Source organism: Rhamphochromis longiceps, linkage group LG3 (assembly GCF_057381845.1).
Source record: "Rhamphochromis longiceps isolate RC_006_pf linkage group LG3, R_longiceps_female_GT1.1, whole genome shotgun sequence".
NCBI classification, from domain to species: Eukaryota; Metazoa; Chordata; class Actinopteri; order Cichliformes; family Cichlidae; genus Rhamphochromis; species Rhamphochromis longiceps.
In genome coordinates this window covers 69,940,431-70,012,519 of record NC_140559.1, presented here as the reverse complement: position 1 = coordinate 70,012,519, position 72,089 = coordinate 69,940,431, and the positions used below count along the sequence as shown (strand labels likewise).

The 72,089-nt window shown below is 42.5% G+C and overlaps 2 protein-coding genes and 1 long non-coding RNA gene across 3 annotated transcripts in view; 1 reads left to right on the top strand and 2 right to left on the bottom strand.

Annotated features, from left to right (window-relative positions):
- LOC146676594 (uncharacterized) overlaps positions 1-951 on the bottom strand; it is a 1,284-nt gene extending 333 nt beyond the window's left edge. The window contains exons 1-3 of the long non-coding RNA XR_014910558.1: positions 570-951; positions 366-483; positions 1-234 (exon numbers count right to left, since the gene is read on the bottom strand). The exon at positions 1-234 is cut by the window's left edge and continues 333 nt beyond it. This is a non-coding gene — a long non-coding RNA (uncharacterized LOC146676594). The remainder of the gene's footprint in view (positions 235-365; positions 484-569) is intronic.
- A 26,157-nt stretch (positions 952-27,108) lies between these two features.
- LOC146676593 (protein NLRC3-like) lies at positions 27,109-49,049 on the bottom strand. The gene is made up of 9 exons (XM_085402109.1): positions 48,918-49,049; positions 48,735-48,833; positions 48,478-48,576; positions 47,616-47,720; positions 36,799-36,875; positions 34,843-36,682; positions 33,159-33,332; positions 30,647-30,823; positions 27,109-27,428 (listed from the first exon to the last, which is right to left on the bottom strand). The coding sequence occupies exons 1-9, from the start codon at positions 49,004-49,006 to the stop codon at positions 27,233-27,235; spliced, it is 2,856 nt and encodes a 951-aa protein (XP_085258235.1). The 5' UTR covers positions 49,007-49,049; the 3' UTR covers positions 27,109-27,232.
- Positions 49,050-59,886: 10,837 nt separating this feature from the next.
- LOC146676592 (butyrophilin subfamily 2 member A2-like) lies at positions 59,887-71,484 on the top strand. Its single transcript, XM_085401215.1, has 7 exons — positions 59,887-59,992; positions 60,138-60,205; positions 60,328-60,397; positions 60,620-60,826; positions 70,559-70,897; positions 70,990-71,287; positions 71,412-71,484. Exons 1-7 carry the CDS (start codon positions 59,887-59,889, stop codon positions 71,482-71,484), a joined length of 1,161 nt encoding a protein of 386 aa, XP_085257341.1.
- The last annotated feature ends 605 nt before the right edge of the window (positions 71,485-72,089 follow it).

The following is a 72,089-nucleotide window of genomic DNA, read 5'->3' as shown; positions in this document are numbered from 1 at the left end:
TTTGTAACGTTGAGGTATGGACAGCTACACACTGAGGCTTTGTCCTGCCTGTTCACATTTTATTCTGTAAAAACTAAATTTTCACTGCTTTTATGACCTTTTTAGTGGGGAGAACATAGCTAGGATTTAATGATTTAACAAATCTTTTGAATCCTTTGTCCTCCACAATGCTAAATGGCTGGGAGTCCTCAATCACCATGCTGACCAGGTCTTCATCTATTTGAGATTGTTCTCCTGAGGAAAGACAATAAAGATAAAGCACAAATATAAATATCACATACGTAACTTATAACAGTTGTATAATATTGTTATATCATTTAGTAACATTACTGCATGCTATATTATCATGGCATTTGATGGCTCACCTGGTCTTGCTCCACAATCGGTGTCCCCCTTATTCTCATGCAAAGCTCTGTAGTGCCTAAGCATGGATGAGGTGTTGTTGTTATATCCCAGCTCCCTGGCACATAGAAAACACTTCACCTTGTACAAAAGTCAAGACAGCTCAATATAAATTGTATTGCACCATCAGTATCATGAAAATACATCTTCTGTAGAAATTTACATACCTTGTTGGGAGGAATAAGATCAAAATGTTCCCACACAGGGGAGGACATCCTCCTCTTCTTAGCTGGCTCCATTCTCTCCTGACTTTCTCTCCTCACTCTCATAAACCTCCAAACGGTCTCCAAACTCTCACTAACCGCAACTCTCCATCAAACACCCACATTTTTGAATGAAGTCTGAGGGGTTTATATCGCTGTCATATCTCGCGGCAAAGTTCGAACCACTTCATGAACCAGTCACGTGGTACAGCCGGGCAGCGAGGCTTCGGACGTCATCATTTTCAGCTCCTCCCATAAATGAAGCAAGCCTCGATACGCGCTTCGCGGAAACGCCCCCTCCATTACTCGACACACGCTCCGAAGCCTCGATACAGAACGTCCCATCACTAGTTTTATGCACTAATTGATGCCATAGGCCGATGTTGTAGTTTGGTGTAGTAATTGGTGTAATTCTTTGTGAGTTGCAGTCATTGTGTTTGTGCAGTCTGTGCATTTGTTTAATAGTTCGATGTGCTGATTTGTATAGTGGACAGTAACACGTGGAATTAAAGGAGCAAATAGTGCAGAAGTGCATCTCATGTGTTTGTTGTTGTCGTCATCAGCGTCCTCATGTTTAGCCTGCTGCGGACATTTGCTGGAGGAGCCACAACAACTTGTCAACAGAAGAGTTTGTAGGTTTTATTGGATTATTTATATATAGTTTGATTGGTGAGAGTTTAAGGTTCGCTGTTGCCTTTTAGAGTAAGCCTGTGGCTTCACACAGCTGGTTTCAATCAGGAGTCTTATTCCCCTGTTAGGTTTCAGCAGTTTCACCTGCATTAGGCGTTGTACTGATTTGCTTTCTATTGTGCATCAGGCGGCTGAAGCCATTGGCTTGGGAGTACCGCCGCAGTTTGTGTTTAAGACAGTTTGTCTTCCTCACAGCTGACGGTATGGAGGTACATAAATACCCATCGCCAGTATGTACGGAAGTGTTGCAGCTTTAAGGCAGGGATGACTCCTGGAGTTGCTTTCACACTGTATATGCTTTATTTCACAATCCGATCATACCAAAAACATACAGCAGCTCCTCTCCGACTCCTAGCCCCTTTGCTGCGGTGGAAAAAGAACCACTCCAAAACCCCTTCAAGGAACATATGTACAACAGAGTTTTCCTAACACACCAATGGGGCGTTCAATGCCATCTTGTAAATATAAGTACTCTGACAGAATAACAGTTCAAATGAAAAATATACCAGAACAAACAAGCAACCAAAAAAGAAGTGTGGGGTACCTTTGAACCAATGAACAAAGTATAACCATTTATACTTTTTAACATAACCCGGCCCCGTCGATATGTGTATCTCTCACACTCTCCCCCACTCGAGAAATGTCGTCCCGACATAAATGTACCTTATAATCGACAATCCATAGAGAACAATAGAATGGCATGGACTATGTACCAGGTTACATTACACCCTTTTTTTTTTTTTTTTTAAGTTACCCAAACTACCGTGCACTGTAGTTGTGTATACTCCTGATATAATCAGTTCAGCTTTTCTTTTTTTTTTTTTGTCCACAATTCAATCTATCAAATTACCATGCTATTTGTACTCTCCTGTAAAGGCATTAACTTTGTCCACATCTCATCTGAACACTAAGCATCTTCCCTTTACTCATACACATGTTCGGCCTGCAATCCATGTGTCACAATATTTCAATCAACATAGGTACATTTGTTACAATCTGAAATAGGGGTACCAAGTGTAAACATTATATCTTCCCCTTTTACCAAGGTCGCCAGTAACCTTGAATATTCACACATTTGGTGGCCACTATTCTTTCTTCAAGACTTGGTTGTCCAAGTTTACTATAGGTCAAAGTCTGTGGTCTCCTCCTTTCTCTCTTTGGGTATGGACTTGGCTGGTCTGTTTCCAAAGCCTCTTCGACATCAGAGCTGCTGTCCACCTCCCCTGCCCCCACAATAGCCACATCCTCTGGTTCCCTATTGTCCATTTTCTCCTCATCAGCTTGGCTGGGGTCCCCCTGGCCATCTCCTGACATGTGAGGAAGCTCATCTGGCTCACCCCCGTCCCTTAGTGGCATAAACTCTGCCGCTGTGGGGTCCAATGTAGGTGAACACTGAGGCTCAGGATAAGGCCAGGTGAAAACCGCATCAGAAAACTCATCTGTGTCCTCCTCCTCCTCACTCCCCACTTGTGTCGGAGTCATGCATGTTTGTTTCCGTTTGTTATAATGTCTTTTCCTTGTTTTAGTACTAGTTACAGTTGCCTCCGTATCTGCTGGGAGCGGAAGAAAATCGCAAGGCAACAACATATTCCTGTGCAAAATCCTTGTCCTGCCTTTACCATTCTCTGGCTCTAACTCAAACACAGGACTGTCCTCTCCCTTTTGTCTTTTAATGATGTAGATGTTGTCTTCCCAATAGGAGCGGATTTTACCTGGCCCACCCCTCTCCACAACATTTCTAACAAGGACACGACTCCCTATTTGAAGTGGTGGACCATGCACACTTTTGTTGTACTGCCTTTTACCTCGGTCAGCTGACTTAGCTGCATTTTTGGAGGCGACAGTGTAAGCTTCAGCCATTCTCCTTCTCCATCTGTCCACATAGTCCTGGTAGGAGCCTGAACTGTCCTCCTGCTCAATGCCAAAGAGAAGGTCAACTGGTAACCGTGGTGACCTACCAAACATTAGGAGAAAAGGAGGGTAGCCAGTGGCCTCATTAACAGTACAATTGTAGGCATGTACAACTTTATGGAGGTGGCTTTTCCAGTCTCTTTTCTGTTCCTCTGTTAGTGTTCTTAACATCGAGAGCAAGGTCCTGTTGAATCTTTCGGTCTGCCCATTTCCTTGTGGGTGATAAGGAGTAGTGTGTGACCCTTTAACACCAGCCAGTTCTTTTAAATGGTGCAATAGTCTATTCTCAAACTCTCGCCCCAAATCGTGGTGTAGTTTTTCTGGAAAACCAAACCTGAGACAATAATCATTGAATAGTTTTTCTGCTACAGTCTTAGCTGTCTTATTTGTAGTTGCGTAGGCCTGAGCGAAGCGGGTGTAGTGGTCCATAACTACAAGTATGTATTCACACCCCCCCTTGCATTGCTCCAGGTGCAAAAAGTCAACTGAAACCAACTGAAATGGATGAGTGGTCTCTATGCTCAACATAGGTGCCCGTGCCTGTCTGTTTGGCTTCCTCTGTTTGAGACACTCACAAACATTACTGACAAAGTGTTCAATGTCTCTTTGCATCTTAGGCCAGAAGAAACGATCCCTAATTAAATTTAGGGTCCTTTCTGATCCCAAGTGGCCCATCTGTTGGTGTAGTTCTTTGAGCACTAGTGGGTGGTAAACTGAGGGGAGAACTAGTTGTTTTTTGTGTCGAGTCTCTCTGAACATAGTTCCATCCTCTCTGATTTTCAGTTTGCTCCACTCTCTAGCCAATGCTTTAAACTCAGTGCTCTCAGTCTTAATTTCCTGTGTGGTGGGCCTTTTGTTTTGCACTACAGACTCGTACATTTTACCTATCACGGGGTCTTGCCGCTGTGCTGCACAGATTTCCTCTCTCGGTATTGGCTGAATCATGTCCAGCAGTTCCTCTGCTTGTGTTTGATGCTGAAGGGTGTGGAAGGAGACAGCGTTAAACATTAGAGCTTCTGTTTGCTGCACTAATATGCCCTGCTGTGAGGCTACAACCACGTCCTGGCTAACCGTCTGTGTACAGCAGTTCATATAGTCCTCAAAATCGAGGGGCATCCTGGATAAAAAATCTGCATCTGCATTTGTTTTTCCTGGCCTGTATTTTATCGTAAAGTTGAAATCTGCGAGCTCAGCCACCCAACGCTGACCTGATGCATTCAACTTTGCTGTCGTTAACACATAGGTGAGTGGATTATTATCTGTATAAACCACAAACGATGGCGCATGCAGCAAATAATCTCTGAAGCGCTCACAGACAGCCCATTTGAGAGCTAAAAACTCCAGTTTGCCAGCATGCATATGGTAATTTTTTTCTGGCGGCGTTAACGTTCTAGATCCATAAGCTATGACTCTTAACTTGCCATTACTGCGCTGGTAGAGCACTGCTCCTAACCCTGCTTGAGAAGCATCAGTATGAAGCACAAATGGTTGGTCTAGATCAGGGTAGCCTAGGATCGGAGGACTGGCCAGTTTATTGACTAAGTAAGACAAAACCTGATGGTGTGACTCTGTCCATTTCACAGGGGCTGATGAAGGCAACTGTCCTTTAGCCTGTTTGTTTTTCTCCTTCCTTCTCTTGTTCTGTGTTTTTAAGTCCTGTGGGCTACTTTTAGCATTTGTTTGGGCTGCTAGCAGTTCATACAAAGGTTTGGCGATACGTGAAAAGTCCTGTATATAGGCTCTATAATAAGATAGGAAGCCCAAAATCTGTCTCACTTCCCCCACTGTACTAGGGTGTTTCTCTTTAAGTGACATCACGGAGGCGACTTCTGCTGGATCCATACTATGGCCATCTTTTGACACCACTCTACCCAAAAACCTGACCTTAGGCTTGAACAGTTCACATTTCTTAGCAGTAAGTTTGACCCCATGTCTCTGATACCTTTGTAGCACGGCTCTTACATGCTCAACATGGTCCTCAAAAGATTTACTGTGGACCAAATTGTCATCAAGGTACGGTAGACAGATATCATCACGCAGACCCCAAAGACACTCCTCCATGCTCCTCTGGAACTCTGCTGGGGCGGAGCTGAGTCCAAATGGGATTCTAACCCACTGGTATAAACCCCAGGGGGTGATGAATGCAGTGAGTGGCTGACTGTCTTCGTCTAGGAATCCTTGATGATAAGCCTTTCCCTGGTCTAGTACTGTAAACCAGGAGCTACCAGTAAGGCTGTCCAACATGTCCTGTATCCTGGGAATAGGATGTCTGTCAGGCACCGATTTGCGATTAAGTTCTCGATAATCCACACAAAGTCTGAGGTCACCGGACTTTTTCCTAACACAGACTATCGGTGACGAATAAGGCGACTTGGATTTTGTAACCCACCCCCTATTGATCAAGTCTTGCAGGTAAGCTTTTACTTCCTGATGCAGAGGTTTAGGCACACTGTTGTAAGTCTTTTGAACTGGTGTTTGGTCGTTGAGGGTGATGTGCATCCGAAGGCTAGGAATGCAGCCTACATCATTTTCGTCTTTTGCAAAAGCTTTGCATTCCTCCCTAAGCATCATCCTCACCGCCGACTGTTGGCCACTCGTTAGATGGTCTAGAACTACAGGGGGATCCCAAACACCACTTGTCTCACCTGTGGGGGCTAATGGGACTTCGACACCTGCATCGTCTGCTGTTTTAGTTGTTGGAGTTTCTACAGGTTTTAGGGCAGCTGGGTATATTGCTTTTACGCCCTCAATGTGCCCCAGGACCACACGCGGATCTACAGTAATATTATGGCATGTGGTATTTGTGACAGATACTGGGACCATGGCTGAGTTGCCCCTTTTTACTTTAAACAATACTTCCTGCAAATGAAGCCCCTCAGGCAGGCTGGGGTTCAGAACAGGACAAAATAACATTACAGTGTCCTCGTCAGCCTGTATGCGTGTGCGACAGCGAATGGTAGTAGCTTCACTAGGGCCTAAAACAACTTTACTCCGCCCTGTCTTGACTTGGATCTCTTCCGCAGCTGTTCGATGTGTCTCTATCAACTGGATAAAAGTCTTAGCAGATCCGACGTCAATACCAAAAGCACTACTCACAATATTTGCAGCACAGTCACTGTTTTTAACACCCTGTTGTTTAAGTTGTTCGTTGATGATTTCTTCTATAACATTGTATCCAATAATGGGATCCTGAGCTACATTTGGGTCACTAGAGACCAATACGGGCACTAGGAGACTCGAGCTGGTCGTCTCCACCCCCGTCAGTCTAAACTCTACAGGGACCCACCCCATAAATGGTATCTCTGTCTGATTAGCTGCGAGCCCATTTAATGGTTCTGAACCTAAGAGTTCATCTATCCCCCTGATAGTGGTGTGAGGTAAGTGCTCGACTCTCCAGTTCTCATTTATTACGGTAGCCTGTGCACCCGTGTCCCACAATGCGGTGACTGGTACATTGTCAAAGGTGCATCTCACCATTTTTCGTCTACCAATCAGCTTCACTAATTTTTGTCCTTGCTTATCTGATAGAAGGTCAGAATATCCCATGTATGACAACCACCCCTTTTTCTCTCTTTCCCTCAAATGTTGTTCAACTAGCCTCACCGCTTTACATACATGTTTGTGATGGTGCCAGTGTTGTCCCTGACAGGCTTTAGAACAGTAACTGACAGATGAGCAGCCTGCACACCTCTGGAGTGGGGTGCTGACCGACTCTCTCTGGTGGCAGCAACCACAGCGGCGGGACTCCTGATGTGGCGGTGGGGTCACTGCTGGTCCCGTGGCAGTGGCCCTCTGGCGTTTCCCTGCAGCTGAAGTGGAGCTCGGCATCCTCTGGAGATGTGGCCAGGCTGGCCACACTTAAAGCAGTGGGTGCAGTTGTCTCCCTCTCCGTTGCTCTGGCAGGTCCTGCAGCCTTTCTTCCTCCAGGTACCCGCGGCAGCATCTGATGTCCTCTTTGTAGTCTGCGACTTGCCAGCGTTCAGGGAAGCAAGAACCATCTGCCTCACCTCTGCAACCTCGTTCCTCAGCTCTTTCACCAGGTCGTGCATTTCGGGTGGAGGATGATTTTTCTTGTCTTCCTTGGTGGCGGGGATCTGTGAGCTGCTGCGTGGTTCATCCCTAGTATGTAGCTCATTGATTCTTGGTGGTTTTGTATTGTTCCTCTTTAACTTGTTCAGTCTTTCTGTCTCGAGATTGGCAGCTTCATTTAGTTTCTCAATCAGCATTTCATCAGTCACATCTGGGTTGTCAAGAAGGGCTTTAATCTGGAACTTTATGTTGTCATTTTGCAGCCCAGTACCCACTGATCTCAAAAACTTCCTTTTTACCAGGTCCCGACTGTAGTGTTCTGCTTCTTTGTCCTTGGATGCGTACAGGAGGCGATCTTTAAGCTCAATGGCTCTGAATAAAAAGTCTTGAGCTGACTCTTTTGGATCTTGGGAAATATTTATCAGTTTTTGGTACAAATCAGATGTGTCATCTTCTCGGTAATGTCCTTTTAATATTGTCTTTAACTGTGTGAGTGTCAAATCAGTCTTTATTTCAAGCATATCACGCAGTTTGAGACCTGGATTGATGGCTCTTATCACTGCTTCAATAACTTCTGACTCACTGTGGCCTTTGCGGAGTCCATTTTCCATCTGATGCAGCAGGTTGGTATAGGACAGCCGATCGCGCTGCCCTCCCTCACCTATTTGGCCACAGATGCGAAACTCCCTGCGAATTGTCACCTCTGGTACTTTAGAAGACAGCAGGTTCGGGGCAGCGTCCGCCATCTTGAGTTTCTGCCCTATCGCTCTAATTTCTTCCTGCAGCTCGTCATACTTGTCTCTTGCGTCTGAAGGGCGGGAAAAATCACTCTCGGCCGTATTGTCTTTAGCTTTATATTCGCCCAAAAACGATAAAAGTTCTTTCACAAACTGTACAGCATCGTCTGGTGTATAACTGTTTTCCACCTCGTCCAGTTTATGTTCTATAACTTTCATCAGTTGGCGTCTGGAAGTGTCTTTTGTAGGCTCATTTAGCGGTGTAGCAAAGCCTTTCACCTTATAACCCACTTCTATGAGCTGATCACGACTTAGCTGGCAGAGTGTGGCGGTGATCTTATCTCGTCGGGCTTCTATCTCCATTGTGGGTACTCACAAGCTTGTCTTTAGTCCGTCAGATTTCAGGTCCGGTGCTTGGAGAAAGGTTTTTCTTCAGCCGTGCGGTAGCGCTAACGTTAGCCGCTAATGGCGCTAACCAGGCTTCTGCTTCACTCTCGTGCGGGAAGTTCTTCAAACCTTCCTCCTGGCTGGCTCGCCATGATATGTTGCAGCTTTAAGGCAGGGATGACTCCTGGAGTTGCTTTCACACTGTATATGCTTTATTTCACAATCCGATCATACCAAAAACATACAGCAGCTCCTCTCCGACTCCTAGCCCCTTTGCTGCGGTGGAAAAAGAACCACTCCAAAACCCCTTCAAGGAACATATGTACAACAGAGTTTTCCTAACACACCAATGGGGCGTTCAATGCCATCTTGTAAATATAAGTACTCTGACAGAATAACAGTTCAAATGAAAAATATACCAGAACAAACAAGCAACCAAAAAAGAAGTGTGGGGTACCTTTGAACCAATGAACAAAGTATAACCATTTATACTTTTTAACATAACCCGGCCCCGTCGATATGTGTATCTCTCACAGAAGACTAGGCTGGGTTAGCTAGGTTTAACAGGCAGATTAGTGGGGATGTTACTCCTGTTAATTGTGTGTGTCCAAGGTTTATTGAAAGGAACGTCATTAATTTGATGTGTTGGAATGAAGCTCTGTGGCATAGGTGCAGTTCAGCGTTTGGATTTTGTAATGTTTGAGTTATGAGTTATAAGTTTTTTGCAGCTGTTCACCTAAAAATGCAGCCAAGGCATTTTTAAAATAAACATTTCAAACTATTTACAGAACAATCAGCTGTTCGGCATCAAATCTGATGCCACACAAATTATTTGTGCCACTGCAAAAAATAATTTCTGTCCACTATGAGATAAAGGAGAACAACAGCCTGATACCTGCAGGCCTGACAACAGCAGATGTATCACTCCACATCAGCCACGCCGCTTTGCTAGCTAAAACACAGAAGGACGCTGTCATAGCCTGTCAACCATGTTGATTAGCTGCGTATATACACAAATGTGAATCGCATCATTGGCTGGACTATGGGATAAGGTGGCATCATTCTAATCGCATACAGGAGCAGCCGGACACTTACTGACTATTAACTACTCGATTTAAATCAAGACGCAACCTCTCGCGCTTTCTCTCTCACACACACACACACACACACACACACACACACACACACACACACACACACACACACACACACACACACACACACACACACACACACACACACACACTTTCTAACAGCCATCTTCAAGATAAAACAAATCAAGTTCCAATAACTAGTGAAAAATGTAAAAACTCTCCAAGACATCTGGATTAACGTTAAATCCTAATAACTGTGAACTCTTTGCCATAAATGATAAACTGTAAGATTCCTGTTAAATCAGAAATAAGATATTTGGAAATTCATCTCACAAAGGACCAAAAAGTAAATCGGTCGTTGAACGTGGAGAAGAAACTAAAAGAATTCAAGACCAAACTGAACTCTGGGCTTTTGTCACAGTTCTGGGTCATTTTGACCCAGCATTTTCAGTTCTTATATTACTTTGTATTATGGTTTGTATCCCGATGCTTTTGTTTATTGGTATTCTATGTTTCTGTTATTCTTAGTGAGGATTAGTTCTTAGGTTGTGTCTCGTGTTTAGTATAGGTTCAGTGTCAAGTCTGCGTCTGTTTCTTGTTTCCTGTTTTATTGTGAAGGGTTGTCTCATGTCAGTGGCTGTATCCCAATTCAGGATCTGCAGCCTTAAAGTACGCATTTCAAGGCCGATTACGTCACAGCGGCGCGCCGAAGGCTGTCCCAATTCAAAGGCTGCTCCAAATGCGGCCGTGAAATGCGTCCTTCATTTCCCTGAATTTTAAGGCTGTGGCAGTGTAGACTTCGTGGCCCAACATATCCCAGAATGCATAGCGCGGCAGTGGGTGTGGATAATTTAGCCGAAAAATGGCATTAAAACGGATCTCCAATGTGCACTGGACGACAGGAGGGTGAAATCCTTGTGAAAGTGGCCAAAAGACACGAAAAAGGTTACGGCAAAAACAACTAATCATCCGTGTGGATACTAACTCACTCGCCTGGCTAGTGCGCTGCAGAGAGGACGTGAGTAACATCAGTTCTTTTAAGTGAAGGATGTTTTTGAAAATACTGAGAAAATGTCAGGAGGCGTTGGACAAATGGACATTTTTGATAATGGCAAAGAGGATTGAACAACATATATGGTGAGAGATGAACAATATTGTCTGGCTAACAAAATAGAGGATGAGAGGAAAGTTGCTGTGTTCCTGAGTGTCATGGGAGGAAAAACATACAACTTGTTGCGCAGCATCAAACAAAAACTAAATGTGCAAAAGAGACCGAAAGCTGCATGAAGTAACTGAGAAAGACTCAAATGATTCTCAGGAGGATTTGGCATGCCTGGAGCTGTACACAATGCAAGAGAAAGACAATGATGCAATATGGCTCACACCAAAAATACAAGAGGTTGAGTTACAGATGGAACTGGACACTGGGTCTGCCCTCTCACTGATCTTATATGAAGATTACAGAGACAAATTCCCCAATCTGAAACTGAAACACACCTCGGTGAAACTGAAAACATACACAGGTGAAAGAATAACTCCTCTGGGAAAAGTGAAAGTGGAATATGAGAAAAAGAAACGCAACCTGGAACTTTATGTCAATGAGACTGGAACGAGGCCCGAGTGCACATTCTGTGGATGAAAGACTGAAACAGAAACTTAATAACCGTGCCCAGGTGTTCAAAGATGGAATCAGCACCCTGAAAAATATTAAAGCACAGATCATACTGGAGGACAATGCAAAACCAAGATTTCACAAGGCACGTCCTGTACCTTATGCTTTATGCCCCAAAGTCGAAGCAGAGCTCCAGCGCTTGGAAGAGAAAGGAATACTCACCAAGGTGGAATGGTCAGATTGGGCTACACCAATAGTGTCAGTAAGCAAGAAAGCAAGTGACAGAGTGCAGATCTGTGGTGATTTTAAGGTTTCAGTGAACCCAGTTCTCCACATAGATCAGTACCCACTTCCGCGGATAGAAGACATATTCACAGCAGTCGCAGGTGGCAAACACTTTTCAAAAACTGACCTTGCCCAGGCTTATCTCCAGTTGGAAGTAGAAGAGACATCCAGGAAATATGTGGTGATAAACACTCACAAAGGCCTATATCAGTACAACAGGCTGGTATTTGGTATCGCCAGTGTCCCAGCAGTATGGCAACGTGCCATGGATCAGGTCCTACAAGGCATTCCAGGAACAGTGTTTTCTGGATGACATAATAGTCACTGGTGTTGATGAGGAGACTCATCTGGCTAACCTAACAGCAGTCCTGGCCAGGCTAGAAAAATATGGATTGAGAGCAAACAAAAACAAATGTGAGTTCTTCAAGGATGCCATTGAGTATTGTGGACACAAGATCGACACACATGGGCTCCACAAAACCGAGGACAAAGTTGAAGCAGTCCTGAAGGCACCAGACACTAAAAATGTGAGTCAGCTACGTTCATTCTTGGGCTTAATTAATTATTACCACAAGTTTCTACCAAACCTTTCAACAGTCCTGCACCCGCTGAACTCTCTGCTGCAACAAAATGTCAAATGGAAATGGACAAAAAACTATGAAGAGGCATTTAATTTAGTTAAGTTAAGCAGCTCATTACATCAGAGGAGGTTCTGACACACTTTGACCCCAATCTACCACTTCGCCTCGCCTGTGATGCCTCACCATATGGCATTGGTGCCGTGCTATCTCACAAAATGCCTGATCGATCCGAACGACTACTTGTCTTTGCCTCAAGGTCCCTAAATGCAGCCGAGCACAACTATACGCAGATAGACAGAGAAACACTCAGTCTAGTGTGGGGAGTGAAGAAGTTTAATCAGTATTTATATGGACGACACTTCACCCTGATCACAGACCACCGACCGCTGGTGTCCATCTTTAACCCTCAGAAAGGTATTCCAACCATGGCTTGCGTACGCTTGCTTGGGCTTTGTTCCTGGGTGCACACACCTACACCATTGAGTTCAAAGGGACAAAGCTACATGGAAATGCAGATGGACTTTCACGTCTTCCACACATGCAACCCACCGAAGAAATGACTGCTCCAGCTACTGTGTTTCATGTTACACAAATGGAACCCCTACCTGTCACAAGTGCTCAGGTGAAAAGAGAAACGAGCCAAAACACAATCTTGTCAAACGATCTTACTGTGAATGGTTGGCCGTCCTGTAGTGACACTCAGTTCTCTGCGTACTCCACCCACAAAGACCAACTATCCGTTTGCCAAGGATGTGTCATGTGGGGAACTCGTGTCATCTGCCACCCAAACTACGTACAAAGGTACTGGATTCACTGCACGATGGACATTTGGGTGTTAAGATGAAAGGTCTTGCTAGAAGCTATGTTTGGTGGCCAGGCACTGATTGTGAAATGGAGAATATGGCTAAATCCTGCATTGTTTGCCAGCAGACGCTGCGCCAGCCTCAAACAGCACCTGTACACGCGTGGGAGTGGCCATCCGCTCCATGGCAACGCATTCATATAGACTATGCTGGCCCATTTATGGACTAAATGTTCCAGGTTGTGGTTGATGCCCACTCAAAGTGGCCAGAAATCTTCCCCGTAAAGCAAGCAACAGCTGCCAGCACGATCAATAGTCTTTGGTCACCGTTTGCACGCACAGGTCCGCCACAACAGCTCGTAAGTGACAATGGTCATCAGTTTACTGGAGAGGAGTTCCAGTGTTTCCTTGTAACGGCATACGACATATCACTTCAGCTCCCCATCATCCTGCAACAAAGCTGAACCAGCCAGTCGCACAGAGGGGAAACCGCTACAACAGAAAATTGACAATTTTTTTACTGTCTTACCACTCATGCAACAACTGGACACACACCTGCAATGCTCTTCATGGGATGAGATCTGAGATCACATCTAGATTTGCTGAAACCAGACATTCGCAAGGATGTCCAAGATAAACAGTCTTCCATGGTGGAAGCAACAAGAAACAAAACCAGGTTCTTCAATGTTGGACAAAGAGTTCTCGCCAGAGACTACAGAGACCCAAGTCAGAAATGGCATTCTGGCACGATTCGTTCACGGACCGGACCGCTGATATACACCATAAATGTTGGAGCCAACTTAGTCTGGCGTAGACATGTTGATCAGATTCTAGATGCAGAATGTCACGTGGTTCCAGAGCAACCTGAGAGGACACATCTACACCTCAAGATTCAGAAGAGTTTGCCCTCGCTTCACCACCTGAGGTTCAGGGTTTACGTGAAACCACCAATGTTCAAACACCTGAACTTTCCACACAGAGCACTATGGACTCTGACCAAACAGGCAGACGTTACCCTGAGAGAAATCCCAGAGCACCTCAGAGACTGAACTTATAGGTTTCCAGTTCATTTTGTAAGGAAAGCGGTTAAAATGTTTAAGAGGAAACAACCTACCTCTATGTTGTAAATCACTGAGTAGGTGTCATATTTCAGTTTAAGTACAATCTTATGCTTATGCATAAGCTTATGCTAGACGAGTCCAGAAGTACAGAAACCTTGTGTACAGCGTTGGAGATGAAGTTCTTCTCTTGAACATGAAACATGGAAGGAAGGGAGGAAGACTTGATCCAGATTTTTCAGGACCCTACACCATTCAAGACATCGCTGGCAAATGTGTGAGATTAAAAAACACAGAAGGAGCAACTTTAAGAAATCACTACAGCATTGACCATATCAAGCCATACAGAAGAAGCCACCATGTAAATATCAGTGACAATTAAAAATACCCAACTCGCAGTCAGACAGTGAACAGCAGCACAGACCTGAAGATGCCTCCCTGCCATCCTACTGCTAACCCTCAGTGCCAGCAAAGTCCAGAGGATTCATTCTGCACCCAAAACGGCTGACACAAGGAGTTTAATTGTGTTCCAGGACCAGAAACGCGTGAACAAGAACTTCCCTCCCGGAAACAAAGCTTAGAAAATGAAGGTGACATAGTGAACAACTCTTTTTGACCCATTGGTCATTTGTTGCCAGTTTGGCGTTGCAACTTAATTGACTGTTGCATGACTTTGTTTGCATTTTGAAGTCTTCAACTCATATTGGATATAAAGAAACATGCAACGTGCACTGAGCTTGTGGAAGTCTGGAAATGGATCTGCCTGTCAGTAATTTTCTATTTTGCCCACCCGCTGTACCTTTCCTATTTCTCTGCGTGTAAATGCATGCCTATTGTATTGACTTTTTTCCTGTTGTGGCCCGTTGGCCTTTACCAAGCTTATCCACTACAAATCGCATGCATGCCTGAGCTAACTTATCATATTTTTCTTTTAGTAAAGAGGCTATGGCGTGCAAAGGATACTGGGCGCTTGGAGGCAGCTGTTGGACCATACAAGTTATTGGATTCCTCTTTTCGAACACTGCAGGGGTCACGGTGGTTTCTGATGAGGTAAGAGAACTTATCATTATTGATTCTGATTTCGAGGTTCTGCTCCTTCTGAAGCATTTGCAGTGCAGAGACCATTAACAGTTTAAAATGTGCGGGTAGGTGGGGGGGGGGGGGGGGGGGGGGGGGGGGTTATATTGCAAAACTCTGATAAGGTTTCACCCATTCACTTCAACAGGAAAAAATGTTATCAACCACAACACAGATGTTGTGACATCTGTGACATCATAATACCCAGTTTCAGTATATGCAGAAAGAACCTTTATCAGCAATTCTATTCCTTTAGATGTTGTTGTGTACAGCACTCAAGCAGTTACTTCAAAAATTGTTGCTGTTGTTGTATAAACTCAGATTTTTCAAAACAGGTCATTGATGCATATCTGCACCGTGTTATTGACAGACGAAAGGTAAGTAAGAAATGTCATTTACCTACTAATTTTGAAATTAAAAAAAAAAAAAACCTATTTACTGTTCTCTAACATTTTTGTATACTTGTGCAGAATGCTGCACACCTGCTCTGTTCAGTAGTTGCAAGCTCGTTGTTTTCTGGGCAGTTCAGATGCCTCAACTGGTATGTTGAAAGCTCAGAAGTGGTCCAAACAGTTGACTCCTTTCTGTTGCTGAGGAAAGAGTTCGGTTCCTTTAAAGAAGACTATATTTGAAAACACCCTGAGACGCATGGTACCTAAGTAAATCCAAATTACTCTGCACTTCCAATCCCACAGATGAAGTTCCCAGTTGAAGACGTGGCTGTGCCCTGTGAACTTTGGTACACACTGGATTCTTGTGGTATGTGTTCATTTTGTTATTAATTTGCGTAATTTGTTGTGAAGCAGTTTCTTGCACAAAGTGTTATTTTTAAATAAGTTTTCAGTGGCACAAACAATTGTAATTTTTAATTTAACTTTTTCTTTAGATTGTCAACATTTCTGCACAGAAAATACTGCTCATAGACCCCATGGGAATGAAGGTGTTTAAATTCTGCGCAACTGGAGGTATGTATGATACTGAGGTGTTATTCTTAGATTAAAAAAAAAAAAATCTTGTTTCATTACAAACACTTTTGTTCAACTAGGAATTTTCTGAGGATGAGAGGGCATGAAGACACCATGGAGTGGCAGTTACAGACTATGCAACACAACAAGCGACAGGATTCCAGCAGTTGTGGAGTTTTACTGTTAAAGGTAACCCGTATTCAAATGATTCAGTTTCTTGTTAGCTAGAATTAAGACTTTAAGTGAATTTAAGTGAAGTGAAAGTTATTTCGGTCAACAACAACAAAGATGATCATTTTACATAGAAGTACTTAATCATACAGTAACTGAAAAAGGAATAGGCTGAAGCCTTGTGGCTTATAATTATCCTATCCTTTACCTAATTAAGACTTTACATTCTAATTATGATCAATCTCACAGTTTGCAGAACACTACCTTGATTTTGGAGAGGTCAGTGAGGTGTCAACCACTACAGAGCCAGTTGTGCTGGAGCGAATGCAGATAGCTTGCACCCTACTTGAAAATCGAGGTAAGTCCAGTAAAGTCCTTATCACGTTAGTGCGTACTTCCAATTTAAATAGTGCTTTTCAAACAGCACAGTACAAATAGTGCTCTTCAAACACTTTCAGATAAGACCCTTCTCAAAGTCAAATTTAGACTAATTTTCCAGGAAGTATATTTGGAAAAAATGTACTATTATTTTTTAATTATTCAATAAATAATGTTTGATTAAAACCTAACTATGATTGTGTTTCAGGGAACGCTGAGGACTACTGCATTGTTTTCTCCATGTTAGATGCTAACGCTGACCGCAGCATGATTGAAATGGTAAAACAAAACAAAAGAAACACATAAGTCTTAGTATCATTACTTGCCAATCATAATTAAAATGTTGAGTAATAGTATTCACCAAACAGAATATGAGCCATTTATTTTTCCTTTCCAGGTGCAGTATGAATCTTGCCAAAGATGGGCACATTTTGCATGTGAAAAATATAAAGAGAGCAACCAAGAATATAAATGCCAAAAATGTAGCCAGAGTCAGACAGAGACTGTGCAGAGACTGTAGAAGGACAGAGCAGCAGCAGAGCAGTCCAGATACACTGATGATCCTCTGTCAGATCCAGAGGGACACACAGGGATGATGCTGGACTCTACATTGTGTCTGACAGTGGAGCTGTTCTCAGAGCAGTTCACTCTGCAGCACTGACAGTCATCTGCACTTCTTCTCATTCCTCTGTCAGTCACTGCTGGATGAAGCTCTCCTCTCCACCTCCCAGTAACATGGCCCAGTCAGAGCGTCTCTACACACAAGCTGCTGCTGCTTCAACCTCTCTGGATCATCAGGACACAGCTCCTCCTCTCTCAGCACACACACCGTCCTGTTTACCATCATCAGCTCCACCTGCAGAGAGAAGAAGGAAGAGCAGAGGAGATAAACGCGTGTTTCCAGAGACTCTTCATCAGCTGTCAGTCAGTGATGCAGCACATCCAGTATAAAGAGCAGCAGGGACTTCAGTGCTGGGACTGTACTAGGACTCATTGTTGCTTCACTTTTTCTAATCTTTGGATTTTTATTGAAGTTGATGAAAATGTTTTTCCCTCCTAGTTTGAGTTTGGACTTTCATTCATTAGAAGAACCTTGGTGTGTCCACTCTGAGCTCTGTAGGAACCCCAAGAACAAGCCCAACAATCCAGATGGACGGTTCCAGCTGTTAACTGGAGGAATTCCATCCAAACATCTGCTCTCACTAAATTCTTCCTCACCTACAGACTGTGTTCTTCACTGCTTTAAACTTGGAAATGAATGCAGTCATTGGTCTGCGTGCTGCTTTGTTCAGAGAGCTGATTGGCTGTTGACAGTGTTTGATCAGAGCGTGTCAGCCGTTACCATGGTGACCATAAAGGTCAGAAACAGGAAGTGTTTGTGTCCAATCCTGAAGCCTGTCACCATTCTCCTCTCACAGCTTCACTGAGAAGCTGCAGCTTTACAGGAAACACTGGATCTTTGTTTCATACTGACTGTGTTTAGTACAATACTGCTGATAGCACCACCCACTCACTCCATCACTCTACTTACTCCAGAGTCTCCAGTCTGTAGTCTGGACTCTGCTGAAGATCAGACAGCTGCTTCACATCTGGATCCTTCAGGTTGTTAAGTTGTAGCTCCAGCTCTCTCAGATGGGAGGGGTTGGACTTCAGTGCTGCTGCCAGATAATCACAGCTGATCTCTGACAAACCACAGTCCATCAATCTGTATAAAGAATGAAAGATGTAAGTTTATTAGACAAAGTGTGAGCTTGAAATCATTCAGTGTTTCATCATCTGTTCAGAGCTGAAGAAGGTTCAGAATGTAGAAGTTTAGAAAATGGAAACTCCAAACAGCTGAAGCCAACAGGAAGCAGCTTCAAACAGGAAACTGTGCAGAGTTTCAGACTATATGTCCTGATGCAGCCAGTTGGATTTTGGAGATTTGAATCTCTGTTCTGTGACTAAGTCCTTGAATCATTTCTTCCAGTTGGTCCAACAAGACAGACTAAGTGTTGGACATGTGTTGTGGCTCCATTAGGGGAGCTTCTAAATGTGATGTGATGGCCCCTCTGGGTCTGTCAGGTCACAGGACTGAAGAGAGCTCAAACTGGGCACACAGTTGTTCCAGTCTGGACCAAAGACTCTATACTGGGACTGAGGGACTGCTTTGACTGCACCCACTGGGACTTTTTAAAGGCTCATGTTCTCACTTAGATCATCGATTTCTACTTACATTTCTTTCTGGGAAAAATGGGGATTACTTTGGAAACAGGAAGTATTTTCCCCAATAAGCAGCCCTGGATTAGTAAATCACTCCAACATGTTCTCAGGCAGAAGAAGCTGTCTTGTTATGAGGGAGAGAAGAAAAAGATGGAGGCACAGAAACTTGTTGAAAGAGAGATAAAGCAGCTAAAATCAGGTGTAAAAGTAAAGCAGAGGATGAGCTGAATAAAGGACACTCAAGGCTGGCTTGGAAAGGAATGAAGTCCATGGTGGGGATGCAGAACAAGGAGCAAAGATGAATGTGATGCTGAATCAGCAGAAGACTTGGACTCATTGGATTCCAGCTTTGATATCATTGATTTCAATGAAGAGCTTTGTGATTGTAGCAAAGGGCTGGTAGCTCTGAGAGTCCCACTGATGAGGTGTTTGTGTGGAAATCTCTTAGTGGGAGCAAAGAGAGAAAAAGCCCTGGTCCTGATGCTGTGGGAGGGAAATGATTGAAGTGTGCTGTGAGGAACTGACTGGGAGATTTTCACACATTTTCCAGTCCTCCTTGGAACAACAGGAAGTTCCCAGCACATGGAAACAAAGGTTAAGTGTCCTATGGCACTCAGTGATGATGGTGCTGTGGCCCCACCACCTCCACCTCTTTGTAAAGGAACTAACTGTCATCTGAAGCTTCAAATGGAACTAAGACTTCCTCCACTAGGTGGCAGTGTCTGATGAGAAAGTGTTAGTGGAGCTGGCCTGGAGTCAGAAACAGGAAGATGCAGGATTTGGGCTGAAATGGGGAAAAGTGGTTCGCACTAGTGCCTTAAAGCAAGAAGGTTGTAGGTTGAAGCTTGTTGGCCTTTCTGTGGAGGTTGGATGTTCTCCCACAGTCCAATGAAATGCTGCTTAGGTTCATTGGTGCTTCTAAATTGGCTGTAGGTGTGGATGTGAGAGAGTGCTTCTCTGTCTCTCTCTGTTGGCCCTGTGATGGACTGCTCACCTGTGCAGGTGGACCACGCCTCTTGCCCTATGACAGCTAGGGCACAGGCTGCAGCCCTGTGAGCCTAAGCTGAATAAACAGTTAGCAAAAATGATCCATAGATGGCCTGAAATCCCCCAGTTAGCAGTTTGGTAGATAGCTATGACATGCTAATCCCATCCAGCAGCTGTATTCTACCTGTAAGCTGATCCCTGCTGAGCCAAAGCACTTTTTCATATACAAATTACAACCTTTAATAGAAACCTATTGGTCAGCATCTTATTAGCCTGCTGTTAGCTTCATTCCACAGAAAACTGAGAGAAACTAACAGAGTTGATAAAGAATAAAGAGAAATGTGCTGATTTAAAGCCTTTGAAGTGCTTCAGATGATCTCTGTCCACTTCTGTCCACTCATTCATTCATGTAAGCTTTCTAATGCAGCTTTGATCTTCACAGTCTGCTTCATGAAACTCATTCTAACCCTGAATGTCAGAGTGTTCCTCCTTCTCTTTCCCATCATTCATGCTGGCAGTGGAGGAGATTTGGATGTTGGACTGTGTTTTGGATGATGTGTGTATGTTTGTGTTGGACTGCTGTCTGTAAAGCAAACGCACATTTTGCTTTGGATTTCAGTGTCAGACAGACTTTAAGGTGGAATGAAAAGTTGGAGAGTTTCACAGTGAATTATCCAGTGGAGGATTTTTCTTCTTCTTTGAAGGTTTGAAATGTGAACATTGTTCTGCTGCAGTCAATGGACTAAACCAGAGAAGAAGAAAACAGACTTTACCATGAAGATCCTCAGTGTGGATCAGTATAATATCAGCCTGATGTCTGCAGTTTAGTGTCAGCACAACTTTCACATCATATTCATCTCAGCAAAACTAAAACATGCTGACTGACCCCAGAGTTTCAAGTCCACATCCTGGACTCTCGAGGAAACCACACAGATGCTTCACTCCTGAATCCTGCAGCTTGTAGTTGTCACTCAGGTCCAGCTGTCTCAGATGGGAGGGGTTGGACTTCAGTGCTGCTGCCAGATAATCACAGCTGATCTCTGACAAACCACAGACACTCAATCTGTATAAAGAATGAAAGATGTAAGTTTATTAGACAAAGTGTGAGCTTGAAATCATTCAGTGTTTCATCATCTGTTCAGAGCTGAAGAAGGTTCAGAATGTAGAAGTTTAGAAAATGGAAACTCCAAACAGCTGACAGAGTTCAAATTCAAATTTTATTTGTCACGTACACAGTCATACACAGTACGATATTTAGTGAAATGCTTGGACAACTGCTCGTGACCTAAAGAAAACAAAAAAGGAAAGGCTATGAATAAGATAGGAAATAAATATGAAAAATTAAAAAGGGTAAATTTAACTAGGAAGGAATAAAATATAAATTAAGGTTAAAAATGAAATAACTGTACAACAAAATACACAATATAGAACTATATAAGAATGTATGAAGAAATCTAAATATAAATAAATATATACACAATAACAGCAGCTGTACAAGTATTAACTGGAAATGAAGAATATAGTGACCAGTGTTGTGCAATCCACATTATGTCTTGTGCAGTGCAAATATGCTTAAAGTGATTTAAGTGATGAAGTGAAAACAATGTCCAGAATGTCCAGTGTGTGTGTAAGAACTGTATGTGTGGGTCAGTACTGTGTGGTGGTGTGATTGAGAGACCGTATCGCCTGCGGGAAGAAGCTCCTCCTCAGTCTCTCTGTGTTGGTCTTCAGGGAGCGGAATCGCTTTCCTGACCTCAACAGAGAGAACAGTCTGTTGTTGGGATGGCTGAGGTCCTTCACGATCTTCCTGGCCTTGGTCCAGCACCGCCTGCTGTAGATTGAGTGCAGGTCAGGGAGCTCGGAGCGGATGGTGCGCTCAGCTGACCGCACAACCCTCTGTAGAGCTCGTCTGTCCTGCATGGTGCTGTTCCCGAACCAGGTTAAGATGTTTCCCGCCAGGATGCTCTCTATGGTGCACGAGTAAAAGTTCCTGAGCACCCTGGAGGGCAGTTGGAAGTCTCTCAAGCGTCTGAGGTGGTAGAGACGCTGTCGGGCCTTTTTCACCACGGTGTTGATGTGACAGGACCATGACAGGTCCTGCGTGATGTGAACTCCAAGGTATTTGAAGCTGTCCACTCTCTCCACTGGGCACTCGTTGATGACGGGGGTCTGGTAGTTCCTCTCCTGCTTAGTGCTGAAGTCCACTATCAGCTCCTTTGTCTTACTGACGTTTAGAAGGAGGTTGTTCCTCTGGCACCAGTTCTCCAGATTCCTAATCTCCTTCACGTAGGCCGTCTCGTTGTTATCAGAGATCAGGCCCACCACGACGGTGTCGTCAGCAAACTTGATGATGGTGGTGGAGCTGGTAGTGGCCACACAGTCATATGTGTACAAAGAGTACAGCAGGGGGCTCAGAACACACCCCTGGGGGGCTCCAGTGCTGAGAGTGGTGGAGGCTGAGACATGTCCGCCCATCCTTACTGCCTGTGGTCTGCCAGTTAGGAAGTTGGAGATCCACTGACACATAGATGAGCTGAGTCCCAGATGCTCCAGCTTGGTGGTGAGTGTGGAGGGAATTATGGTATTAAATGCAGAGCTGTAGTCTATGAAGAGCATTTTAACATAATTCCCCCTTCTAGTGTCCAAGTGAGTGAGTGATGTGTGGAGGAGATGAGAGATGGCATCGTCTGTGGAACGATTTGGACGGTAAGCGAACTGTAGTGGGTCCAGTGTGTCTGGTAGTGAAGAAATGATGAAGTCTCTGACCAGGCGTTCAAAGCACTTCATCACTACTGAGGTGAGGGCTACAGGGCGATAGTCATTGAGAGAAGCAGGGTGGGGTTTCTTCGGGACAGGAACAATGATGGACTCTTTGAAGCATGTGGGGATCACCGACTGAGATAAAGAGATGTTGAATATCTCAGTGAACACAGGAGCTAGCTGGTATGTGCAGTCTCTTAGGATACGACCTGGGATGCCGTCTGGTCCTGCTGCTTTCCTGGTGTTCACTCTCTTGAAGGCTCTCCTTACTTCATGCTCGGAGATGACGAGCACGTTTCCGGTGCTGGCAGTATCTTCCTGTCTGCAGCCGTTAGCGCCGCTAGCACTAGCATTGTTGGAGACCTTAGCTGCAGCCTCGAAGCGAGCATAGAAAGTGTTCAGCTCGTCTGCCAAAGTCACGGCCGCGTTCGTCATACCGGTTGTTGGTGTTTTATAGTCCGTTATTGTCCTTAGTCCCCGCCACAGGCTCCTAGAGTCACTCTGTTGGAGTTGTGACTCTAGCTTCCTCCCGTAGCGCTGCTTCGCCTCTTTCACCGCCCTCCGCACGTTATATGACGCGGCTTTGTACGGGTCCATGTCCCCCGTCATGAGTCCCGTGTTGTAGGCAGCGGTGCGGGATCTCAGAGCGTCGCGAATGGTTTTATCCACCCACGGCTTCTGGTTGGGAAACGTTGTGATAGTCTTTGTCTCCACGGTATCATCCGCTAGTTTCCCGATGAATCCCACAACCGCTTCCGTAAACACGTTGACGTCATCGTCGGAGCTGTTTCTGAACATGCCCCAGTCTGCATCATCGAGTGCGTCCTGTAACACGGCCACCGATTGATCCGTCCAGCGCGCGACCTTCCTCTGAACCGGAACTTCCTGTTTCAGCCTTTGTTTGTATTTTGGCATGAGGAAGATGGCGGCGTGATCAGATTTGCCAAACGGGGGGCGGGATTGTGCCTTGTAGCCGTCCTTGACCGTAGTGTAGCAGTGGTCCAGTGTCCTTTCACCCCTGGTGGGGCAGGTGATGTGTTGATAAAAGTTCGGCGTTGCGCGTTTGAGGTTGGCGCTATTAAAGTCCCCCGTCACAATAAGCGCAGCGTCCCGGTGTTGTGTCTGGTGCTGTGTGAGTGCCTCATGCAGCTCGCATAAGGCGGTGACCGTGTCCGCTTGTGGTGGAATATAAACGGCACTTACAATGACCGATGTAAATTCCCGAGGTAGATAAAAAGGACGACACATGATGGACAGTAGTTCCAGATTTGGTGTGCAGGAGCGTGTGAGAGGAACAACGTTCGCACTGTTGCACCAGTTGTTGTTCACCATTAAACACACGCCGCCTCCCCTTGACTTCCCCGAGTCCCGTGTCCTGTCCATGCGGTGAACCGAGAAGAACTCGGCCGGGTGGATGGCGTGGTCCGGCACCGCTGGGTTCAGCCATGTCTCGGTGAAGCAGAGGAGATTGCAGTCCCGAATGTCTCTCTGGAACTTTATCCTGGCCCTGAGGTCGTCAAGCTTGTTCTCCAGTGACTGGACGTTGGCGAGCAGGATGCTAGGCAGAGGTGTGCGGTGTGCACGAGCTCTCAGCCTGTTCCTGACGCCGGCTCGCTTCCCTCTAGGCCGCCGCCGCTTCCCTTTGTTCTCCCTCGAGATCTCACTCGGCCAGCTCGGATCCGGAGTTAAAAACTTCGAATTGTGAGTACATTGTAAACCAATAGAAACAAGAGTGTCACTGTCATACCTAATGTACCCAATGGTGATGATTTTGCCGATTTAGAAACGCTGAAAACTAACTTAAAAAACAAAGACAAAGAAAAAGTGGTCGGAGCAGTCGTGACGGCAGCCGACCTCACCGGCGCCATCTTCTTCATACGCCTTTGTCAGGGTCAAATTCAAGCAAGACCATGTGAAAATTAAAACACATCATCCTAGGTGAACTTAAACACCTTTGTTCCCCTTTTGTTAAGCCATAGAAAAGTACACCACACAAAAATACTGCAAAAGGAAACGGTCGCCTTATATACATAGTGTATAAACTCAAAATGCACATTTCACTTCAAATTAAGATTAAGGCTTTGAACAGATCACATAGTTCAGTTCAACATATAAGACTTTAAGAATGCACAAGCATCTACTTAAAATCTATTTAATTTATCATCCATGATATTATTTTGTACAATTCCAATGTATTTTGTTCATCTCCCTTAAATAAACAGGCAGTCTTAAAGTATGAAATATTCATATACAAACACATATAAATGTGTGTACTGTCTCAGTGGCTGATAGTACCCCACAGGCCTCAGTGTGAGCTTGAAGACATTTATAATGTTTAAGTAGTTTAATGTGCAGGTGCTGACGATAAACACATTTTGAATGAAAGCCGGGGAACTTTGGTAGCACAGAAACAAGTGGCTATTCTTTGTGACTATATGGATCACTCACAATACCATTATTTCACACAAAGGCACCAAATTAATACTCAAAAAAGCTGCAGCAATACACACAAATATAAACAGTACTTGGTGACAACTTTGCTTTTAGCCTTTAACCCTTTTTGACTACTTTTGATGTGGCCTCTATATTTTACCTTTAAAAACAGTTTCTTGCCAATCTGTTATTTTCTCATTTTGACCAACTGTATCAGCACAATTTATCTAAATTCAGACAAAATTTAAAATACAAGTAGAAAGTGATATTTTGACTGTAAAAACCACACACATGTTTAACGAATCATCTTCATAACTTGAAATGCAAATAGAGATTGTACATTTTTAAAAATACGCACACGTTTTGCAAACAACAAAGTTATATGGTACTATTTACCAAAAAATGCAGCCAAGGCTCAGACGTTTTTCATATAATCATTTCAAACTATTTACAGAACAATCAGGTGTCAAACAATAGTTTGTGTCACTCTAACACATATGAGAACAGCACAGGGATAAACCTGCAGGTCTGACAGCAGGTGTGTCACTCAGCGTTTACACTGCAATCTGCCTTTGTTGGCTTTAAGGCAGCAACTATGACGATCACTAGTAGAACTGACACACAAAACAAAACAACAGCTACACACTAAATACACAAGACAACAAACTAACTTGAGACCAAACACGGTAAACGTCACAAATCTCTCACGTATCAAAACTCTCTCTCTCTTTCGCTCACTCGCTCTCTCTTGCCGGTCACTCCTAAAACTTCCCCCTTTTGCTAAACAACCAAATGTCATGTTTCCATATCATTTTTGATTGGTCGACATGGTACATTTTCCCACCTATAGGGCTTTGGAGCGTGATGTCACGGGAGATGGGCCATGCCCCCTTCCGCCATGACAGTAGGCCAGCCAAAGGATACCATTTCAGCTATGGATCGTACGTGTTGTGTTGTCGGTTGCAACGTTAGATCACACGATCGTGAAGGCAAGAAGCTGGATAACGGGCTCTCTTTTCATCGTTTTCCATCCTGGAGGCAACGTGAGGGATCCCATGTATCCGATATTACTAAACAAAGACGTCAGGCTTGGATTGCAGCGGTGAGACGAGGGGATATCGAGTTCTCTGCAATCCCCAGCTTTTTGTTGGTTTGCTCACGGCATTTTCTTTCCGGTGAGTTCTAAATTAATTCATATCACTCTTGAAAGGCTTTTAGTGTTATTTTCAACGTGCTGAGGTCATAGATAATGAGATAAAACATGCTAATGTGTGATGCTGCAGAACCACATCATGTCGACTGAGTAGCTTATGATTTGGCATTATTGCAGGCAAACCAGCATATGAAATGGATGTAACAAATCCAGACTGGGCACCAACACTGCACATGGGGCATGACGACATACCTGTATCAGACTCGGACCGGCACTCAAGGCGTACGCAACGGAAGCGAAAAAGAGCACCCATCGGAGGTAAACAACCCCCCCCTCTAAAAACATACTAAATTGCTATCACTGTACACTAATCCGCACATAACTTCCAGATGAATCACACACCTGTCATTGGAATATTGGTGTACATTTACCTTATGTCTAATTTTATCTTACAGGCTTTCGTTATGCAGCTGCAGAGTCTGAAGGTGTGCCCCGTGCAGAAGTGATTGATGAAGATCTGACAGAAGACCAACAGCAAAATCACAATGTCATGGAGGCAGTGGACAGCAGTTGTGTTGGACAAGTGGAGGTTGAGGTACCAGCTGCAAATGTGGATATACTGAAGAAATGTAAACCTTTTAAAATGATGACAGATTACAAACTCTCAGCTGTGTCTGTAATCAAACCTCTGTAACTTTGCTTCACTTCAGCAGCATCAGCTCATGTTCACATGTTGATTCATGGTTTGCTTCAGTTTTTGATGGACTGCAGAATATTTTGAAGGTTATCTGCTATAAAAAGCCAGAACAGGAAAATCTGCTTCATGTGTTTCTGTTTGATCCTCAGTGACTTTGACACAAAGGCCTCTGCTGTGATGATCACACCTCTGATCAAGTCTCACAGTGTCAGCTTTGTTTTTATACATATGGATATGTGCTGATAAATGATCAGAATTATAATATTTCCCACTGTCTGCTGTGTGCCGTGACCTTTGACCTGCTAAAGACAGTCAGCTGTGGATTATTCATTGTTGTGTCTGATACTTAGAACTGTGAGGAAGAACACTACACAGTTAATCAGGGTCCCCTCTCTCTGAATCAGGGAAGGTGGGCAGGCCGCGTGTGGGCCGCGGGCCATACGTTGAGTCTCACTGTTTGAAATGTGAACATTGTTCTGCTGCAGTCAATGGACTAAACCAGAGAAGAAGAAAACAGACTTTATCATGAAGATCCTCAGTGTGGATCAGTATAATATCAGCCTGATGTCTACAGTTTAGTGTCAGCACAACTTTCACATCATATTCATCTCAGCACAACTAAAACATGCTGACTGACCTCAGAGTTTCAAGTCCACATCCTGGACTCTCCAGGAAACCACACAGATGCTTCACTCCTGTATCCTGCAGCTTGTTGTTCCAGCTCAGGTCCAGCTGTCTCAGATGGGAGGGGTTGGACTTCAGTGCTGCTGCCAGATAATCACAGCTGATCTCTGACAAACCACAGACACTCAATCTGTATAAAGAATGAAAGATGTAAGTTTATTAGACAAAGTGTGAGCTTGAAATCATTCAGTGTTTCATCATCTGTTCAGAGCTGAAGAAGGTTCAGAATGTAGAAGTTTAGAAAATGGAAACTCCAAACAGCTGACAGAGTTCATACGCCTTTGTCAGGGTCAAATTCAAGCAAGACCATGTGAAAATTAAAACACATCATCCTAGGTGAACTTAAACACCTTTGTTCCCCTTTTGTTAAGACATAGAAAAGTACACCACACAAAAATACTGCAAAAGGAAACGGTCGCCTTATATACATAGTGTATAAACTCAAAATGCACATTTCACTTCAAATTAAGATTAAGGCTTTGAACAGATCACATAGTTCAGTTCAACATATAAGACTTTAAGAATGCACAAGCATCTACTTAAAATCTATTTAATTTATCATCCATGATATTATTTTGTACAATTCCAATGTATTTTGTTCATCTCCCTTAAATAAACAGGCAGTCTTAAAGTATGAAATATTCATATACAAACACATATAAATGTGTGTACTGTCTCAGTGGCTGATAGTACCCCACAGGCCTCAGTGTGAGCTTGAAGACATTTATAATGTTTAAGTAGTTTAATGTGCAGGTGCTGACGATAAACACATTTTGAATGAAAGCCGGGGAACTTTGGTAGCACAGAAACAAGTGGCTATTCTTTGTGACTATATGGATCACTCACAATACCATTATTTCACACAAAGGCACCAAATTAATACTCAAAAAAGCTGCAGCAATACACACAAATATAAACAGTACTTGGTGACAACTTTGCTTTTAGCCTTTAACCCTTCTTGACTACTTTTGATGTGGCCTCTATATTTTACCTTTAAAAACAGTTTATCTTGCCAATCTGTTATTTTCTCATTTTGACCAACTGTATCAGCACAATTTATCTAAATTCAGACAAAATTTAAAATACAAGTAGAAAGTGATATTTTGACTGTAAAAACCACACACATGTTTAACGAATCATCTTCATAACTTGAAATGCAAATAGAGATTGTACATTTTTAAAAATACGCACACGTTTTGCAAACAACAAAGTTATATGGTACTATTTACCAAAAAATGCAGCCAAGGCTCAGACGTTTTTCATATAATCATTTCAAACTATTTACAGAACAATCAGGTGTCAAACAATAGTTTGTGTCACTCTAACACATATGAGAACAGCACAGGGATAAACCTGCAGGTCTGACAGCAGGTGTGTCACTCAGCGTTTACACTGCAATCTGCCTTTGTTGGCTTTAAGGCAGCAACTGTGACGATCACTAGTAGAACTGACACACAAAACAAAACAACAGCTACACACTAAATACACAAGACAACAAACTAACTTGAGACCAAACACGGTAAACGTCACAAATCTCTCACGTATCAAAACTCTCTCTCTCTTTCGCTCACTCGCTCTCTCTTGCCGGTCACTCCTAAAACTTCCCCCTTTTGCTAAACAACCAAATGTCATGTTTCCATATCATTTTTGATTGGTCGACATGGTACATTTTCCCACCTATAGGGCTTTGGAGCGTGATGTCACGGGAGATGGGCCATGCCCCCTTCCGCCATGACAGTAGGCCAGCCAAAGGACACCATTTCAGCTATGGATCGTACTTGTTGTGTTGTCGGTTGCAACGTACGTGTTGTGTTGTCGGTTGCAACGTTAGATCACACGATCGTGAAGGCAAGAAGCTGGATAACGGGCTCTCTTTTCATCGTTTTCCGTCCTGGAGGCAACGTGAGGGATCCCATGTATCCGATATTACTAAACAAAGACGTCAGGCTTGGATTGCAGCGGTGAGACGAGCGGATATCGAGTTCTCTGCAATCCCCAGCTTTTTGTTGGTTTGCTCACGGCATTTTCTTTCCGGTGAGTTCTAAATTAATTCATATCACTCTTGAAAGGCTTTTAGTGTGATTTTCAATGTGCTGAGGTCATAGATAATGAGATAAAACATGCTAATGTGTGATGCTGCAGAACCACATCATGTCGACTGAGTAGCTTATGATTTGGCATTATTGCAGGCAAACCAGCATATGAAATGGATGTAACAAATCCAGACTGGGCACCAACACTGCACATGGGGCATGACGACATACCTGTATCAGACTCGGACCGGCACTCAAGGCGTACGCAACAGAAGCGAAAAAGAGCACCCATCGGAGGTAAACAACCCCCCCCCCTCTAAAAACATACTAAATTGCTATCACTGTACACTAATCCGCACATAACTTCCAGATGAATCACACACCTGTCATTGGAATATTGGTGTACATTTACCTTATGTCTAATTTTATCTTACAGGCTTTCGTTATGCAGCTGCAGAGTCTGAAGGTGTGCCCCGTGCAGAAGTGATTGATGAAGATCTGACAGAAGACCAACAGCAAAATCACAATGTCATGGAGGCAGTGGACAGCAGTTGTGTTGGACAAGTGGAGGTTGAGGTAGCAGCTGCAAATGTGGATATACTGAAGAAATGTAAACCTTTTAAAATGATGACAGATTACAAACTCTCAGCTGTGTCTGTAATCAAACCTCTGTAACTTTGCTTCCCTTCAGCAGCATCAGGTCATGTTCACATGTTGATTCATGGTTTGCTTCAGTTTTTGATGGACTGCAGAATATTTTGAAGGTTATCTGCTATAAAAAGCCAGAACAGGAAAATCTGCTTCATGTGTTTCTGTTTGATCCTCAGTGACTTTGACACAAAGGCCTCTGCTGTGATGATCACACCTCTGATCAAGTCTCACAGTGTCAGCTTTGTTTTTATACATATGGATATGTGCTGATAAATGATCAGAGTTATAATATTTCCCACTGTCTGCTGTGTGCCGTGACCTTTGACCTGCTAAAGACAGTCAGCTGTGGATTATTCATTGTTGTGTCTGATACTTAGAACTGTGAGGAAGAACACTACACAGTTAATCAGGGTCCCCTCTCTCTGAATCAGGGAAGGTGGGCAGGCCGCGTGTGGGCCGCGGGCCATACGTTGAGTCTCACTGTTTGAAATGTGAACATTGTTCTGCTGCAGTCAATGGACTAAACCAGAGAAGAAGAAAACAGACTTTACCATGAAGATCCTCAGTGTGGATCAGTATAATATCAGCCTGATGTCTGCAGTTTAGTGTCAGCACAACTTTCACATCATATTCATCTCAGCACAACTAAAACATGCTGACTGACCTCAGAGTTTCAAGTCCACATCCTGGACTCTCCAGGAAACCACACAGATGCTTCACTCCTGAATCCTGCAGCTTGTTGTTCAGGCTCAGGTCCAGCTCTCTCAGATGGGAGGGGTTGGACTTCAGTGCTGCTGCCAGATAATCACAGCTGATCTCTGACAAACCACAGCCCCACAATCTGTATAAAGAATGAAAGATGTAAGTTTATTAGACAAAGTGTGAGCTTGAAATCATTCAGTGTTTCATCATCTGTTCAGAGCTGAAGAAGGTTCAGAATGTAGAAGTTTAGAAAATGGAAACTCCAAACAGCTGAAGCCAACAGGAAGCAGCTTCAAACAAACACAACAAGAGAAAAAACTCTTAATGTTTCACATTAAAGTCGTACATTTATCATAAAAACAGGACAAAGACTTGAAAAAGTCGTGTTTTTCCTTCCAGGAACCACAAGGCTTCACTTTTAAAGGTGAAGTGTGAAAGAAATGGACATATTTGAAGTCCAACACCTTTTTCCAGTCACATTATTAAAGCAGACAAACTACAAGCTCATTTTCATTCCAACAAGTCATCTTCTGACCTGGACTAACAACACTGGTCTCTATGTGCAGCTGGCTGTGAGACCAGTGCTCAGGGAGCGTCTACAAAGTGCAACACTGAAAGAACATCGCACACTCATTTGCTTCCATCATCCAACCTGAAGAGGAAACAGAGACGCCTCCCCTTCAAAGTAAAAGCTGCTCCTTTTGGACACAGTATCAAAGAAAGTCTACAGTATAACATAGAAAAGACAGAACAAAGTTTTGGTTGTTTTTAAATTGTGCAGAAATGAAACTACACTAAGCTCAATTATGTGACAGACATTTCATCCCATGTCAGTTTGGCCTCATCCTGGGCCGGATTATCCAGCACACACTCTGACCACAGGCCCAGGGGCCACGCACAGCTGGGCTCCATCCAAGAGACAGCAAACAAACCAACACAATAATAAAAAGCACCATGTGATTGTTGGGTCTAAACTCAGACCCCGCTGTATCCAGGACTTATTCCCATGAAAGAAAAACAAGGCAACAGTGTTCGATCGATTTCTTGCGCAAGGGAGGCCCTTCCATCTGTGACCAGCACCTCGAAATGACCACAATGGTGGCCTCCTCTCGCTGCCTTTTATTGACAAACTTCAAACAATAGTTTACAAAACACCTCCCCCTGCAACCCCGTTTGGTTACATAGACAAGGACTGTATGTAAATGTATACACTGAGTGTGTGTGTGTGTGTGTGTGTTATGTGAGAATGTGTGTGTGTGTTATGTGAGAATGTGTGTGTGTGTGTGTGTGTGTGTGTGTGTGTGTGTGTGTGTGTGTGTGTGTGTGTGTGTGTGTCAGACCTCCTGCTGACCAAAGGGTCGTAAACCCAGGAAGTTTACATCAAAAGAAACAGATCTTTCAGATAGGATGTATCTACAATAAAACCTCCCCCAGCACAGAGTGGCTGGAGAGGTGGCCAGGATCAAAGGAATGGCTTTGATCCTACTGCTTGAACTAAGACTGTACAAATTTAAGAAACACAATGGCAACATTCAACAATTAGACTTAACAGTGATCTTCTTACATCTTCAAGACAAACATAGTAAAAACATGAGCATATTTGTTTCCTGATAAAATGATGTGACAGGTAGAACAGAGTAAAGTGGTGGTGTTACAGCCTTTCTCCCCTCTGCTGCCGAGGCTGTTAGTCTCTCCCAAACTCAGCTACAGGACTTCCAAATGAATGAAAGCAGCAGAAGTGGCTTTACAAATGAAAGAGGAAGAGGAGAAGAAGAGGAGAGGGAGGCCACCCTGACCATCACTCCAGCTGAAAACATCACACTTCCATTAAAGTTGGTGAGGAAATGTTGAGCAGGATGAGCTGCTGGCTAATCTGGAGGCTGTAGCAGCAGCTCACAGTCACAGTGGATTTCCACTCATGAAAAAGCTCTGGCTGCTTCATTTCTCATCTCATATCAGAGACTTTAATGCTTCACTGAAGCTGTACTGTGATGCTTCCATATCCCAGTGAGGCCTCCATAATGATTTCAGCTGTTCTGTACACACACTGTGTGCCCTGTATGGCTCAAAGTCTCTGCAGCCTGTTTTTATCTGCTATCATCAGATCTTCATCATCCTCATTCACATCCCTCACACACTCTACAGCCTCATCAGCACTGACTTCATCTTCACTGACTGATGGAGCACAACATGAACCTGTGGAGGCTGAAACACTGTCCTGTCAAACATCTCCCCGTCACCACTCCACTTCTGTCAGCCTTTAAATGAACCCTGCTCAAGTCTGTCACTTCTGTTTGGAGCCAAAAGGAAAAACTGTTGTTCAGTCGTTTGGAAAGACAACATTTCTGAAAGCACTCAAACTTCTTCACATTTGTCTTCAGACACATCCTGAACATTTAGGAACTAAAGAAAGTTTCAAACATCAAAGACCTGAAATATAGAAAAACAACAACAGCCGCAGTCAGTGAACTCACCTCAGAGTCTCCAGTCCACAGTTTGGACTCTCCAGTCCAGCACACAGAAGCTTCACACCTGAATCCTGCAGCTTGTTCCAAGTCATGTCCAGCTGTGTCAGATGGGAGGGGCTGGACTTCAGAGCTGAGGCCACAACTTCACAGTAAGACTCTGAGAGTAGACAGTGAGTCAGTCTGTGATGATAGAAAATATAAAATGTGTTATTATAAAAGCAGAAAATCTGCATTATAAACACAGACTGAATGTATATGAAGACAAAACAGAGTGAGGTCATAATCTGATGAATCTGCTCTTCACATCTGTGCTTCAGCTCCTCTTACTGTGTTTGACATGACACAACGATTGAGTCTCTCTCAGACCTGCAGACTTTTAATGAGAATCTTTGTTTGGCTTTAATCTGCAGATGAAGGAGGAAGATGGTGTCACATTTAGGCTTCCATAATGTCCACAGTCTGTCACTGAGATCTGATCCAGAGTCAGAGTGAAGACACACATTTGGACTGTTTCCTGTTTTGACTCCAGAACATTTTGAATGAGTTCAGCTCAGTGAAGAGTTCCAGCTGGAAAGATGATCTCTGTTTGCTACCTGCTGTCAGGTACGACTGTTCACGTCCACACGCAGGAAAAACCTGCTGACTGTTACCAAACGGAGCAGAAATCTCATCACTGGACAATAATGATGAATGAACTCAGAGCTGCTGATATCAGATCTGATTTCAGGGGAACTAAACACAGAAATGATTGGCTCATTTGAGCTTTCTGAGCCATTATCTGCTGGTGTGTCGCTAGTTGGCAGAAAATGATTTGTATTCCTGTTCAGGGCTTCAGTGTTTATGAGTCCAGATCCAGGTGACAGCAAGTCAAAATGACGTTACCTGTCTGTGTCCAGCAGCAGCCTGTATTCACTTTGAATATTGTTATAACCTGACATGGATCAGTTTGTCTTTGATTGGTTTGTAAATGTCACTGTTTCCATTGGACCTGAGTGACGTACAAAGACAGAGAGGGAGAGAAAGGAGAGAGAGGATGGAGACAGCAAAGAGAGAGCAAACACAAACAGGTGAGAGTGGACAGGTGACCAAGGTCAGCAACCAATCAGAGAGCTTCTGTTTGACCCACAGTCACTGATGATGACTGCACATAACCAAGCAGTGTGTTACTCTGATATCAAATATGGATCCTGCTCTTATAATAATGATCATCAGATGATATTATTGTGTTATTTTGTAGCTGAATACGATGTTTGTGTGATTATCAGTGAAAGAAGCAGTGAGGAGGATGGAGAGAGAGAGAGGACAGAGGGTGAAGTTAGAAACACTAAAAGGATTTTTCATGGATTTCATGGATGATTTGAGTGATTTCCAGCAGGACACTTAAACATGTCAGTGGACGTCCTAAAGAACATATTCACTGATATGAAACGTGTCATTGAACAGGATTAATATCAGTGGAAACATGGTGGAAACAGCTGTGACTGCATGGATGTGACACACTTCAAATCTGTTCTCCACTCTTGGATTTGGGATCCATGGAGCTGCTGCTGAGTCTGTACAATAAAGGAATGGTGTGGAAGGTTGCAGCGTACGGACACAAACACTTTGTGGTTACAATCTGATTTTATTTTCAACATTAAACTACTAACCTACACTGATCAGTGATGTTAATGATCACATCTGGACTCACCCAGCCTTTCTGCAGTTCCTCACAGCTGGAATCAGTCTCTGTCGTCCCCGCTCTGATGTGTTGTACTTCTGCAGGTCCAACTCATCCAGAACCTCCTCTGACATCTGCAGCATGAAGGCCAGAGCTGAGCACTGGATTGCAGAGAGTTTCTTCTCTGATCTGTTCTCTGATTTCAGGAACTCTTGGATCTCCTGAAATAATGTGAGGTGGTTCATCTCCATCAGACAGTGGAAGATGTTGATGCTTCTGTCAGGAGAGATTTCATCACTGTTCATCTCCTTCAGGTTGTTGATGACTCTCTGGATGGTTCCTGGACTGATCTCTGTCTGACCCAGCAGACCTACTAAGAGTCTCTGGTTGGACTCCAGACAGAGGCCATGAAGGAAGCGAACAAACAGGTCCAGGTGGCCATTTTTACTCTGGAGGGATTTATACATGCCTTTAGTCAAAAAGACATCCATTGATGGGAAGCTATAAGACTTGAACATGTTCTTAAAAAAAGATCTGTTTTTGTATTCTTCTCGGAAATTCCCTAGAAAACCTTCTACCACCTCTGTCTTCCTGTTGGTGTGACAGTGGAACATGTAGACAGCAGCCAGAAACTCCTGAATGCTCAGATGAACAAAGCAGTAGACTGGTTTCTGGAAGATCACACACTCTCTTTTGAAGATCTCTGTACAAACTCCGGAGTACACCGAGGCCTCTGTCACATCCAGACCACACTGCTCCAGGTCTTCTTGGTAGAACATGATGTTTCCTTTCTCCAGATGTTCAAATGCCAGCCTCCCCAGCTTCAGAAGAACTTCCCTGTCAGCCTCCGTCAGCTCCTGTGGACTCGTCTCACGTCCCTCATGGTACTTGTTCTTCTTCCTCTTTGTCTGAACCAGCAGGAAGTGTGAGTACATGTCAGTCAGGGTCTTGGGCAGCCCTCCTCTCTGCTCTGTAGTCAACATGTGCTCCAGAACTGTAGCAGTGATCCAGCAGAAGACTGGGATACTACACATGATGTGGAGGCTCCTGGATGTCTTCATGTGGGAGATGATTCTGCTGGACAGCTCTTCATCACTGAATCTCCTCCTGAAGTACTCCTCCTTGTGGGCGTCAGTGAAGCCTCGTACTTCTGTTAGCCTGTCAACACATGTAGGAGGGATCTGATTGGCTGCTGCGGGTCGGGAAGTTATCCAGACGAGAGCCGAGGGAAGCAGATTCCCCTGGATGAGGTTTGTCAGCAGCTGGCTGACTGATGACTTCTGTGTGACATCAGAGAGCAGCTTCCTGTTGGTGAAATCCAATGAAAGTCTGCTTTCATCCAGGCCGTCAAAGATGAACAAAAGCTGAGAGACAGCCAGCTTCTCTGCTGTGACCTTCTGTAATGTTGGATGGAAAACATGGAGCAGCTCCAGAAGACTGTACTGCTCATCTCTGATCAGGTTCAGCTCCCTGAATGAAAGCAGAACCACCACACTGACATGTTGGTTCTCCAAGCCCTCTGCCCAGTCCAGAGTGAACTTCTGCACTGAGAAGGTTTTTCCAACACCAGCCACGCCGTTGGTCAGAACCACTCTGATGGGTCTCTGTTGGTCAGGTAAGGCTTTAAAGATGGCCTGGCACTTGATTGGAGCGTCATGGAGGGCGTCCATCTTGGAAGCTGTCTCCAGCTGCCTCACCTCATGTTGGGTATGAACCTCTTCACTCTGTCCCTCTGTGATGTAGAGCTCAGTGTAGATGGTGTTGAGGAGGGTTCTACTTCCTGTTTCATCACTTCCTTCAGTCACACGTTCACATCTCCTCCTCAGACTGATCTTATGTTCATCTAAAACCTCCTGCAGACCAACATCTGCTGAAAGAAAGAAAAACAATGAGACTAAAGAGAAAGAAAACTCTTCAATGTCTGAACAACACAAGAAGTCCAGTTTTCAGAAATGAGTCCATCAGCAGACAGATGTTCAGTCTTACTTTGTACACAGCTGCTCTGACTGGCTGTCTGCAGTCCAGCTCTGCTTCTGGATCTTTCTCCACACTGTGCAGAAGCTCTGATGGTGACACAGAAAAGTCACAGTGGAGATACTTCTGTCCACCTTTGATTAGACTCATTATAAAAAGGAAAACAAAGTTTGAACACAGTCATGTTTCCAGTTCACTGACTTACATTTATTCCATGGACACTCACTCTAACCTGAACCACAGCTACAACCCAACATTGTTGAGGCCTCATCTCCTCCTTTCCTGACTGTAGAGGTTAAATATGCAACAACCAACAAATAAAAGAATTTGGTTCATTTCAAAGAAATTCACACGGTGACCAAGTAAAGTAACTGTAGTAAAGGAGACAACATCCCGTTGATGGTGGGATTATTTGAAAGATTTGCTTTAGTCACGTCACCAAATGCAGTTGAACCACCCGTGGATCCATGTTTGACCATTCTACCACTCTGAGCTCTGCTTTTTAATCATTTTATTATTATCATCATTCATTTATTCATTCTTTGGAGGGGGGCTATTTCCTAATGCCGCCCTAATAAGCTGATGTTCAAGGGGAAATATAACAGAAACTCTTTCAGTGTTATTCATTAATAAATTAACAGATAAACTGTGAAGAAGAAAAAACTGAGATTTAAAGGAGAGAGTGAGAAACTTGATCATCCATCCTCATAATACATGTTTATCAGTATCTGCTGTGACCATACTGCAGTAATAACTACAAGTCTACATTTCTGTGACTGTTGATCAATCACAGCAGGAATCTGAGCTCATCTCTGCACACAGAGCAGCTTCAGCTCTGGGATAAACTGCTCGCTTCACGTCCTTCTCAGCTCACAGACACTCATCCTGATATTTTCCTTTAACATTTGATGGTATAATTCATCTGAGTTTACACTTTATCTGCATAAATACAGAAAAACAGACCCAAACACCAGAAACCATCAGTTTCACCATGTAGAATATATTGTTGTTTCCTTGCTTTTAATTCAGAGAAAAACTCTGATTTGGATTTTCTCTGTTCTCTTTGCCACAGCCCATCCCAGCAGCAGCTGAAGCAGCTGACTGTCACAACACTGAATAACACTTTAGGAGGAATTTCAGAGGTCAGTAAAGCTCCAGTTTCAACATCAGTTAATTAATCATAGTTAATCATAAATGTGAACCTGGCTGGCACACATGTTAATGTTAGCCATTTAAATATTAGCAGTTAGCTGAGGCCACAAGAAGAAGAGGCCCTAGAAGAACAATGGATGATAAGATTAGATTTTCAAGACTAGGCATGAGACGTGTTTTCCTTTACTGTCTCTTACAGAGGAGGGAGCAGATACCAGACGAGGTCACGGAGGTACGGGGAGGATTCGCAGCAGACAGCAAGACTGCCACGTCCATGCGAGAGAGCGATGGCTATGATAAACTCTGTTTTTAAGATAAGATAAGAGATAAGATAAGATAGAACTTTATTAATCCCTCGGGTGGGTTCCTCTGGGAAATTCGACTTCCAAAAAGCACAGCAATGACCGAAGTTACAGTTACAGAATTGTTTTATTATATATATATATATATATATATATATATATATATATATATATATATATATATATATATATATATATATATATATATATATATATATATATATATATATATATATATATATATATATATATATATATATATATATATAACCCAGCACGCCCCTGCGGGCGGTTTATCCTTCAAGCTCGGGTCCTCTACCAGAGGCCTGGGAGCTTGAGGGTCCTGCGCAGTATCTTAGCTGTTCCCAGGACTGCGCTCTTCTGGACAGAGATCTCCGATGTTGTTCCCGGGATCTGCTGGAGCCACTCGCCTATCTTGGGAGTCACCGCACCTAGTGCTCCGATTACCACGGGGACCACCGTTACCTTCACCCTCCACATCCTCTCGAGCTCTTCTCTGAGCCCTTGGTATTTCTCCAGCTTCTCGTGTTCCTTCTTCCTGATATTGCTGTCATTCGGAACCGCTACATCGATCACTACGGCCGTCTTCTTCTGTTTGTCTACCACCACTATGTCCGGTTGGTTAGCCACCACCATTTTGTCCGTCTGTATCTGGAAGTCCCACAGGATCTTAGCTCGGTCATTCTCCACCACCCTTGGGGGCATCTCCCATTTTGACCTCGGGACTTCCAGGTTATACTCGGCACAGATGTTCCTGTACACTATGCCGGCCACTTGGTTATGGCGTTCCATGTATGCCTTGCCTGCTAGCATCTTGCACCCTGCTGTTATGTGCTGGATTGTCTCTGGGGCATCTTTACACAGCCTGCACCTGGGGTCTTGCCTGGTGTGATAGACCCCAGCCTCTATGGATCTTGTGCTCAGAGCTTGTTCTTGTGCTGCCATGATTAGTGCCTCTGTGCTGTCTTTCAGTCCAGCTTTGTCCAGCCACTGGTAGGATTTCTGGATATCAGCCACCTCCTCTATCTGCCGGTGGTACATACCGTGCAGGGGCCTGTCCTTCCATGCTGGTTCCTCGTCTCCCTCCTCTTTCTTGGGTTTCTGCTGCCTGAGGTATTCACTGAGCACTCGGTCAGTTGGGGCCATCTTCCCAATGTATTCTTGGATGTTCGTTGTCTCATCCTGGACTGTGGTGCTGACACTCACCAGTCCCCGGCCCCCTTCCTTCCGCTTAGCGTACAGCCTCAGGGTGCTGGACTTGGGGTGAAACCCTCCATGCATGGTAAGGAGCTTTCTTGTCTTTATGTCAATGGCTTCTATCTCCTCCTTTGGCCAGCCTATTACCCCAGCAGGGTACCTGATCACGGGCAGGGCGTACGTGTTGATGGCCCGGATCTTGTTCTTACCATTCAGCTGACTCCTCAGGACTTGCCTGACCCTCTGCAGGTACTTGGTGGTTGCAGCTTTTCTAGCAGCCTCTTCATGGTTCCCATTCGCCTGCGGGATCCCCAAGTACTTGTAACTGTCCTCTATGTCTGCAATGTTGCCTTCTGGTAGTTCAATCCCCTCAGTTCTGACTACCTTCCCTCTCTTTGTTACCATCCGACTACACTTCTCCAGTCCGAACGACATTCCAATGTCATTGCTGTATAGCCTGGTGGTGTGGATCAGTGAATCGATGTCTCGTTCACTCTTGGCATACAGCTTGATGTCATCCATGTACAGGAGGTGGCTGACAACTGCTCCGTTCCGTAGTCGGTATCCGTAGCCAGTCTTGTTAATGATCTCACTGAGGGGGTTCAGGCCTATGCAGAACAGCAGTGGGGACAGAGCATCTCCTTGGTAGATCCCGCACTTGATGGTGACTTGTGCTATGGGCTTGGAGTTGGCCTCTAGTGTTGTACGCCACATCCCCATTGAGTTCCTGATGAAGGCTCTTAGGGTCCCATTGATCTTGTACAATTCTAGGCATTCCAGTATCCAGCTGTGGGGCATTGAGTCATAGGCCTTCTTGTAATCAATCCAGGCAGTGCACAGGTTGGTCAGTCTGGTCTTGCAGTCTCGGCTGATTGTTCTGTCTACCAGTAGCTGGTGTTTTGCACCTCTGGTATTCTTGCCAATTCCTTTCTGTGTCCCGCTCATGTATTGACCCATGTGCCTGTTCATCTTAGCCGATATGATGCCTGACAGGAGCTTCCATGTAGTACTGAGGCAGGTTATTGGTCGGTAGTTGGAGGGGACCGGTCCCTTCTTGGGGTCCTTGGGGATCAGGACCGTCCGGCCTTCAGTTAGCCATTCCGGGTGTATCTCGTTAACTAGCAGCTGGTTCATTTGTGCTGCCAGACGCTCGTGGAGTGCAGTTAGCTTCTTCAGCCAGTAGGCGTGAACCATGTCGGGCCCTGGTGCTGTCCAACTCTTCATACTGGAGACCCTTTCTTGGATATCTGCCACTGTGATGGTTACTGGACCCTGTTCAGGGAGGTCGCTGTGGTCTGCCCTCAGATCCTCTAGCCACTGAGCATTGCCGTTATGGGTTGCATCCTTCTCCCATATGCTCTTCCAGTATTGCTCCGTCTCCAGCCTTGGTGGTGCTGTTCTCTTATTGTTCCCTTGCCACTGAGAGTACACCTTTGCTGGTTCTGTGGAGAACAGCTGGTTTATTCTCCTGCCTTCTATCTCTCTGGTGTACCTCCTCAAGCGGCTGGCCAAGGCTGTGAGTCTTTGCTTGGCAGTTTCCAAGGCCTCAGGTATGGACAGCTTGCTGTGTGTGTATATATATATATATATATATATATATATATATATATATATATATATATATATATATATATATATATATATATATATATATATATATATATATATATATATATATATATATATACACACACACACACACACACACACATATATAAATATAGAGACAAATATAAATAAAATATACAAAGGGGATAAATAGAATAAATAGGAATAAAAAATAAAATAAAAATACAATGTCTCCCTATATAATGTTGTACAGCCCATGTGAGGGTTATCCTCTCTGCGAACCAGATGCTTGATTTCACACAGAGGTCCACCAACTGAATTTGATCAGTTATGGAACGATTTACCTCGACAGGCTCCTTCACTCACTGCTTTTAAACCTCCTTTAAAACACACTTTTACTCCCTGACCTTTGACCCAGTGTGACATGTTGACTCACTACCTCAGACAGCTTAAAATAGTCTTTTTGTTTTTTGGTGCTGCCTAAAAGAACCGTGAAATATCTGTCCTATATACAGTTATGTTCATATATTTTTGTGCTACATCAGGAAACTCAAAAACATAGTTTTTAATATTTTAATCCTTATTTTTAAAACTTTTTTTGTCATTTTTCTGAATAACACTTTAGGAGGAACGTCTTGATGCATTCTCAATCATCCAGGAAAGTAAATCTCCAAAAGTTGATTCTCTTCATCTGGACGTAGCGTAAATGTGTCCCAGCTGGACTTTTGTCAAAGCTGGAAAGGCTCCTAAAGAAAGTTCCAGTCGATCCAGGAGAGAAGGACAACCGCTGCCTAAGAGAAAACCTGTAGCTATCCCATATGTGTCAGGAGTGTCGGAGCAGCTGAGTCGCATTTTTTCTAAACACCGGGTCTCTGTGGCTTTTAAACCCCAAAACACACTGCGCCAAAAACTGGTCCACCCCAAGGATCGGGTCCCCCGACACAAACAGAGTAACATAGTGTACGCTGTTAAGTGCAGGACGATTGGCAGGATTTATACATCGGGGAAACCAAACAACCTCTGGCTACAACACAGAAGAGCCACCTCGTCAGGCCAGGACTCTGCAGTCTATTTACACCTACAGGCCAGTGGACACTCTTTCAATGATGAGGATGTAACATCCCGGACAGGGAGGAACGCTGGTTTGAGGGCGGAGTCAAGGAGGCCATTTACGTGAAAAGGGAAAGACCATCTCTGAATTGAGGAGGGGGCCTAAGGGTACATCTGTCACCATCTTACATGCTGTGATTGCAGCCATTCCCCAACTCTCTGTGAATGGTACTCATGACCATTGATCAGTGGTTGTTGATCAATGGTCATGAGAATTGCATAATTAAGATTAAGGAACTGACCTCACAGCCCATTGTTCCTTCAGTGGGCTGGTTTCAGTCATTATGCAAATGTCCTGTTTATAAGATTGAATCCTGCAGTCAGCTGAGACTGAAGGAGTCACCTGGATGAGAGACGAAATGTTTCTCCCACAAAACGCTACGTCCAGATGAACTGAATCAACTTTTGGAGAAAGAAGTTGAATCAGTATTTCAGCTTTAAGAGGGTATTTTAACACAAACATCAGTCCTTCTACTTAAGTATGTTTGACACTTTGTTTACACCTAAATTAACTTTACTGTTAACCAGTTTTCATGTTTCTGTAATCCACCAGTGTGCTCATGCTTTTTTAAGTGAAAACATATTTTTAATGATCAAATATAATTATGTTTGTTATTTGTGGATTTTAAATGTCCTTGACAGAGACAGATGATGATCATTATCCTGCACTGTGGTCTCAGGTTTGGTCGAGCTAGCACAAAGAATGGCTATGTTGAACTTCCTCCTGGGATCTACACTAAGAAGTGAGTCCAACATTAGCAGGGTCTCTTTCCTTTATCTGGATTCACTTTAGCATTCACAGTCACGTGAAGCTTGTTATTAACTCGATAAGTCAACCCAGGGTTTCAGCTGAGCGCTCACTTGAAACACATGGTGTTGGCAGCATCTGATCAATCATATTCATGGAGACGTGTATCAGCAACAGAGCAGCTGAGTTTGCAGAAGGAAGTCAAACTAAACCACAGGAACAATATGAGGAGATTACACACATAATAAAATACTAGCAGTAACACAGCTGCTGCAGACAAATCAGTCGTGTGATCGTGTGTGAGAGGAGAAGGACTGTAAAGGAGTTTGGTGTTAAAAGCTCTGTATGAATGTGGGAGACTTTGAAGGGCTTTAAAAAGGCCAATATAAAATAAAAGGCAGCAAAATTGCTGAGTGTGAAAGTCACCAGACTTATCAGACCTCTGTGATTAAGACCTGTAAGAACACCTGTTTGTACTTGTTGGCATTATATCAAACACACACGTATATTAAGCCTTTGTTTGAACTCTGGTTGAATTTGTTACTTTCAGACTGTGAAACATCACAGAGGCTGCAGATCTTTTATTCACCTGGAAATTTACTTTAAATGTTAGATGGAAAATGTGTTGCTCAGTTTAACCAAAGTAAGAACAAGAATCCATAAACCTTCATAAAGACAAACATCTCCCAGAACATTGAGCTGCTGAAGTGTCACTGAAGGGAAAAACTATTTGTCCTCCTCCATCCAGCAACACCTGAAACACCTGAGTGGAAGCTCCTCCCTACACTGTGTTTGAAGCAAAGCACAAAGGAGACACCTGCTGGAGCAGCTGGAGTCCTACAGACACTCAGCCTCTTCACTACACAAACACCTCCTACAACATCCACTCTTTCCACTCTGACTGCTGTGTTTGTGGAAACACTCCAACACACACCGCTTCACATACCAACATAGAAATGTGTGAAAAAGAGCTGAGCTGATATTAAACATGAGGATTTATTCAGAAATACAGAGTCAGGAACAACATCTAGACACACATTACCTCTCAGCAGCAGAAGAACAGCCTTTAAAGTTTATAAAAGCATCCTTCGACTCGTTGCTCTTTAAGGAAACACAGCTGGGTTCAGGTCCAGGAGATTCTGGCCTCTTATTGATCCTAAGAGAAAAACAATAAATGTAACAGCTTCATGAAACAGGAAGGAAAAACTGGAAATATTAAATTAAAGACATGATGAACAATCTCATAAAAATAATGTACTTACTCTTTGTCACATAACAGTCTTTTGTTAAAGTTTACAATAACACCCTTGCTTAGTCTTTGCTCTGTACTGCAGTACTTGCACTGGTTTCACTGGACAAGTCTGCATGTGAATCTACAACTGATCTGACATTGTGGCACAAACACAGTAAACAAACACTACGAGCACCTTGTTTCATGTGCAGTGGCTTTCTTCTCATTCTGTTACTGAACACTGTATGAAAAGCCTCTCACTGCCAGCATCCTTCCAGCCCCACGACAACAAGACCAACTCACATCTTCACAACACCAAGAATTTTTCCCCTTTTCTTTGGAGAAACTGAGAAGCCAATAGGATTGTAGCTCAAACTTGCCCACAGTCCTGCTTCCTCCCTGCTCACTCCTACCTGTGTTGGTGCTGAGTGGACAGTCATAGCCTGCTGCTAGCATGAATGCTAAACGTACTGCTGTGGATGATCAGCAGAAAAACATGTGGTCAGTTTGACTGTTTGCTGTATTTAAAGTCTTTTTCTCAGTTCGTCTGTATTCAAAGTGCATTCGGGGCTTTAGCTGACAGCTCTTTGTGCTAACAAACTAAACTCTCTTAGTTTAAGCCAACAGACCAAACACAAAGCCTGCTGCTGCCTCCATGGGTTAGCTTGTGTGACTGGTGTTTACACCAATGAAATCTAAATCACACTACAGGGAGTGCAGAATTATTAGGCAAATGAGTATTTTGTCCACATCATCCTCTTCATGCATGTTGTCTTACTCCAAGCTGTATAGGCTCGAAAGCCTACTACCAATTAAGCATATTAGGTGATGTGCATCTCTGTAATGAGAAGGGGTGTGGTCTAATGACATCAACACCCTATATCAGGTGTGCATAATTATTAGGCAACGTCCTTTCCTTTGGCAAAATGGGTCAAAAGAAGGACTTGACAGGCTCAGAAAAGTCAAAAATAGTGAGATATCTTGCAGAGGGATGCAGCAGTCTCAAAATTGCAAAGCTTCTGAAGCGTGATCATCGAACAATCAAGCGTTTCATTCAAAATAGTCAACAGGGTCGCAAGAAGCGTGTGGAAAAACCAAGGCGCAAAATAACTGCCCATGAACTGAGAAAAGTCAAGCGTGCAGCTGCCAAGATGCCACTTGCCACCAGTTTGGCCATATTTCAGAGCTGCAACATCACTGGAGTGCCCAAAAGCACAAGGTGTGCAATACTCAGAGACATGGCCAAGGTAAGAAAGGCTGAAAGACGACCACCACTGAACAAGACACACAAGCTGAAACGTCAAGACTGGGCCAAGAAATATCTCAAGACTGATTTTTCTAAGGTTTTATGGACTGATGAAATGAGAGTGAGTCTTGATGGGCCAGATGGATGGGCCCGTGGCTGGATTGGTAAAGGGCAGAGAGCTCCAGTCCGACTCAGACGCCAGCAAGGTGGAGGTGGAGTACTGGTTTGGGCTGGTATCATCAAAGATGAGCTTGTGGGGCCTTTTCGGGTTGAGGATGGAGTCAAGCTCAACTCCCAGTCCTACTGCCAGTTTCTGGAAAACACCTTCTTCAAGCAGTGGTACAGGAAGAAGTCTGGATCCTTCAAGAAAAACATGATTTTCATGCAGGACAATGCTCCATCACACGCGTCCAAGTACTCCACAGCGTGGCTGGCAAGAAAGGGTATAAAAGAAGAAAAACTAATAACATGGCCACCTTGTTCACCTGATCTGAACCCCATTGAGAACCTGTGGTCCATCATCAAATGTGAGATTTAAAGGAGGGAAAACAGTACACCTCTCTGAACAGTGTCTGGGAGGCTGTGGTTGCTGCTGCACGCAATGTTGATGGTGAACAGATCAAAACACTGACAGAATCCATGGATGGCAGGCTTTTGAGTGTCCTTGCAAAGAAAGGTGGCTATATTGGTCGCTGATTTGTTTTTGTTTTGTTTTTGAATGTCAGAAATGTATATTTGTGAATGTGGAGATTGAAGGAAAAAATGTCCATCCCGGTTTTCCCTCCAAGGCACGAGCGATAAGCAGAGTTCTGTCCTTTCCTTCTAAGATTCCTAATTATTCAAAGTAACACTCAGGTATGCCGCTCAGCTGGGTTAGTTACGACGTCGGGAGCAGCTTGGGAGAACAAGAAAACAGAGACTGCTTCAGGTTGTCTTCCCAAATCGACTCAAAGGTTTATTTAGTACATAACAGCTTATATAGAGGAAAAAAAGGTTCGTGTGTCAGCAAGTTCTCAGTTCAAACCGGTACAGACCAAATAAGGAAACGTCTTCCTGCCTTGTGAGCAAAGAAGTATCCTGTGTGTAGTTTATCAGTTCAGCTACAATTTATGATCATCCCAGCAAAATACACTCCTAGACATAGAATACAGAGTTCTTTCATTAGTGAATTCTGAAACAAACCACCTGGCCTTTAACGAGCCTTTTTCTAAGAGATAAAGAAGAAGGGAGGATGGGAGTAAGGAAGTGGTCTCGTCTCTGTGGTATTTTCGACCTTGGGGTACCAGCCTGTGAGTCTTACACATTAATTCTTGGGTCACAGAGAAAGAGAAAAACAACTATTAAATGGGCCTTATTGAGTAACTCTTTTCTGTATAATATCACAATAAAACAATATCCTGTAAATGCTACCATGGTATCAAAATATCACAACAGAGATGTTATATTGGTTTCACTGGTAAAAATAAATAATTGAAATGGGTATATATTTGTTTTTTGTTAAGTTGCCTAATAATTATGCACAGTAATAGTCACCTGCACACACAGATATCCCCCTAAAATAGCTAAAACTAAAAACAAACTAAAAACTACTTCCAAAAACATTCAGCTTTGACATTAATGAGTTTTTTGGGTTCATTGAGAACATGGTTGTTGTTCAATAATAACATTATTCCTCAAAAATACAACTTGCCTAATAATTCTGCACTCCCTGTAATGTGTCCTCCAAGGTGTTTGGTGGGAGCACTGAGTGAAACATAAGAGCTCTGGTAAAATAACAAACAGGGCTGTGAGAGCAACTGAAGTGATAAAAATACTGTTTAAAGATAAAAAACACTTTGATGTTCTCTCGTCACCTAACAAAGTCCAAACCCTGTGAACTATTTTAGCTTTAATAACTGTGGATTCAGGTATCCTGAACCCATCTTTGGACATTTGTAATTAAATATTTTAAAACTCCATCAGAGACTCCTGATGTGGCTGTTTGGAGAAGGAAAAGAGGGACAAAGTGCAGCGTCGAGCTGAGGCTTCATTCACTGCAAACCTACAGTTATGTTTCCTTATTTCTGCTGTTTGCATGTTCACAGCTGAAATAAAGCTGCCTCTTTGACTTCATCCTGTTGTGTTTGGGTCCAATCCTGCCTGCCACACAGCGCTACAGGACAAAGTCTAATATTTTTATCTTTTTAATGAATCTTTGGTCATATTTATCCAGGAAAACACAAACATGTAAAGGAGTCATCACAGTTCTCTGACCTCGTTGGTCCAGGTTCACCACTGAAGTTTGGAGGGTTTCTTTGTTTGGACCAGTCACTCCTCACAGACGGACAGCTGGATCCTGCAGACTGTGACCTCTGACCTCTGCAGACACAAACATGTTTTATTCAATGATCAATTCTCTGATGAAGTGATTGAAGCAGCTGTGATCACACAGACTGCAGATAATGCAGCTGTTTCCTGTCAGTAACAGTCCTCTTAGATTAGAGTTCAGCTTTTTACAGGAAAACAAATGTCCCTGAATGCAACAGTGAGACACAGTCTGCCTGTGTGGCTGTGATAGCTGCCGTTAGGAGCGCTCATGTGTTTGCAGTTAGACGAGGAGATGTTACCATCATGGACACGTTAACAAATCCTGCAGCATCACGTGGCACAAACACTTTGTGTTCCTGTCATCTGCAAGCAACAGGAAGTTCATTAATAAAGGCGGGATGGAGACGTGCCTGTGATGGTTCTCCTTCATCCAGCTGTTACACACATCTGGGCTCACACGACGAGCCTTTGTCTAATACAGCAGCTGCTCTCTGAACACTTTTCTGAAGAGGAGCTGCACAAACCTTTGTTTGCTTTCTAGAGCAGCGTATCAAACTACCCACTGCTAGCAGCTGTTTCTATCATAGTTTAGGATCCAGATGTGTGAGGTCTAGATTTACACCTCTGATTAAAATACATAGTTAAAAACAGCCAATTGAGTCCAAATGTGTCTTAAACCAGATAAACTGACAGTTACAGCTGAGCCTGTGTGTCCTTGGAGACACTGCTCTGCTACAGAGATGCATTTTAGAAACCAGGAAACATCAAAATCATTTAAATCAGAGAGTTCTTGTTACTAACAGCTCACCTCGCTGCAGCAGAGACAGGCTGGGATTTAAAATCAATGCCTCGACGATTGGACCAGCCACTCTTTAAGGACACAGAGCTGGATGGTTTCTGATTGACGCTAAAAGTAAGTGAACATGAAACATGTGTCACATCCAATGTGTCCAATACATTACATAAAAAGTATAAACAAACTATGTAAATAGTTTATTATTTAAATCGTTAAATAGTAAAAAGCTGATTAAAATTTCAAACATTTTAACACTGACATGAACTTACTTTTTGTCAGATGACTTTTTTTTCCCTAAATTATGAAAGAAATGCTTCACCCGTTTGCTCTTAGAGGACACAGAGCTGGGTGGAGGTCCAGGCTGGTTCCTGTGAATAATGATGGAGCAGTGATGTGAGTGCTGAGCTGTGACATGGAGAAGAGTCATGGACAGTTAGAGATGGTCATCTCACCTCTGAGCTTTGGTCTGGCTCTCATGTTCCCCACACAGAGTGCTTTTAGAGGGAGGGACTCCCTCCTCTCTGTCCTCACACTGATCCATGCTGCTCAATTCACATCAGCTCACACACACTTTCTACCTTCACCTGCAGAGGAAACACAAATCATTCATGTGCACATCAACTGAGAGCTGCAGAGGTCCTGTCCAATGTGTTGGACTAACATCCATCTGAGACGCAGCTTTCATCAGTTCACTACAAAAAGTGTCACAGAGCCCAGTTCAGCCTCCAAATCCTCCATTACTGTAGTCCTACAAAGCAGCAGGTCAAACATGGCTGCAGAGAGCAGCTTTATGTCAGTAACCATGTCCAGGACCGAGCTGACTGCTTACAGAGTTCATACTCTAACTGCTAGCTGCTCTGCTAGCTAAGCTAACTCAGTAACAGTGACTCTGACAGCAGTTACTGTGGAACAGCGGCCGAGCTCAGGACACATTCAGTGTGTTTAGTCTGAGTCCTGGACTCTGATTCAATGGATTCAATCCAGCTCAGAGTTTTATGTGTTCATCAGAATAAAATACATGTACTAATATAACAGAAGTAATGCTCTGAATGCAGGACTGTAATGGAGGATAAATAAGGTTTTTACAGCCTGAAAGAAACATTCAGTTCATATATTTGTAGACAGTGAAGCAGTTTTTAATACTGCAGCTGTTTCCTTCACCTGTGTGTGTGTGAGCCACACCTTCATGTGCTGCTTTAGAAATATGTGGTCTGACTGCTCAGACTGAGTCTAGGAGGAAAGTTCACACGCTGGAGAAAGTTTTGTTCCTAACTTTGTCAGAGTTCGGCTCCAAAGACGAAGAAGACGGAGCTCACAGTCTGTAGATGGTCCTCAGTGTGTGTGTGAAGCCAAGAAAGCACACAGGAGTGTGTTTATGTCAGCAAATCAGTGTGTGTGAAGAGTCTGAGGGAGTGTGTGAATGAGACTCAACACTGAAACCAACAGTCCAAGAAAAGCGTCTGGATTTCTTTAAGTTTAACTTAAAGAAGTCCAGACGCTTTTCTTTTTGTCTCCATAATGTCTCCATAATGCTGCAATGTTATCTGCCCCAGAAACACTGCAGAAGCTCTGATGGTGACACAGAAAAGTCACAGTGGAGATACTTCTGTCCACCTTTGATTAGACTCATTATAAAAGGAAACAAAGTTTGAACACAGTCATGTTTCCAGTTCACTGACTTACATTTATTCCATGGACACTCACTCTAACCTGAAGCACAGCTACAACCCAACATTGTTGAGGCCTCATCTCCTCCTTTCCTGACTGTAGAGCTTAAATATGCAACAACCAACAAATAAAAGAATTTGGTTCATTTCAAAGAAATTCACACGGTGACCAAGTAAAGTAACCGTAGTAAAGGAGACAACATCCCGTTGATGGTGGGATTATTTGAAAGATTTGCTTTAGTCACGTCACCAAATGCAGTTGAACCACCCGTGGATCCATGTTTGACCATTCTACCACTCTGAGCTCTGCTTTTGAATCATTTTATTATCATCATCATTCATTTATTCATTCTTTGGAGGGGGGCTATTTCCTAATGCCGCCCTAATAAGCTGATGTTCAAGGGGAAATATAACAGAAACTCTTTCAGTGTTATTCATTAATAAATTAACAGATAAACTGTGAAGAAGAAAAAACTGAGATTTAAAGGAGAGAGTGAGAAACTTGATCATCCATCCTCATAATACATGTTTATCAGTATCTGCTGTGACCATACTGCAGTAATAACTACAAGTCTACATTTCTGTGACTGTTGATCAATCACAGCAGGAATCTGAGCTCATCTCTGCACACAGAGCAGCTTCAGCTCTGGGATAAACTGCTCGCTTCACGTCCTTCTCAGCTCACAGACATCTGAAGATTAAACCGCTACATTTTCGGCTAAAAAATATTAAAACGGTATTTGGTGAGACACAAACAGGGTTTTTCAAAGTTCAGTTCTGTTAGTTTCCACATGGCAGTTGTTGGTGTGCAGTAACGCCTTCTAAAAACAATGGCCACCAGGCCAAAGCAATGGTTCTGACTCGATCAGCATTAACCCCGCCCCCTGGGTTTGATGGGTGAGGTTGACAGATAAAATAAATTTATGGTGAGACCTGAAGGAGTCAACTGTGCCAAAATGAATTAATTAAATACACCATTAAATAATTATTTAAATGTGGCAATAATTAATTAAAACGTGAAATAAATAAATAATTAATTAAATGTGTCAAAAATTATTTATTTAATTAATTATTTCAAATTAAAATTTATTATTGTCACATTTAATTTATTATTTAATGGTGCATTTAATTAATTCATTATGGCACTCCTGGTATTCCATACTGTGGTTGGGTCGACTTTACTATATAGATGTTTCACATGTTTCCATCTCAGCAGCCCCGTTGACAGATCACAGTATTATTACTTTTAAACTTAACCCTGAAAATAAAACGCAGTTTAAAAAAGATTACTGGAAATTAAATGCAGATCTATTAATTGATGACGGGTATGTTAAGATAGTTAAAGAGCTCCTCCATAACATTTACAACAACGTAACAATTGGCAATTACATACATAGATGGGAATTTTTTCATTTAAAGTTAGAGAATTTTCAATTACGTTTAGTAAAATGAAAAGTAGACAACAGAAGGAATTTGAAAGTAAATTACTTTACGATATAAATAACTATTGTAATAGACATTTTATGTCAGAGGCTGATAAGAAATCCCTGTTGTCTTTACTCAATTAGATGATCTATACAAGAAAAAGGCTCATGGAGCTTACATTAGAGCTCGTGCAAAATGGATAGAAGAAGCTGAAAAAGTGCTTCATATTTCTACAATTTGGAGAAACGGAGGCAAGAAAAGAAATCTATTAATACAATAATCGTAAATGGGGAGGAATGCACAAATCATAAGACTGTAGCGGAAGAAAAACATAAATTTTACTCAAATTTATTCTCCTCGAAATATTTAATCACTGATTCATTAAGTTTTTTGATCAGATTGAACCTTATACTCCAAAAATCGATTCTGTATTCACAGAAATTTGTGATTCTGATATATCACTGGATGACTGAGATCAAGCCTTAAACAAACTGAAAATGACAAAGCTCCTGGTCAGGATGGCTTGACTGCAATCTTTTATAAATTCTTCTGGAAAGAAATAAAAAAGTTTTTCTTCAAAACTATTACTGAAATCATTAGTAATGAAATGTTGGCAACGACAATGAAACAATAATTCAAACGGTATTTTGGTTTTATTTCCCCAAAATAATTTTCGAGAAGCTCTGAATTTCTTATAAAGTGCGACTTTGAAATTTCCAAATTAAATTATCCAATTTTCACAAACAGGTTCTCCAGTACTGGAAAATGATACACAAGCATATTTTTTCTCCACATACAAATTCGATTTGGAACAACAGATGTATACGATAAAAGAAAATCCATCTTTTATAAGGATTGGATGGATCATGGCATTTGGACGGTTTTACACCTTTTAGACAATGACGGAAATGTGTTAACATATAACAAACTCATAGATAATTATGGCATATCATGTACTCAGAGTAAATTCATTACAGTTGTGAAAGCCATTCCCCCTGCAATGATTCAGATGTCTTCCCCCGATTGAACAACAATGCGTCAACAACATGCTGAGCTGTGACTCTTCTTCCCTCTAAAGTCCTGGTGTTAACACTCACCCTGCATCAGCTTCACCTTTTTTTAAATTGTTTTTACTTTTCAAACCAACGGATCATTTGAAGCCAACCATCCAAAAACTGCTTCAGCTGTGTTTGATGTTTATGCTACAGCCTGTTTAGAATGTGTTACATACTTAAAAGGATAAATCAATATGAAGAACATGAAAGTAATTTGGGCTAAATGTGGAAGGAAAAATCGTCATTGACATTTAGTAGTGCTGTATATTGCTGATTATCCTGATTTGTTGTTTAGTTTTGCATTGTTACATAAAGATACATGTTAGAGGGATTTTTGGGTTGTTGGCGCCCTCTTGTAAGAATAATTACATTGCAGATAGGGGGCAGGTGCTGAGAAGAATTTTTTCTTCTTCCTGTTCCTTTTCACCCATGGGTGCAGTGTTATATTAATGGGAAGGAGGATCTGTATGTAGGAAACAAAACACTGTTGAACCACGTGTGAAATAAATAAAGAAATGAAATGAAATATAATCAATATCAGATATCAGAGCAACAGAAACCTCGGTGATCAGGACGCTGGGACTGAGAACAGGAAGTGGCTCAAACGTCACAGTTTCATAACGTCACCCTGAACTCCACTCACGGAGTTTCTGTCGCCATTGTAGTTTTTAAAGTCCCGTGATAAAGGCGGGTCTTTCTGTGAATCCGCACGCTCATTGGCTAATAGCTCGAGATTGACACATCGTTATCCAATGAGCGTGCGGGAACTTCCGACATAAAGTTGTTTCCTTTGAAAAACCAAAGTCTGATTATTTTTGCCTCCACTGACGGAGCCTGTTGTTCCCGCCACAGAGACACAGTAATGTCAGAGCGGTGTTAACACTCACCCTGCCTCAGCACAGCTCTCACTCTCCTCCTGCTCTCTCACACTAAACGGAGGCTCAGCTAAACTCACTTCCTCTCTACTTACAGGAAACCAGCGCTCAGAGGAGCCGACCGGCCTCACATTTCACCCACAGACACGAACAGCGTGGAATTATTTTATGTCATAAGAAGAAACATATTCATGTTAACACTCACCTGCCTCAGCTCCACCTTCCTCCTCCTCTCAACGGAGGCTCAATACTTTCACTTTCACTACTGCTCCCTAAACACAGAGGATGCTGGGACTTGTAGTTTTTTCCTTCCGGTGCGGTCTTCCTCTTTGTTTGTTTTTGTTTGTGTTCAAGTTATTTCGATCATGTAAACATCAACAGAACACGTGAAGCCACACAGAGTTTGTATGTCGAGGTGGGTAGGAGGGTTTGAGGGTTTGGGGAGGGGTCAGAGGGAAGAGGTCTCGCCAGTTGCAGGATCTCTAACATTAGAATCTAAAAATGTGTCTCATATAGGTGTTATTTTGGTACTTTACACGTCACACAGTTTCAACAACTCCTTATATGGTACAAGTTCCTCTTTTCTGTCTGGCTTCCTGTATTTATTAATATGCTTGTATATTTCTACACTAACTTCCTGTTTTTCAGTCTGGCTGAGCACTTAGTTTGTGAGTCAAAAGTGGCCTTGCTTTACAAACCTTCATTATTAAAGTACATAAAACTATATAATCAGAAAATAAGCACTAAGAATATATTAATTACATGACAGTTCTCCCCCTTTTCGTGTTTGCTAAGAAACACGACATAATTCCTAATTCATCCCATTAAGTTTACCTGCATGTTAAAAGGCTAAAATATAACAAAAGAGATTATGCTAAACAAAATGAAACCTTTCAATTGCCCAACCCTATCTGTCCCCTCAACGGGTTGTATGTTTTCAATGTTTCCTTATTATTCCGTCATAATTACTTCTATCCACAACAAATAAATCAAGCTCTAAGACAGCACCTGTGAAATGTGAAATGTCCTAAATCTACTTCCTACACCCCCTTTTTTTACCCAGAATCCCAATTTAAACCCACTTCTGACTTCCCTCAGTGCTCACTGTAAACTCCAAACAGATACAATCAGCTTTTCTGGTAAAAGGCCCTAGATTATTTTGTCAATCTTTGGAAACATCCTCTATAGAGTTTCATCTTCCAAACTTAGTCCTGGTTTCTTTGCCCCCTTTAACGTGTAGAGCATATCCGGCCTGAATACTGTGTTTGGGCAATTTACATAACATAGAAATCCTGCAACTGTTCCTAAAGTCCCTCTCATTACTCTTCATTACTTTTATGCTCACATTTAACCTGTGTCTAACGAGCTTTTAATCTCCTAAACAACACATTTTCTGGAACTATGGTTCTCTGTGCTCTGTGCTTCTTTTGGTTCCCCTTTCTCTGGTTGGTTCCGTGCGGTCTGGGGCTTCCAGGATTCTCGCCACCCCTGTAGTCGCTGTGGTCCTGAAATCTCCTCCTGTAAAGGACAGAAAACAAAACGCCTCTCTCTGCTACACCTCAATAATCTACTGTGTGCATCTATTGTTCCCTTAATTATTCAAAGTTGGTTCAAGATATCATGTTCTGGGCTCTGTCCTTTATATTAACTTTACTTAATCTTTAATTAATCTTAATTTACTTGATCTCAATGTTCTTTATGTGTGTGAGCAACACTTTTAATTTTATTAAACACACCCAGGGTCAGATATACACCATCACCATATCAGCATAAAAACAGACAGAGACGTTCCTCTTTCTGTCACATTCTTCCATACATGACAATTTGTTTCACCTTCCAGATGATTCCTGGGGACTTACAATTTCTTGACTCTTCTTCTGTCACTTGTTACTAGGCAGCTCAAATACAGTTAGAAGCAAAATGAATTCCAGGCCCTCGGCCTGGCCTATGTTTAAATCATTTGTGTTTGTAAGCGTGTATGCGGTTTAACCTTCTGCTGCTCCAAGTCACTTACACAATAGATCATCGGGACATCGTGCCCAACGAAGCTTAAGACCTTGAATAGACCGAGCATCAACTCTGTCATGAGCACAATATGCAATGTGTGTATACAATGATTATAGCTGCACCTTTAATAAAAGTTTTAGTCTAATGCCAGTAGCTTTAATAAACATTTTAATGCAATGTTAATGATGAAGGCTATATTGTAGCAGTAAAGTATTTTCTTTATTCCCACATTCCCTCTCTTGACCTTTCAAAAAGAAAGGTCACCACACTTCGTGTTGTGTCACTCCTCGGCCCATTTGGCCGCTTCTAAGTCCATCAATGGCATCATGGCCACTGGAACGACCGTTCTGGGGTCCACTGCCCTCGTTATTACCTTTTCCAGCAGTCCTCTGGCGCAAGGAATGAGACAACAACCGCAGGTGACCAGTATCGCTAAAAAGTGGCAGTAGAAAACATTGCAGACATGAAAAACCCCTTCCATTTCCCAAACACTGAGGTCATCCAGCTGTCCAGCGGATTGTCAATTCCCGAGTGCTCATGCATGGTTTTAGACAGAGTTTTCAGCCCCTCCGTATCCGTTACCGTATCCGTATCCGTTGAGAATTTAAAGCATGTGTAGTTGTTTCGTTTGGGCATGAATGGTCCTACTTGTGTTTGCTTGTGAATTAGGACTGGCCTCCCGTTTGTTTCCTGCTCCTCTTAATGTAATGGTACATTTTATTTTACTTTATCAGACTTACCCAAAATATATATGCTTTCGTTACTTTGCTGCTGTTTTAATAATTTACTGTTTAAAAGTCAAGTCAAGTCAAGTATTTATTTATTGTCATTGTCAAAGAACAATGAAATTGCGTTTGGGGCTTCCGTACAAGCCGTAAAAAAAAAAAAAAAAAAAAAAATACCCCTTAAAACCCAAGTGTAAATATTTAACCCAGTGTGACTTCAGTGCAATGAGACAATCCTTAGCAACAACATGAGAACAAGACAGGTAATGTTCATAGGACATTCAGACAAAGACCTGAGAAACATGACAAACTGCAACAATGCAACCCGTTCAATATTATTATACTGTGAGATATGATGGTTGTCTATTTAAGAAAGGGGGGGGGGGGGGGGAAAGGGGGGGAAAAGGGAAAAAAACCTTGGTCACTTGGACAAGTCTTTGTAATTATTTTCCTCTATCAAATTTAATTGACTTCTACAGTGGCCTGCTTTTGTTAATAGTAACATGAGTAACATCCAACATTTTCTCCCCTTTAGCATCTGGTATTTCCCCCTACTATATAATGTACTACCATAATCTACACCCAGTCAATAAAACAGAATTTTCTCAAAGCAAACATCGGCAACCCAAAATAAGCAGCCCCAGAATTAAGTCTTCCGCTCCTCCTGCTCATGGCAAAAGCAAAGCAAAGCAAAGCAAAGCAAAGCATCCCCTTTCTCTTGCCAGCATGGTGAATTGTTTGTCAGCATTTATTCATCCTACTCTTGGTCCAGTCTTTATCTCAGTGTCCAGTCAGTCCAACCTTTAGTCCACATCGTCAGTCCAGTCACAGTCCATTCACACACATTCACACCAGATATTGCTGAGGGTGGAGACTCCTGCGCAAATAATCAGATTCTCCACCCTCAGCAACGTGAGCTCATTCATTTGTTTTATTTTGTTTTGTTTTTTGTTTTTTAGGAAAAGAGTTCTTTATGCTCTTGGACTGGATTGACTCGCTGCAATCATTTTAGACAGGGACTTACAACCTGATCAGGTCCCCACAGGTCAGCTTTTCCTCAGCCAGTTGTAATCTGGAAAAGCTCACCTTATATTTGTTCTCCCGAAAATTTTTACAGCGCTGTTAATTCAATCTTTCAGGCCTGCTTAGAACAAAAATGAGAAAAAGAGAGCTGATTATTAGCTCATCAGAGCACAAAACATCATCACCTGACAGGTTTTCTCTAAGTGCACTGTTACAATGTTAAAGGGCCCAGTCCATGTTTAATAAAACTCCCTCTATTAAAATAAGAAAACAACCCAAACCTAACCGACAGAATCAACCCATCACTAAAACAACAACCCCAAAAATCTTAATCACAGAAAAGTTTTGCCTCAAGTTCTTCAGCGTCCTGACAGTCTGAGGTCAACTGACATAGTCTCACCTGCTCAATACACAGAAAATCTTGTTAAAAGCTGCACAGTTTTGCACACCATTGATATTCTCATTAAGCCCTTTCTAAAGACGTCATAACCATCTATCATCACTAAATTCTAAATTTCTTTTCCAAATCTGGACGACTGCACGTAGTCACAGACCTGACCACTTTATTTAATTATCCTGTCTGTTACCAAGCCTTTCTTCTCACACAGTCACAGTGTGTGTTTCAGTGCAAGCTTCACTCATCCAGTCAGACAGGAAACACAAGTTCTCCTTTTTCTGTTCCTGTCCCCAGTCATTCAACTCATTTGCATACTGAGTCATATCTCAACGTCCCTGAGTTATTCCTCAACTTCAGGGTTTAAGTGTGTTACATTCACACTATTTTAACACTGATGAAAGATAACAAGCTGATTTTCATTGCATGTGTGTTATTAGTCAGGTTTAATCGATGTCTGTGCAGTGGAGCTGCAGATCCACCAGGACATGTTCTCAAAGCTGCCTTTCCTACACATTTCTCTGCTATAACTGGATCATTTTTAACTACTTTGATATTAGTCCAATGATCTTTGTATCACTTTTTCTTCACACTAAGTGACTTGGACAAGATGATAAACAGACTCACATGCTGAAGATGTTGTCTAATCTTCATGAGCTCTCTTGTATTTGTAAGTGTTAGTAAGGTTAATACATTTTCTGCTTGTGTGTGTGATTTTGTGTATGTTTCTATTTGCAGTGTTTCAGACTCCTTCACAATTTTCCCACTTAAGCAGTCAGTTTTCTTTTCCCCAGGTTTGCTAACCCAAATTTAGATTTCCCACATTAAATAACAGCGTTCCTTTGTGTTCTCACCTACTGCTCTCACTCCTTTGTCCTCTCCCACTTCAACAATCCAATAACAGGAAGTTCTCTTTCAGCTTTGTCCTGCATTCTCCACTGTCGCTCTTTAACTGCCGTGTTATTGCTCTTTGGAGCTGCATTCCTCGTCTTCAGTTAAGAGTGAGAGCTCGCTTGTCAGGTTTAGTGACACATGACGCTGTAAACAATTCAACCAGAAACTTGGCCTGAAACACCAGAAACACCAGAAACTCCAATTTTCCATTCATGAGTGTAAGCGTGTCTTTGTTGCGTGTATGTTGTGTATTCATATTAATATTGAGTGTAAGCTGGTCTTCGTTGCCTCGATGTGTTTTTATAATCAGGTTTAATTCATGTATCCACTACAGAAGGCCTAAATACCGTGGCTATACATTTATAGCCCATAATTCTTCGGGTTTCGACAGCTATATTCTCCTGGAATACCTCGTTAAACAGGGTATTGCTCCGGGTGTAACAATGAGAGGGAGTCGTGTCGTTCTAATGTATGACAAATCCTATGATCAGAGATGGATGGACTCATTTAGCTCTCTGCCCATGCGTTTGGCCAAAACACCTTCTGCCTTGGGATTCGAGGACCTTGAAAAAGGCTTCTTTCCACACACATTTAACACAAGGGCTGACGAATTCTATGTAGGTCCTTATCCTGCCCCGTCTTTTTACAGGTATGAAAAAATTTCTGAATTTGAAAAGGAGAAATTGATGACGTGGTACAAGCCTGCCTGCAAGAAACCATTTGATTTACAGGCTGAAATGCGTAAGTACTGCATTAATGATGTCGAAGTGTTGAGAATGGCTTGTAAAATATACCGCGAGACCTTGATGGAGTGCACACAGATTGATCCATTTTCACACGCCACCCTGGCATCATACTGCATGGGGATTTTCAAAACCTTGTTTCTTCCAAAAGACACCCTGGCACTGACTCATCACGGTGCGCATGTTGATCAGAATAAGACATTTTCAGACGTGTCTCTTGAATGGCTTCAATACGAAACAAAACATTGTTATCAAGCATGCTCTCAGAGGCGGCGAACAAAAAGTAGGACCTTATTTTGTGGATGGATTTGATGCTTCCAGCAGAAGTGCATATGAATTCTTTGGGTGTTTCTATCACGGCTGTCTCCGCTGCTACCCGGAGAGTGATGTTAACCCTGCCGCCAAGCTGTCATATGGCGAGTTGTATCATGCAAGTTGTGAGAAGGTGAATGCTCTAAGAATGCATTATGGTCTTAATGTCGTGGTCATGTGGGGGTGTGATTGGTCATCATTAAAGTCGACTGATCAGTCAGTCAAGGACTTTATGCACAAATACAAAAAGCCTGAGCCTCTGGACCCTAGAGACGCGTTGTTTGGGGGGAGGACTAATGCGATGAAACTGTACCACAAGGTTGATGATGGTGGAGATGAAAAGATCAGATACTATGATTTTACAAGTCTTTACCCCACTGTTCAGTGCACGAAACATTATCCAATAGGTCACCCTCAGATCATATCCAATCATTTTGACAGAGTTAAAAATTATTTTGGGTTTGTTAAGTGCACTGTGCTTCCTCCAAGGGGTCTATTTCATCCTGTTCTGCCCTACAAGTGCCACAATAAGCTGATGTTTCCTCTCTGCAGAACGTGTGCTGAAGAGCAGCGCCAGCACAGTGATTGTGTGCATGCTGAGCGTGAGAGGCAGCTGTCAGGTACTTGGGTTTCCTTTGAGCTTGAAAAGGCTATTGAAAAAGGGCATCAGATTGTCTGCATCGCTGAAGTTTGGCACCTCCCTAATAAGACTGACACACTCAAAACATTTTTGAAATTGAAGCAGCAGGCATCTGGATACCCGAAAAATGTCAAAACAGCTGAGGAGCAGCAGAAGTTTGTTCCAGACTATTGTGAGAGAGAAGGCATCAGACTTGACCCTGCTAAGATTTGTGTAAACAAAGCAATCAGAAGTTGTAATAAACTGCTTCTGAACTCTCTCTGGGGGTGATTCTGCATGCGAACAAATATGCCATCTTGCGAGCTGATTACAGACCCTGCCAGATTCACACAGCTGATGTTCAGTGACCATTATGACGGACGCCAGTTTTGTTTCATCTCTGATGATGTTGCAGTGGTTCAGTGGTGTCACGCTGATGGTAGAGGGTCGCGGGTGAAGGATGTGAATGTCTTTGTCGGTGCTATGACTACGGCCTATGCGAGGCTCACTCTGTATGACTTGTTAGACAAGCTGCAGGAACGCATTCTTTACTGCGACACAGATTCAGTTATCTTCACCTCTCATCCCGGGGAGTGGGTACCCCCTTTAGGACCATACCTCGGTGAGCTGACTGATGAGCTCAATGATGGCGGGTCTGGAGAGGTTGATCACATTACTGAGTTTGTCTCTGGAGGTCCAAAATGCTAATGTTATTACACAAAACAGGGCAAGACTCAGGTTAAGTGTAAAGGTGTAACACTCAATGATGTTAATTCTAAAGTTGTTACCCACGAATCGTTGAAAGGCTTAGTCAAGGCATTTGTGGCCAACAGGGATGCGCGTTTAGTTGCAGAGTCTGACACCATCAAACGCAATAAGAAGAGGTTTCATCTCAGGAATGAAACAGATGTAAAAAAAGTTCAGGTGGTCTATAACAAGAGAAGGGTGCTGCCTGACTATACAACACTCCCTTATGGATACTGATCAGGATCAAGCCTTTGATGGGAGGCTCCAGCACCCTTTAGTTTAGTTATTAGCGGGCCGAGTAATTGTGGAAAGACTTTCTTTGTCAAAAGCATCATATATATATATATATATTTATAAAAAAAAAACAGCACGCCCCTGCGGGCGGTTTATCCTTCAAGCTCGGGTCCTCTACCAGAGGCCTGGGAGCTTGAGGGTCCTGCGCACATATATATATATATATATATATATATATATATATATATATATATATATATATATATATATATATATATATATAAGAAAAATCACCTTTGTGAATGGTATACCGGAGTCTCTGAGTGACGATGTCCTTTTACCTCCGGATAAGAACGATGTGATGAATACTGCGTCTGACAGCATAGAAGTTCAAAATGTGTTCACACAATACGTTCATCATAGGAACTTGAGCTGCATGTATTTAGTTCAGAATTTGTTTATGCAACAATTTCGTTCAACACTAATTATTTTACTCTGTTTAACAACCCCAGAGATAAATATCAAATTTCAGTTTTAGGTAGACAGATGTTTCCAGGTAATACAAAATACTTCTTAGAAGCTTTTAATGATGCCACATCCACCCCATACGGGTATCTTCTAATCGATTATAAATCTAAGACGCCTGACTATTTAAGACTCAGAACCAATTTGTTATCAGATCGTCAAGTTGTTTATATCCCCAAAAAACGGCTAAAGCGGTAAAAAGGATGTCGTATTCACGGATGCAGAGGAACATTGCACTGTTGGAGTTGTTGTATAAATCCCCACCCAGCGTACGGAGGAATATTATTTGTAATGCGAGCATGGATTTTATTAATGCTCTGTGTGAGATATCGCTCAATGTTTTGAAAGGTGTTATCCTGCTGACTGATCAACAGTACAGACAACTAAAAAAGAAAAAAAGTAATCAGACTGGTTCCAGACAAAAAGGTCAAAGGTTTGAAAAAGAGAAGATCCATCAACCAATCTGGAGGATTTTTGCTACCATTATTAGGGGCTACCATACCCTTCATCACCAGTCTTATAGCAAATAGGTGAAAATGGAGCACACACAGAAAATGTTTCTGGTCCTGCAGCATCAGTTGGACATGTTAAACCATCAGCAGCAACAACATACAGGCTCCGTCAGACATGTAGAGCAAAACGAGCGAGACAAAGCTATGGTTGAAGTGCTGCAGCTGCAGATTTGGATGTGTATGAGAGGCTAAAAAGTGTTCTGCCATTCTTCAGAGATACCGTTCACTTGTGAAACAAGGCATGAGTGAAAAAAATGTGCTAACACTATCTTTGCCTTCTGAAACCGGTCAGGATGCATCTGACCGCCAAAGCAATGTTGGTGGCGACAGACAAAAAGACATGTTTGGGATGAGATTTTGTCCTATATGGCAAAAAGGAGCAGAAAAAATGCAGAGCTTATTTTAACAGCGCTCACTCGTGCGTCGGGAGTTTCTTGGAATGATAGGGGTGAGATTATTATTGACAACCAGAGAATCAGAGGTTTGCATCTCTATGATTTGATCAAAAGTGCAACAGCAACACGTAGAGCAACAGATGTTTCATGGCCTGCAGGGTGGTCGACATTTTTAAAAACACTCGCCCGCTTAAATGTTCCTCTGTCTGCTTTTCCTAATGCTGAGGTGAGGAGGACTATTAGCCAATATAAAGGCGACACTGGCGACCGGAGTGTGGAAACAAATGGTTTGCACAAGAAGCGGTCACTGAGCGATCAAAGCTTATTTACCACACATAAAAAATCAAGGCAGAGTAGAAGCGGGTGGATCGATTTTTAATGAATTTTCAAAATTATGTTTGTTTTTCTTATTCTTGAAAAAAAGATCATTTAGCCTCGCATTTGTTTCCCTTTTTATAAACTACTACTTATGTGTTTTTTCTTATTTATGTCTATATTGTTTTGTTAAACAGATGACAGTTTTCCCCTTTTTACTACTTTTTGAACTCTATGCTGATGTTTAAAGATTTTATTATTACTAAATAATGTTTTTAGCAATTAGGTGAAAATAAATACCAGATGAAACGATATTCTCTTCTGTTATCTTTTATTATTTGTTACTTGAATCAGTATCCGCGCTGCACACAATCAAAGTTATTTTCAAAACATGCAGAAACAGGTCTTATTTTGTTAACAAAATGACAAACCATTGCATCGTTACAAACAAGGTTATCACTGTACATATTAATTAGTCTTGAATAAGACGCTCCTTTTTGGACATGATATAGAAAAAGCACACAGTGTTGTCCGCAGGTTACCGAAAAGTCCTTCTGAACCTGTCTCCCAGAATACAATATCCGAGCGGTGTTTTTAAAAGAAAAACTTTTATCTCGGGTGAAAACGTATCAGGTGAGTTACCGAAGCTGTCAAAAAAGTACCCTTGCTTGTCTTTTGTGATATTGAACGCCAACCAGTGCTTCCCAGGTAAGTCTGATGGATCTGTATTCACAATGCCCATGCATGGATATCTGATGGGCTTTGTTGGCAGCTGGTCACATGCTAAGACGCCTAGAAGATGAGCCCTGTTACTAATCCTTTTAACAATGCTGGTTAGTTCTATTGTATTCATTTTGAATGTTTAGTAGTCGTCCAGCAGCACTTGTCTCATTAGATATTTGGATGACTGAATCAAATACAGAGTAACACACCAGGTTCATTGTTCGGGGTAGCGGATTTCTGAAACGGGTTTCCAGCCTCACGCTCCCTGTTTGAACTAATGATACGTTCCCTGAATGTCCTTCATCAGCTTCCAGATTGAAACAGAATAATGTGTAGCCAAAGTCCTCACGTGTTATGGCCAATGGTCTATCCTTTAAATGTCTTCCAGTGGTTTGTATCAGCTGATAAAATTCTCTGGTGTAGTGTTTTCTCTGAAAATTTGGCTGGAATTGTTTGGCCGGATACGACTGTCCATCAGCATATAAACACATGAGTTCTATATCACAGTTTCAAAATTAAATGGATTACGTGTAAAAGAACCAGGATAAGCTTCGTTATCCACGAAGGCGATGATGACAAATTTAGGCAACCTGCCCATAAATAAATTAGTTGATATTCTTGCCCCAGCAGGTGTGGAGAAGGTCTTTAAAGAAACTCTGTCTACAGCATATTTTGCATTTGCATGATGCAGCGCCTTGCCGTGTGCCAGCCTGACACTTGGTGAGACACTGATTCTTTTCACAAATAAGCTGGCAGAGACGATTTTAACTTTATACGCGGTGTTAGCTCCAGTCATGAGAGCAAATTCGTCTTTAGAGCGCACAAATTTCAGCGACAGATCGATTCCATTAAGTAATCATTTTTCTTGAAAAAACAGGTCTGCGTGTGCTGGAGCAATCAATTCAACAATACTGCTATTCGCTGTATAAGTACCTCTGGTCACCAGACCCTGGCTCTCCCCTTCTATACATGTATCATTCATGTGCGAGGCTGTGTCTGTACAGAATAAAGCGCTGCTGAACTGTGTGTCTAAAGTCTGCTTATTATAATTGATAAGACATTCTATTATGCCTCTGTATGGATACGTGTTGGATGATTGGCTCATCAAGCGATCCCCCAAATTTACATCTACCTGACTAAATAAGGTGCAACCTGGATAATTAACAAGTCCCACGTTTGCATCCCTGCCTAAGTTTGTGCCGTCAGCATCTGTGATTCTTACTCGTGTGTAGATATAGGAATCGTTTAGATCCAGGTAATCCTCTCCGGACGATGAGATGTAAAACTCGATTGGACCTCTGTCTGTGATTGCAGAAACTGGTGGAATTTCAATAAAGGTCGTTTTCTCTATGGACGTTTGTGTGTATGGGACAGTAAAAAGATCGAGCTCTGTTTTTAGACATTCTCTGATTGGTTGTGTAACAGAGCCATTTAGAAGATGTCACATGCTGTAGTTTTTGAACGACTGGTTCTGGGTCTCCGTTTGGTGGCTTTCCTGGCAGGTTTTGTCGTTTTACACTTTTTAGGCGGCGGCGTATCACGCATGCGTGCAGTGGGAGGGGTCTTAGAAGGTTTGGGTGTATACACATACAAGCTGTTGCCATCCTGCTCAGTAGATGTTGGCTTGGTTATGTTGGATATCACATCAGACACTATGCCTGATGCTGCTGTTTTTAGGTGGGGTTTGACTATGCTGACTCCTTTTTTAAACAACGGTACAGCAATTCTAAACAGGCTGCTGAACAAACCTCCCAGACCTGCGCCACATTGCGTACTGGTCCCAATATAACCATTCAATTCTCCACCAGCCTGATTTAAATAATATCTTACATATTTTGCTTCATCTGTGTTGTAGACAGACATCCTTATTTTTTAAAAATGGTGTCTTATGGGTCGGAAGTTGAACTTGACAAACACCTTCCTGTATAAAAAGGGTATGTGTTGATTTTGGTCGTCTTTCAAATCAATTTCTATGTCATCGATTAAGGATTTCGAGACTGGTGTGTAGTGTGGGCTGTCAAATTGAAGAATGGCTCCCCGACGGTCATCGTCTGTTATATTTATTGCTCTTAATAGCTGCGCATGGGCGTCACCCACAAGCTGGTAATCAACGATATCTGCATAAATAAAAATGTTCTATTTTCCGCCGTATACGTCTGCAGGATGTGATGCGTATGTGTTTTTATAATGAAGTACAAACGGGTCTTCTGATTTGAATCCTAAGATTTCTGCCAGTCTCCCTCTAAATGTGAGAACTGTGCCCCTAGGGCCCATAACACTAACATAGTTACTAACTTCACTGTATTGTGTTTTAATGTCGGTGTTATGTTTTAATGTTTTATTATCTGCGCCACAGATGCATAATGCCCCACAGACAGCTCAATCACGGTTATGGACAATGCTCCATCTTTGACTGGATCATAAATTTCCACTCGCGAATCTGATTGTGGAAAAGACAAGCATAGTCTTGGGTATTGAAATTCTATAACACCGACCTCATACGGTTCATTTAAAACAATAGGTGTTATAACCTCAGGATAAAAATGCTCGGAAACTCAAGTGCCAAGTGCCTCTTTTTTTCTGCCCAGTATTTTCTCTATTTTAAACCTTTTGTTTTTGTCAATAGTCACCTGCTGTATCTCAGGTTCGTAAATTACACCTTTCACTGCAGCTCCTGTGAGATCCTCCAGTTTGTATACGGGAGGGTCTCTTCCTAAACGCTCCTTTATGGTAAAGTACTCGTCTGTGTAGGTCTGATGGTAACCCTTTCAGAATATGCCTCGTAGTTTAGATATTCTCTCTGTATCGCCCACATTAAATTTAAAAGTCACCGGTTTTTGGGGTTTCATTTTGTACAGGGTGTTAAAGACTGCTTTCTCATTATCTTTGCACACCTCGGTGGGGTCATTTTGATAGAGCTGTGATAAGACAGGTTATAGGACTGTACAAGATCTTGGATCACATTAACATATCTTGGCGAGTTAACTGATGTTAAGTATTTCCACATTTTCCCCTTTAAGGTGCGGTTAAAACGCTCTACCACACATGATTTCATTTCACTAAAGGTTGAAAAATGTGTGATGTTATGCTGCTCCATTAGTTTTTTAAATGTTTATTATAAAATTCCTTCCCTAAATCTGTTTGGAGTTTTTCAGGCACACGGCCCTCTCTCAGAATATCACCAAAAGCCTCAGCAACAGCCTGTCCTGTCTTGGTTTCAAGGCACCTAACCCATGCATACTTAGAAAACACATCTATGCATGTCAATAAGTACCTAACATTATCATTATCCGCAGAATATTCACGCATGTCAACCAAATCAGCTTGAAACTGTTTGTCAATCCCGTTAACCAAAACTCTATTTCTGTATCCTTGCATTTCTGTATCCTTGCATTTCTGTATCCTTGCATTTCTGTGTCCTCTATCCTTGCAGGTTTATGAAGAGTATATGTATATCTCCTTTTAAAAACGCTCCACGTCAGGTAATGACGGCTTTAAGCCTGTTGCCTCACTGACAGCGATACGGAGCTTCTTTACACTTCCTAAACCCCCTGGGTGTGCAGGGTTGTGATATATTTTTCTCAGCGTGTTTTCCATAATCACTTTGACCAAACACAAATACAAATGACCAGAAAAAAGTGTTAGCATACGTTTTTATTTCATTTTCTGTGTAGTGCACAGTAAGGTTTTTATAACAGATGTGCATTAAATCTTGTGTCTCCCAGACCAGTAGTTTCCAATCATGTGGAGCAGCGCTGATTTAACTCCGCGGGTGTGATGATTGGTATTTAGCAGGTATCCGACATTCTCATCAGTGGTGCAAACAATGTGCGGCACTGATCTCAGTTCACACAGAAGACGCTCTGCAGTGCTGATGATTTGTGCTTCAGCCTCACTGACACTGTATGAGCAAACAAACAGACGGATGGCCGGGATGAATCGGGGCGTCCGGAGCTTTTCCATCACCTCATCATAGCAGGTCTCGAAGAAAAACACAGGCAGCTCAAACAGGCAACTGTGGTGTAACTGGCTGGGGTGACCGGATTGGCATCCATAACATATCTCCTGCACATACTCATTCAGTGCCATCGACAGCAGGTGGAAGGTTGCGAGTTTAATGTTGAGTTCCGTTTCCTCAGACGGGTGTGATCCTGCAGAGTCCTGTGAGCATCCTGGAGAGGGGGGCGGAGTCGGTGGGGTCTGGATTAGCAGTGCTGGAGGGGGAGACTCTGAGCGGTCCACAATATGGCAGATGTTGTCTGTAAAAGAAATCCACGCATTGCATTTTTTTTAAAATATCGGGTTTAATGCCAACGTCTCTCACACAGAGACAACCTACCTTTTGTTTTGTTTTTCTGTCCTCAAGGTTTTTGATGATTTTTGGCCTGAACATGGCAGAAGGTAAACCAATCTTCGGGCCATGTGCGAGCTGATCATATACAAGACGCTTCCTAATATTCTCATAAGAAGAGTTGACCTTGTCTCTCTTGATAGTCTTATCGACCTCATTAAACACCCGCTGCAGTGCTCTCCAGTCTGACCACTGAATAAAAAACAAATCCTTAAACCATGATAAACGTTCTTCAAGGGTGAGGGGGTATGGGTGCAACCTCCAGCTTTCAAGGCCCCAGAGTGAAACCTCTGTAACGTTGAGGTTTCACCCGGTGCAATTGTGGCTCTTGTAACTGTTGTGATATTTTGATACCATGGTAGCATTTACAGGATATTGTTTTATAGTGATATTATACAGGAAAACTGTTACTCAATAAGGCCCATTTACTAGTTGTTTTTCTCTTTCTCTGTAACCTAAGAATTAATGTGTAAGAATCACAGGTTGGTACCTCAAGGTTGAAAACACCACAGAGATCACTTCCTTACTCCCATCCTCCCTTCCTTATCTCTTAGAAAGGAGCTTGTTAAAGGCCAGGTGGTTCGTTTCAGAATTCACTAATGAAAGAACTCTGTATTCTGTGTCTAGGAGTGTATTTTGCTGGGATGATCATAAATTGTAGCTGAACTGATAAACTATACAAAGGATACTTCTTTGCTCACAAGGCAGGAAGACGTTCCCTTATTTGGTCTGTACCGGTTTGAACTGAGAATCTGTTGACAGACGAACCTTTTTCCTCTATATATTCTGTTGTCTGATGAATAAACCTTTGAGTTGGTTTTGGGAAAGCAACCCGTACAGTCTCTGTGTCGTTTTGTTCTCCCAGCTGCTCCCGACGTTGTAACTAACACGCTGAATGGCATATTTGACTGTTACTTGAGAATATTTCTTTGAGTTCTATAGGTTATGGACAATCTCTGCTGATAGGTGCTCACGCCTCGAAGGAAACTCGATCCACAGACGGAGATTTCTTTCAGTAACCATAAATGGTAAGCTGCTCTTTTGTCACACACTACATACACAATATATGTGTTTTAGTGCAAATTGTACATTGCTACATTGTTTTGAATTACCCTCGGCCCGCAGTATATGTGGGCACCTGTCAAAGGTCATTTGGATTTACCAGACCGCTTTGAAAACAACATGAAACAAATGAATGTCTTTGTTGAGCCATGACTGGATTTATCCTAATCCTTCCTAAAGGCCGTTATAACCTTGCACTGCCAGTGGTGAGCTGCACCAGCTGTGACCTAATGTGGTCCCCCTCAGTTAAGGACTTCCAGGGTGGTGGATATTGGCCTGGCACCTTAAATTTCTGCACCCTGTTTTCAATGGATGTCTTTCAGTCTTTCTATGACATTGAGGTCATAAGTAGTTTACTGACAATTATTTAACATTTGAAATGAAAAGATCCGTCAGTCCATTCACATATATACTGTTCAGAGAAGGCATGTAGTTTAGAGCAAAGTGTAGTAGTGTGAAGTGGCTAAACACACTCACCAATTGTTCTAAAATAAACAATTTATCAAAACATTAACAGTCTTTCACACATACATACGGTTTATACACTATTTTAAAAAGAAGGGGTTGAAGACCTGATTGATTACAAAAAGTCTATTAAAATGTTCTGGGTAACCACAGAAATCTTAGTCAGTTATGTCTGAGAGAGAATGTTTATGACAGAAGTAATGCCAAAATCTCAACAAACCAAAGTTACATACATGCTAAAGAGAAAGATCAAACTGTGCTGAAATTAGGAAGTGGGCAATATAGGGCTTCCCCAGTGAAATAACTGATCTGAAATAATTGAGGCACAAATTAATAAATGACATACTAGTAATCCACAGAAGGGGAGGCCTCTGGGAAAATGTAGAAAATCAATGGGAATTTCTACAGTAGCATGAGTTACCAGTCAATACCAGTCCTGGTATTGGTTATGTTGAAGTGATGGGTTTTATAATTCATTTTTGGTCCACTGAAGGGATTGTTTTGTAACCCCAATATTGATATTTTGTAAATAAAAAATATGACCTCAATTAAACCTTTAAATTCCCTGCACTTGTCATAGATATCTACATGATGTCCAACAAATATACATCAAGTCCAAGGTTCTAATGTTGAACGCCATATTGATGTCCAGCTTAAATCATGGTTGGACCTCCAAATTTTTGGAAAAGTTCAAATGCAGTACAGACCTCCAGAATTGGTCATGGACCAACAGAACCAATATAGACACGATCTGTACATCTATCTGACTTTCTTTGTTTAGTTGGTAGCTAACTGAATTGTCTTACTTTTTTTTTATAGATGAAAGAAAATGTCCCTGAAACATACAGTATGAAACAATGAGTGTCAGGTTTATATTTATAGTCTACATCACATTTAAGTGGTATCCATATGTCAATTTGTTTGAGCCTAAAACACAGACTACTCCATGACCCGAATGATTGTTTAATCCTTCCCATCAATACCTCTCAGTTCCACATCTCTAACTCATGTTATTCTCCATGCAGCTCTAACAGCAGTGGTCCAAACACAGCAGACTGTGCTGGCAGCAGTGGGAGAAGATGCTGAATTCAGCTGTCAGCTCTTGGACACTAAAGACGTCCTTCAGGTCACATGGCAGAAAATCTCACGTGATGTGGAGACAAATGTTGCCACCTACAGCAAGTACTATGGTCAGAGAGTGAATGATGGCTTTAACGATAAAGTCAAGTTTAAATACACTGGACTACAGAACTGCTCCATAGTCATCAGGAATGTGACGGAGCAGGATGAAGGATGCTATCACTGTCTGTTTAACACTTATCCTGAAGGCTCCTTCACTGGTAGAACCTGCTTCCAAGTCTATGGTAAGAACTTTTGCATTAATGTGTTTAAATGTGCTAGAAACTGATTTCCTTTCAACAACATATTCCTTGCAATATCTCCTGATCCTTCACAGAGCTGCATGAACCTGCTGTTGATGTCAGAGAGTCAAACTCTGCTGAAGAGTGGGTTGTTTCCTGTTCAGCCACTGGTCGACCTGCTCCCACTGTAACACTCTCACAACAACACCTCAGCTTCTCACAGTACAACACTGTCAGTGTGTCCAACACCAACGCTACATTCACTGTCACCACTACAGCTGTGCTCTCAGGTTCACGTAAACACAGCACACAGGTGGGATGTGCAGCACGAGTGCTCTCTGCTCCTCACAGAGAGGTGATGGAGACGATTCCTGAGGTCCAGCAGACGTCAGATTATCAGTGATGGTGAGAAACTGAGATGCAATAACAATGCATTGTGGTAGTATGCATTTTCTCTTTGATCAATAATTGATGTATTCATTTTGATCAGTGTCACATTTTTCCTGCTTTTTCAAGTTTCCTCCTGGATCATTGTATTAGCTGCAGTATTGGTGATGATGGTCTTTGTCAGTGTTGCTGCTCTGCAGTAGGCTACTCTTTAAAGAAAAAGACCAGATAACTTTCATTTTTCATTTCTTGTCATTTTTTTCTACACCAAAATCTATCCAATAATATCTGCATAACATTTTCTACTTGTGATTTAGTTATTAATTCTTTGCTTCATGATTCAATCGGTCTTTGTCTAGTATTAAATTTTATGTTTCCCATTTAATCCCACTGGCTTTAAAGTGTTTCACCAGATTTTTACGAAGTATTTCCAGTCTTTTGTTGTCTCTGTCCCAAATGTTCTGAAATGTGTTGCATGTATTAAAAGAAGTTGGACCAAAAAATGTACTATGTACTTACAAACTTACATTTATGAAAGCTGAACAAACATTGATGTACTTGACTTTTGTAACAGTGAAAAGGCGATCTGTTTTTATTGATAAATATATATGTTTGCATTACTGTTATTTAGATTGCCATGTTAGAACGTAGCAAACAACATTGTTTGTTCCTCTATGGTTTCTTTATTTTTACAAATCTAAATGTTTTTGGTCAAAAGATTAATAATTTCATATTGAGGTCAGATGGTCAGCAGTTTTGATGTTTTTGCAGAGATTTTATTTTTTGCAAAATAGCACAAGTAAACATT

What these genes read in the sequence shown, in the direction of transcription:
- LOC146676593 (XM_085402109.1), bottom strand. Translation starts at nt 49,006, where the DNA reads ATGGATCAGTGTGAGGACAGAGAGGAGGGAGTCCCTCCCTCTAAAAGC. An exon ending in AGCCAGACCAAAGCTCAGAG is followed by an intron (nt 48,834 to 48,917) that starts GTGAGATGACCA and finishes CATTATTCACAG; the next exon opens with GAACCAGCCTGGACCTCCAC. An exon ending in CCTGTCTCTGCTGCAGCGAG is followed by an intron (nt 47,721 to 48,477) that starts GTGAGCTGTTAG and finishes TTGTGTCTGCAG; the next exon opens with AGGTCAGAGGTCACAGTCTG.
- LOC146676592 (XM_085401215.1), top strand. Translation starts at nt 59,887, where the DNA reads ATGAAACTGTACCACAAGGTTGATGATGGTGGAGATGAAAAGATCAGA. An exon ending in CACGAAACATTATCCAATAG is followed by an intron (nt 59,993 to 60,137) that starts GTCACCCTCAGA and finishes TCCTCTCTGCAG; the next exon opens with AACGTGTGCTGAAGAGCAGC. An exon ending in GAGGTCCAGCAGACGTCAGA is followed by an intron (nt 71,288 to 71,411) that starts TTATCAGTGATG and finishes GCTTTTTCAAGT; the next exon opens with TTCCTCCTGGATCATTGTAT.